The sequence below is a fragment of the Monodon monoceros genome, unplaced genomic scaffold, assembly GCF_005190385.1.
Source record: "Monodon monoceros isolate NGI ecotype Baffin Bay Population unplaced genomic scaffold, NGI_Narwhal_1 Super_Scaffold_12, whole genome shotgun sequence".
Taxonomy (NCBI): domain Eukaryota; kingdom Metazoa; phylum Chordata; class Mammalia; order Artiodactyla; family Monodontidae; genus Monodon; species Monodon monoceros.
The window spans coordinates 11,137,793-11,209,881 of NW_021703768.1; positions in this window are offsets into that span (position 1 = coordinate 11,137,793).

Here is a 72,089-nt window from a genome sequence, read left to right on the forward strand (position 1 = left end):
AACTAGAAATTAACTGGCACAATAATATGCACATGTGATTTAAATTTAAATATTTTGCACTGTGATAAACATTAGTAATTAAAGTTGTAAAATATAGCTTTAACTCTGCAGTGACAGAAAGAGAATAAAGCAGGATCTAAGACATATGTTTCTTCTTGACCTGACTTCAAGAATAAACACTTGGGGGACGAGGGGAAGACAGCGGAAGAGTTAAGACGTGGAGATCACCTTCCTCCCCACAGATACACCAGAAATACATCTACACGTGGAACAACTCCTACAGAACACCTACTGAACGCTGGCAGAAGACCTCAGACATCCCAAAAGGCAAGAAACTCCCCACGTACCTGGGTAGGGCAAAAGAAAAAAGAATAAACAGAGACAAAAGAATAGGGACAGGACCCGCACCAGTGGGAGGGAGCTGTGAAGGAGGAAAGGTTTCCACACACTAGGAAGCCCCTTCACGGGCGGAGACTGCGGGTGGCAGAAGGGGGAAGCTTCGGGGCCGCGGAGGAGAAAGCATCAACAGGGGTGCGGAGGGCAAAGCGGGGAGATTCCCGCACAGAGGATCAGTGCTGACCAGCACTCACCAGCCCGAGAGGCTCGTCTGCTCACCCGCCGGGGCGGGAGGGGCTGCGAGCTGAGGCTCGGGCTTTGGTCAGATCCCAGGGAGAGGACTGGGGTTGGCGGCGGGAACACAGCCTGAAGGGGTTAGTGCACCACGGCTAGCCAGGAGGGAGTCCGGGAAAAGGTCTGGAGCTGCCGAAGAGGCCAGAGACTTTTTCCTCCCTCTTTGTTTCCTGGTGCGCGAGGAGAGGGGATTAAGAGCGCTGCTTAAAGGAGCTCCAGAGACGGGCGTGAGGAGCGGCTAAAGGCGCGGACCCCAGGGACGGGCAGGAGACGCTAAGGCTGCTTCTGCCGCCGCCAAGAAGCCTATGTGAGAGCACAGGTCACTCTCCACACCTCCCTTCCGGGGAGCCTGTGCAGCCCGCCACTGCCGGGTTCCCGGGATCCAGGGACAACTCCCCCGGGAGAACGAACGGGGAGCCTCAGGCTGGTGCAACTTCACGTTGGCCTCTGCGGCCGCAGGCTCGCCCTGCACTCCGTGCCCCTCCCTCCCAGAGCCCCCGAATCAGAGGCTCCTTTAACCCCGTCCTGTCCGAGTGAAAAACAGACGCCCTCCGGCGACCTACACGCAGACGCGGGCCCAAATTCAAAGCTGAGCCCCTGGGAGCTGTGAGAACAAAGAAGAGAAAGGGAAATCTCTCCCAGCAGCCACAGAAGCAGCAGATTAAAACTCCACAATCAACTTGATGTACCCTGCATCTGTGGAATACCTGAATAGTCAATGAATCATCCCAAATTGAGAAGGTGGACTTTGAGCGCAAGATTTATGATTTTTTCCCCTTTTCCTCTTTTTGTGAGTGTGTATGTGTATGCTTCTGTGTGAGATTTTGTCTGTATAGCTTTGCTTCCACCATTTGTCCTAAGGTTCTATCTGTCCTTTTTATTTTTTTTTCTTAATAATTATTTTCTAATTTAATAACTTTACTATATTTTACTCTATTTATTTTACTTTATCTTCTTTCTTTCTTTCTTTTTTCCTTCCTTCCCTCCTTTCTTCCTTCCTTCCTTCCTCCCACTGTCCATCACTCCCTCCCTCCCTCTCTCCTTCCTTTCTTTCTTTCTTTCCTTCTTTTTTTCTTTGTTCCTTCCGTCCTTTCTTCTTTTCTTTCTTTCTTTCTTTCTTCCTACTTCTACTAATTCTTTCTCTCTACTTTTTCTCCCTTTTATTCTGAGCAGTGTGAAGGAAAGGCTCTTGATGCTGCAGCCAGGAGTCAGTGCTGTGCCTCTGAGGTGGGAGAGCCAACTTCAGGACACTGGTCCACAAGAGACCTCCTAGCTCCACATAATATCAAACGGTGAAAATCTCCCAGAGGTCTCCATCTCAACGCCAGCACCCAACTTCACTCAACGACCAGCAAGCTACAGTGCTGGACACCCTATGCCAAACAACTAACAAAACAGGAACACAACCCCACCCATTAGCAGAGAGGCTGTCTAAAGTCATAATAAGTCCACAGACACCCCAAAACACACCACCAGACGTGGGCCTGCCCACCAGAGAGACAAGATCCAGCCTCATCCACCAGAACACAAGCACTAGTCCCCTCCACCAGGAAGCTTACAGAACCCACTGAAACAACCTTAGCCACTGGGGACAGGCACCAAAAACAATGGGAACTACGAACCTGCAGCCTGCAAAAAGGAGATCCCAAACACAGTAAGATAAGCAAAATGAGAAGACAGAAAAACACACCACAGATGAAGGAGCAAGATAAAAACCCACCAGACCTAACAAATGAAGAGGAGATAGGCAGTCTACCTGAAAAAGAATTCAGAATAATGATAAATATGATCCAAAATCTTGTAAATAGAATAGACAAAATGCAAGAAACATTTAATGAGAAACTAGAAGAACTAAAGATGAAACAAGCAACGATGAACAACACAATAAATGAAATGAAAAATACTCTAGATGGAATCAATAGCAGAATAACTGAGACAGAAGAACGGATAAGTGACCTGGAAGATAAAATAGTGGAAATAACTACTGAAGAGCAGAATAAAGGTAAAAGAATGAAAAGAACTGAGGACAGTCTCAGAGACCTCTGGGACAACATTAAACATACCAACATTCGAATTATAGGGGTTCCAGAAGAAGAAGAGAAAAAGAAAGGGACTGAGAAAATATTTGAAGAGATTATAGTTGAAAACTTCCCTAATATGGGAAAGGAAATAGTTAATCAACTCCAGGAAGCACAGAGAGTCCCATACAGGATAAATCCAAGGAGAAATAAGCCAAGAAACATATTAATCAAACTGTCAAAAATTAAATAAAAAGAAAGTAGCAAGGGAAAAACAACAAATAACACACAAGGGAATCCCCATAAGGTTAACAGCTGATCTTTCAGCAGAAACTCTGCAAGTCAGAAGGGAGTGGCAGGACATATTTAAAGTGATGAAGGAGAAAAACCTGCAACCAAGATTACTCTACCCAACAAGGATCTCATTCAGATTTGATGGAGAAATTAAAACCTTTACAGACAAGCAAAAGTTGAGAGAGTTCAGCACCACAAAACCAGCTGTACAACAAATGCTAAAGGCACTTCTCTAGGCAAGAAACACAAGAGAAGGAAAAGACCTACAATAATGAACCCAAAACAATTTAGAAAATGGGAATAGGAACGTACATATAGATAATTACCTTAAATGTAAATGGACTAAATGCTCCCACCAAAAGAAACAGATTGGCTGAACATATACAAAAACAAGACCCATATATATGCTCTCTACAAGAGACCCACTTCAGACCTAGAGACACATACAGACTGAAAGTAAGGGGATGAAAAAAAATATTCCTTGCAAATGGAAACCAAAAGAAAGCTGGAGTGGCAATTCTCATATTAGACAAAATAGACTTTAAAATAAAGACTATTACAAGAGACAGAGGAGGACACTACATAATGATCAAGGGATCGATCCAAGAAGAAGATGTAACAATTGTAAATATTTATGCACCCAACATAGGAGCACCTCAATACATAAGGCAAATACTAACAGCCATAAAAGGGGAAATCAACAGTAACACAATCATAGTAGGGGACGTTAACACCACTTTCAGCAATGGACAGATCATCCAAAATGAAAATAAATAAGGAAACACAAGCTTTAAATGATACATTAAACAGGATGGACTTAATTGATATTTACAGGACACTCCATCCAAAAACAACAGAATACACATTTTTCTCAAGTGCTCATGGAACATTCTCCAGGATAGATCATATCTTGGGTCACAAATCAAGTCTTGGTAAATTTAAGAAAATTGAAATTGTATCAGGTATCTTTTCTGACAACAACGCTATGAGGCTAGATATCAATTACAGGAAAATATCTGTAAAAAATACAAACACATGGAGGCTAAACAATACACTACTTAATAACGAAGTAATCACTGAAGAAATCAAAGAGGAAAGAAAAAAATACCTAGAAACAAATGACAATGGAGACACGAGGACCCAAAACCTATAGGATGCAGCAAAAGCAGTTCTAAGAGGGAAGTTTATAGCAATACAAGCCCACCTTAAGAAACAGGAAACATCTCGAATAAACAACCTAACCTTGCACCTAAAGCAATTAGAGAAAGAAGAACAAAAATACACCAAAGTTAGCAGAAGGAAAGAAATCATAAAAGTCGGATCAGAAATAAATGAAAAAGAAATGAAGGAAAAGATAGCAAAGATCAATAAAAGTAAAAGCTGGTTCATTGAGAAGATAAACAAAATAGATAAACCATTAGCCAGACTCATCAAAAAAAAAAAAGGGAGAAGACTCAAATCAATAGAATTAGAAATGAAAAATGAGAAGTAACAACTGACACTGCAGAAATACAAAAGATCATGAGAGATTACTACAAGCAACTCTATGCCAATAAAATGGACAACCTGGAAGAAATGTACAAATTCTTAGAAATGCACAACCTGCCAAGACTGAATCAGGAAGAAATAGAAAATATGAACAGACCAATCACAAGCACTGAAATTGAAACTGTGATTAAAATTCTTCCAACAAACAAAAGCCCAGGACCAGATGGCTTCACAGGCGAATTCTATCAAACATTTAGAGAAGAGCTAACACCTATCCTTCTCAAACTCTTCCAAAATATAGCAGGGGGAGGAACACTCCCAAATTCATTCTATGAGGCCACCATCACCTTGATACCAAAACCAGACAAGGATGTCACAAAGAAAGAAAACTACAGGCCAATATCACTGATGAACATAGATGCAAAAATCCTCAACAAAATACTAGCAAACAGAATCCAACAGCACATTAAAAAGATCATACACCATGATCAAGTGGGGTTTATTTCAGGAATGCAAGGATTCTTCAATATACGCAAATCAATCAATGTGATAAACCATATTACCAAATTGAAGGAGTAAAACCATATGATCATCTCAATAGATGCAGAGAAAACTTTTGACAAAATTCAATACCCATTTATGATAAAAACCCTTCAGAAAGTAGGCATAGAGGGAACTTTCCTCAACATAATAAAGGCCATATATGACAAACCCACAGCCAACATCATCCTCAATGGTGAAAAACTGAAAGCATTTCCATTAAGATCAGGAACAAGACAAGGTTGCCCACTCTCATCTCTCTTATTCAACATAGTTTTGGAAGTTTTAGCCACAGCAATCAGAGAAGAAAAGGAAATAAGAGGAATCCAAAGCAGAAAAGAAGAAGTAAAGCTGTCACTGTTTGCAGATGACATGATACTATACATAGAGAATCCTAAAGATGCTACCAGAAAACTACTAGAGCTAATTAATGAATTTGGTAAAGTGGCAGGATACAAAATTAATGCACAGAAATCTTTGGCATTCCTATACACTAATGATGAAAAATATGAAAGTGAAATCAAGAAAACACTCCCATTTACCATTGCAACAAAAAGAATAAAATATCTAGGAATAAACCTACCTAAGGAGACAAAAGACCTGTATGCAGAAAATTATAAGACACTGATGAAAGAAATTAAAGATGATACAAATAGATGGAGAGATATACCATGTTCTTGGATTGGAAGAATCAACATTGTGAAAATGACTCTACTACCCAAAGCAATCTACACATTCAATGCAATCCCTATCAAACTATCACTGGCATTTTTCACAGAACTAGAACAAAAAATTTCACAATTTGTATGGAAACACAAAAGACCCCGAATATCAAAAGCAATCTTGAGAATGAAAAACGAAGCTGGAGGAATCAGGGTCCCTGACTTCAGACTATACGACAAAGCTACAGTAATCAAGACAGTATGGTACTGGCACAAAAACAGAAAGATAGATCAATGGAACAGGATAGAAAGCCCAGAGATAAACCCATGCACATATGGTCACCTTATCTTTGATAAAGGAGGCAGGAATGTACAGTGGAGAAAGGACAGCCTCTTCAATAAGTGGTGCTGGGAAAACTGGACAGCTACATGGAAAAGTATGAAATTAGATCACTTCCTAACACCATACACAAAAATAAGCTCAAAATGGATTAAAGACCTAAATGTAAGGCCAGAAACTATCAAACTCTTAGAGGAAAACATAGGCAGAACACTCTATGATATAAATCACAGCAAGATCCTTTTTGACCCACCTCCTAGAGAAATGGAAATAAAAACAAAAATAAACAAATGGGACCTAATGAAAGTTCAAAGCTTTTGCACAGGAAAGGAAACCATAAACAAGACCAAAAGACAACCCTCAGAATGGGAGAAAATATTTGCAAATGAAGCAACGGACAACGGATTAATTTCCAAAATTTACAAGCAGCTCATGCAGCTCAATAACAAAAAAACAAACAACCCAATCCAAAAATGGTCAGAAGACCTACATAGACATTTCTCCAAAGAAGATATACAGATTGCCAACAAACACATGAAAGAGTGCTCAACATCATTAATCATTAGAGAAATGCAAATCAAAACTACAATGAGGTATCATCTCACACCAGTCAGAATGGCCATCATCAAAAAATCTAGAAACAATTAATGCTGGAGAGGGTGTGGAGAAAAGGGAACACTCTTGCACTGCTGGTGGGAATGTGAATTGGTACAGCCACTATGGAGAACAGTATGGAGGTTCCTTAAAAATCTACAAATAGAACTACCATATGACCCAGCAATCCCACTACTGGGCATATACCCTGAGAAAACCATAATTCAAAAAGACTCATGTACCAGAATATTCATTGCAGCTCTGTTTACAATAGCCCAGAGATGGAAACAACCTAAGTGCCCATATTCGGATGAATGGATAAAGAAGATGTGGCACATATATACAATGGAATATTACTCAGCCATAAAAAGAAATGAAATTGAGCTATTTGTAATGAGGTGGATAGATCTAGAGTCTGTCATACAGAGTGAAGTAAGTCAGAAAGAGAAAGACAAATACCGTATGCTAACACATATATATGGAATTTAGGAAAAAAATAATGTCATGAAGAACCTAGGGATAAGACAGGAATAAAGACACAGACCTACAAGAGAACGGACTTGAGGATATGGGGAGGGGGAAGGGTGAGCTGTGACAAAGCGAGAGAGCGGCAATGACATATATACACTACGAAACGTAAGGTAGATAGCTAGTGGGAAGCAGCTGCACAGCACAAAGAGATCAGCTTGGTGCTTTGTGACTGCCTTGAAAGGTGGGATAGGGAGGGTGGGAGGCAGAGAGACGCAAGATGGAAGAGATATGGGAACATATATATATGTATAACTGATTCACTTTGTTATAAAGCAGAAACTAACACACCATTGTAAAGCAATTATACCCCAACAAAGATGTTAAAAAAAAAAAAAGAAAAAGAATAAACACTTGTTTACTGTGGAAAGTTTCGTAAGGAAGAGCTTTTTTTTTTTTTTTTGCGGTACGCGAGCCTCTCACTGTTGTGGCCTCTCCCGTTGCGGAGCACAGGCTCCGGATGCGCAGGCTCAGCGGCCATGGCTCATGGGCTTAGTTGCTCCGCGACATGTGGGATCTTCGAGGACCGGGGCACGAACACGTGTCCCCTGCATCGGCAGGCGGACTCTCAACCACTGCGCCACCAGGGAAGCCCAGGTAGAGCTTCTAAGATATCATTTAGAGACTTTCTGATGAGACCTGTGTTTTAATTTGACATAAACAAAATACATATGCACGATTGGTTCTATCTTTTTTCTTCTTTAATATATAGTAAGAGGGACATGTTTTAAAGAGTTCCTTAACTCTTTAACTAAACCTTAATTAACGAGACTACTCCTTTGTAAAGCAAATGGGTAAGCTTGATAGTACCATGAAGATAAGAGAATTTTTAGCCTTCCTAACAAACTTGCTTTCTCTCTTATGCTGGGATCCGTCGTTCACCGTGCCCTGTAATGATTTTGAACACTGCTAGCTGAAGGGAGAGATGAGAGTCAGTTGGATTAATATCTGGAGAGGAAGCTCTTGGGTCAAAACAAACTACATAGCTATGATATCTCGGATTGTTTTTCCATGGTGGGAATTTTTAACCAGTGAAATCATATTCCACGAAATGTGGAAATGGCTATGACTCACGTGAACCCAGACAGCATTTACCCAGGTGACTCCATTTATTTTATGAGCATGTAGTCACTTTTCTTAGAGGTCAGAAATTCTAAGTCATGGAACTTCACATCATTCTCACCTTGAATAGACATGTGGTTGCCAAGGGGGAGGAGGGATGGGGGAACGATGGATTGGGCGTTTGGGATTAGCAGATGCAAACTAGTATATACAGAATGGATAAATAACAAGATCCTATTGTATAACACGGGGAGCTATATCCAATATCCTGTGATAAATCATAATGGAAAAGAATATTAAAATAATGCATATATACATATAACTGAATCACTTTGCTGTATAGCAGAAATTAACACAACATTGTAAATCAACTACCTTCAATAAAAAAAATCATTCTCACCTTTGTCTCAAGGCGGGTCAACTGGTACAGCATACAGGAGGACAGGACAATCTTTAGGTCTTAGTCAACCAAAGGATACCATGTTATGTAGCACCATACACCTATTGGCTTGAGAACTGTAGCTATGCATCCTTCCTAGAATGAATGTCTCCTTTTTCATAATAGCCTGGAACGGAGAGGTATACTGGTCTTAGGGATGCCTTTCCACCCTGCCCTGTATCAGAAAATGCATTGGCATAAATAAACTTGTCCAGCTGTATTTGAGATTCCCCCAGAAAGGATAAAAGTCAGATGAAATATTCCTTTTATTAAATTAAATGTTCCCTGGCTATTCCAGCCAGGAGTGATTTAAGTGGCTATAACTGTCCAGCATGGTTTGCCCACTTAGAGGTCGTTAATCACATTTCACCTTGAAGTCATTACCTGTGGGACCTCCTCACTAAATTTTTTGGTGGGTAGAATTCTGCTTATAACTCTGAGGCTACCACATCACCAGCCCCCAGTAGTGCTTTGCATATGAGAGGCACTTGCATGGTGTTTTTTTTTTTAAGGTGTATTTTTATTGTTTACAAAAGTAGTTTGAAATCCTTCAAGGGAAAAGGTAAACTGCTGTCATTAATCGCTTCCTTCTATGTCTTATCTCCCTGAATACTAGATTGATAAATTTATTTTATTTATTGCTATTTTGATATGAGATGATATCCCTGAAACCTTATATAATTAAGCAATTACTTGGTTTTTATGTGTGGATTACCAAATCTTAATTCTTCTGAGTTCTCCCTCCGCTCTAGAGAATACCATTTATATTGACATAATCAGTATATGTTTGATTATGCTTTATGATGTGCAATTTCAGAATGCCCTTGTTAATTTTACATATTTACTTGAATATTCTGAGGCCACCTGTCCTGAGTGCTCTATCTTTATTTCATGATGGGCCATTACTAAGCTGTCTTTACATGGTGATGGCTATTACCTTAAGGCTAAAGTGATGGGAGCTCATGTGTTTAAGGAGGTCCAAGATCATGAACAATCCTCAGAGGGAAAATAGGATAATGGACAAATAATGGCCGCTGATTGCGAAAATAGATTTTCACCATTTCATGAGATGAAAGAGAGTGTTGTTTAATTGCTGTAAATGTGTCCTATCCCTTCAGGAATTGGATTCAGAAGATATTACAGCTTGACACCTGGGAATCTAAATATGGTTTTGTACTGATTGCTCATTATTATTTTTAGATCTCTGTAACCTCCAGTCTTAATGTGCTACACTATGAATACTCTGATAATACCGTGAAACAATCCCATTACTTCCGTTAATGTTATGTCAGTATTTAAGAAAGGGGTCAGTATGTTTGATGCACTTAAAAGTTTACTTTAAAGAAAGGTCACATAGTTTGGTATGTGTACAAAGGAGTTATCAAATAAATTGAGAGATGCAATGTTTATTCTAATGGTCTTTGCTTCTATTATTATATGCAACCTTAATAAAACAATGATACAATGCACTGAAAGCAAATCTGGCAAATGAGGTTCTTCAACAATGGAGATGTTAAACAAAAAACTAATTTTACAGACAGTGACAGTGTCTTATAGGTAGCTTAGAACTGAATTTCTTTTCAAGAGAGATCTAAGTTGTAATTCTTGCTTGAATCTTTAGTTATGGCTGACCTTTTCCTTCAATTTCTTCCTGTCTTATTTTTTCCATCTCTGACATTAGACAATCTATATCTTCTTTTCAAAGATGATTGTGAAGTTCTTTGAAGTAAAACAAATACAAAAGGCAAATAGCATGAGACAAATGATCATGACTATTCTCAATAATACTTATCAACCAATACTAAAATAACAAGCATTTCACTGGTAACATACATTTTATCATTGAACAAGAAAGCAAACATTACACTAGAAATTTATTACATTTCAGTTTCTGTTAGTAGCTATCTGGGTACAAGTTCAAGTCATTTAATGTCTCTATGCTTCAGTTTTAATAAAATAACACTTTTAGATTATTTTGAAGGCAAAACTTATATCCATGAATCTATAAGTATTTGTGCAATTATGTGTGAGTAGGTTTTAATAAAAAAATCATAGCTGATAGCAAATAATGTAACTTGGTTACATCATTATCTGAAAGGACATTTCTTTAAAAATGTCATCCTGCTATTGAAATAAACAAGTAAAAAAACTCTCTAAACAAATATCGGAGAAATTTTTGCCTTTGAAGGTAAAGAACATATTCTGTCTAAGGACCGTATTTAAAATGTTAGAAACATTTCAGCTGGAGTTGGAATCATTTCTGAAAAGTTATTCAGCATTTTACATATGGTTCTGGAACTTTTTCCATTGTGTTATTTCCTCTTAACAGAGATTATGGAATTAAATTCTTTTCCTGCAAATAATATTACAGGTGAAATTCCAATACTGCTAATGTTCACCCATCTTTATAAATGAAACTATCAGGACTTAGATAATTCACAGAAAACCAAACAATCCTAATCCATAATTTGTGTGACTACTGTTAATTTTGTGAAGAACTGAGTCCACATAATACAAAATTTACACGTGAAATATTTTTTTTCCACGTTGGAGCCCGAGTTTGCTTTATTTTGTTGATTTCACCTCTGACATCTCATTAGGTGGGAAAACGACCTTTATTTACCCCTCCTCCTTTAGTAATAAGGCAGTGCGTGGAGCTGTATGCCAAATTTCATTGACAGGAAAGGGGAAAAATGTTTAAAAACAGCCCTGGGGCAGAAGTGTCAGACACTTGCAAGAGCCTGATGCTATTTGGTACTCAGATTAAATTCTATCACATGAAACCCTGTACAAGGAGGTTGTTTTTTTTTTTTTTAACATCTTTATTGGAGTATAACTACTTTACAATGGTGTGTTAGTTTCTGCTTTATAACAAAGTGAATCAGTTATACATATACATATGTCCCCATATCTCTTCCCTCTTGCGTCTCCCTCCCTCCTACCCTCCCTATCCCACCCCTCTAGGTGGTCATAAAGCACCGAGCTGATCTCCCTGTGCTATGCGGCTGCTTCCCACTAGCTATCTATTTTACATTAGGTAGTGTATATATGTCCATGCCACTCTCTCACTTTGTCCCAGCTTACCCTTCCCCCTCCCCGTATCCTTAAGTCCATTCTCTAGTAGGTCTGCATCTTTATTCCTGTCTTGTCCCTAGGTTTTTCTGACCATTTTCTTTGGTTTAGATTCCATATATATGTGTTAGTATATGGTATTTGTTTTTCTCTTTCTGACTTACCTCACTCTGTATGACAGTCTCTAGGTCCATCCACCTCACTACAAATGACTCAGTTTCATTCCTTTTTATGGCTGAGTAATATTCCATTGTATATATGTGCCACATCTTCTTTATCCATTCATCTATCGATGGACACTTAGGTTGCTTCCATGTCCTGGCTATTGTAAATAGAGCTGCAATGAACATTTTGGTACATGACTCTTTTTGAATTATGGTTTACTCAGAGTATATGCCCAGTAGTGGGATTGCTGGGTGTCATGGTAGTTCTAGTTTTAGTTTCTTAAGGAACCTCCATACTGTTTTCTATAGTGGCTGTATCAATTTATATTCCCACCAACAGTGCAAGAGGGTTCCCCTTTCTCCACATCCTATCCAGCACTTATTGTTTGTAGATTTTTTGATGATGGCCGTTCTGACCAATGTGAGATGATACCTCATTGTAGTTTTGACTTGCATTTCTTTAATGATTAATGATGTTGAGCATTCTTTCATGTGTTTGTTGGCAATCTGAGAGGTTTGGTTTTGATAGCTTTCCTTCTACTGCTACTACTCAAAGGAAGGAAACAAATATACAAATCTCACACCTAAGTTCTCAATAGAAAAACTCTCCACCTCCATTTCATTTCTTTTCACAAAAGAAGCATGAGGGAAAACACTAAAAAGCTGAGCTTTATACTTTTGTGGGTTGTTCTTTTATTTCTCCCAGTTCTTTTCTTGAAGCTTCATTTTAAAAATACCTTGTGACCACCTAGAGGGGTGGGATAGAAAGGGTGGGAGGGAGGGAGATGCAAGAGGGAAGAGATATGTGGATATATGTATATGTATAACTGATTCACTTTGTTATAAAGCAGAAACTAACACATCATTGTAAAGCAGTTATACTCCAATAAAGATGTTAAAAAAAATAAATAAAATAAAAAAATAAAAATACCTTGTGAGAAAAATATTTCTAAGGTTGGATTTGAATAAAATTATAGAGAACATTAACTGTATACTTGAAATGATGGAGACTTTTACACTTAAAATCTTTTTCAGATTGGCTTAAACTACGTACTTCCAAAGAGGCAAGAACATTTCTCATTAGAGCATCCTTAGAGAAAACCATGGATTTAGACTGGCTTTTCACAGAGGAGAAAAGATCAATTAACTTGTAATCACTGAATCAGCATAAGTTTTGGAAGGTTAAAGGAGGCACTCCTTTCTGTGTGTCAAAAAATTGATTCCTGTTTCTGAGTTGTAACAAAGGAACTCTTGATTTTCATAGATGCCTGCGGGTCACGTAGAAATTGCCCATCCAAAGCAATCAGGCAGCAAAGAGGTGAATTCCAAGAGTGGTCTCAGGAATCTGAACACCAGTATCATGTATTAGGACATAGGGGACCATGCCACTCTGTTTCAGATAGCTAGTAAAATTTTAGTTATCATTTTACCATGTTTTATAGGTATTTTCCTTGACAACTTTTTACTATAATATTCTAGAGATGCTAATTTATTAAAAGTATCCTTTTCTCTAAACTAACCAACATTGAAAATCAACTATACTTCAGTAAAAAATAAATAAATTTTAAGAAGTATCCTTTTCTGTAATGTCATCAAAGCATAATTTACTCCATGCTTTAAAAAATGTGAATAACCCTCTCTCCACAGAGCTTGTATTTCTCTTTACTTTATAATCTCTCAGCTCATTCATCAGAATCTTAGATGTGTTTACTTCTATACTGCTGTTATGCAAAAAATGCTATCATTAAAATAATAATATCTGTCCTTAGCTTTATTATACTATTTAATTTGATCAATAGAATATTGTGTTCTCTAATTAGAATTTTTAATGTCTTTGTAAATAATGTTATAGATTTAGTGTTTTATTTTTTAAAAATTCCATGGTTAGTTGAAAATAATTCTGCACAGACATGAGAAGTTTAATGAATGGTCCATAAAATATATTAGATCATTGAGACAAACCATCATTTTTTTAAGACAATGTGAAAGAAATTTTTCTTCACATTCTTCATGTGAAGATTCATGAAAGATTCTTCACAAGATTCTTCAGGATTGAAGACTGAAAAAACTTCACAAGGTTCAGTTTCTTCAGAATCACCTATAAGTATAAAATTCCATCACCTTTTAATATACCTTCCATCCGATTGTAATTGTTTTCAATTAATATTCTAGAAACCTGTAAGCTGCCTTTTGAATGAGTTCCATATCATTTTGATGTTTGCACCCTGTGGCCAACTCTGTTGGATTGCACTACACAAGGGTCGGGGGGGTTACTATTTTTAGATTCCTGGGATATGGATATTCTAATTTTAAGATTTATGATTCATAAAAATGTCTTAGAATGTTTTTTTTCACTGCCATCAAAAGGTGACAAGTATCAAATAGAATAGAATATGTCAGAGGTATCATGTTATCTCAAGAGAATGTTTTTTATTTATTTCCTTTTTTTAGAAATCCAAAATTATCTCTAAATTAAAAATCAAATCTAAGGACTGTAAAACCAATAAAGTTAATATAAACTGACTAGAATTGTTCACAAAGTATGAATCTTCGATGTGTACTTTGTTCTCACTATTATTTCAGGTTATTTGCGGAGGAAAAAAATAAATTGTTTAAGAAGTTTTATTTTTCATGGCTTCAAAAATAATATTCACAAGATTAGGAAAACTGAACATAAAAATAATTAGTAATGCCATTAGGTCACTTGTCTATTTTTGAGTAAGAGCATTAGAGACTAATAAAATATTGTTCAAATTATCAAATTATTATCAATATATTATTTAGGGTAGAAGCACAGTAAGGCATCAAGGAGTCTTAAAAAAGTAATTTATGTAAATATAAAAGTCAATCAACCAAACTCTTTCTTGAACATTCACCATTATAAACATTTTTTGGAAGGGTTTTTTTAGAGACCTCATTTTTTGAGAGACTACTTTGTTCAAAAAACTCAAATGTGATAATGGTGAAGAGTGAATTTGTTCTCTTCTAGAAACAAGAAAATCACTCTAACTATAAATGACTATTCTTTTCAAAGACATTCAAAATTGGTTTGAAACAGTTTCAGAATATCCTGTTTTGCATCATTAAATTTTTATGATCCCTTAGTGTAAAGAGCTGCATTAGTATTCATGTGTGTGAATAAATGTATGTACATACAAACTTTACTTTCTAGTTTACTCGACATTTTAGTTTAAATACATTAATTTTGTTTTTAATAGAGTTATAAGTGTGTAAACCTGTAAAAAACCCATTTCTAATAAAAGAGTTCCTGTATTTTTATTAAGACATATAAATGGGAGGCATCACTGGTCTAGAAGCACATAAATATTATTGTTGTTTTTGTCTTTATAGTTCATTTGCTTCTGTTTCTATTGTTCTTTATTGTTTATGATTAGCCATTCAACTAGGGTATCCATTTCTCTTTAGTTAATTTGGATGAGAAATTTTGCAAGAGAAAGCAGCAACAGAGGCTGAGGAACGATTTTCTCGGAGAGATCCCCTAGATAAATAGTTCGCAGACCTCAGCAAGTCCTGGTGGTGAAGGTGCCTCAAGGGATTTTATCTGCCCTCCATCTCCTCCAAAACCTCCTGTAGCTGAACTTGGTGCTCTAAATATTTCAATCATCCAGAAGGGGGAGAAAATGAATATGGATGACAATTTTGGGATGGACTTTATTTTAGATATTTTAATTCTATAATAAACTATTATAATTTCAAGTTGACTCTTGACCTAAGAATGTCACAGTTCTGTATGCAGGTGCATGAGTTCTTCCTGCAACAAAATATTGCTCTACAAATAAACACACCTTGGTTTCAAGGAAATGTAAAAATATATACATATTTAAATAAATCATTAAATTTAAAAATCAACGGTGACTCTAAAATGATGTATTTAAAAAGTTATGCTCAGCAGATGTGGAGAATTTCTTGCTTGCTTTCAACAGAAAGTACTCCAAAAATATTTGGGGTGAAGTGACATTACCCATCCAAAATATTGTCTCCTTTAAAGTGGCCACTTTTGAACCCTGTGTTTTTAATCCAGTGGTTAAAATCTCTCTTTGTATGTTTTCCCTGCAAATTGTCTCTAAAGCCTAAATACTTAGGCCTGATGAAATTTTGCTCATTAAATGGAAAATTCAATTTGGAAATAGTTCTTCAGAGAGAAGGTTGTGAAACCCTATGGGGAGTAGCCAAGGTACCAACTGTGAAATCCTGTTTGAGCTTTGTTTAAAAAAAAGAAAAAAGAAAAGAAAAAGATTTAAAAAGAAGGAGGACAGAATTGTGGACACTCCAGTTGTGTGCTGGAGTTAAAGCTAACATCACAAGAGATGTCAGTATAATCAGTCTGGTCGGGAAAATTCAGGAATATGGGCATGAAGGTCAATTGAAATTAATGCCAGTGGGGTTGCCTGTCACTTAGAAACAATCTACAGAGTCTTTGTGCTGCTTTAAAAGCCCTTGAGCCATGCCACCTGTAGATTAAATAGCACACTGCATATTTAGATCTGTGTATTAAGTACATTTTAGACAATATATTATCTAATTTGTTACCCTTGGAATACTACTCTTTTTGATCTTGGAACATCCTTGATTTTTGAAGAACAATCAATATGCTTAAAAAGGTTGGCTATTAGCACCACAGTACTTAAAATCCAGCTCCAGATGGGCAGTGTGATTTTTAAATAGACATTTTCTAATTCTACGTAATAGTATAAATTTTGATGTTATAGTCATCTTTATTTATACCTGGAATTTATCATTTCTTCCATGGAGGTTTATACATCATTTAATATTCACACCTAGGTAACTTCTATTTTCTGTTGCTGTCAGAATGGGATTTTTATTTTATTGAATAAATTTGCTAATTGTTATAGTTGTTTCATCTAAAGCTACCTATTTTATATTGATCTTGTAAACAGCAACATTGTTGAAATTTATGATTAATTCAGTTTGTCTGTAATACTCTCCTAAACAGTATTTTCCCTTAACAGTGATAGTTTCAGTTTTTGTTTCCAATCTCAAATATTTTATCATTTTTTGTCTTATTGTATAAGATAGTCTTTACTGTGTTTTTATGCTGATACTCTCAGCCAGAGTGGTTACCTTTGTTTTGTTCCTAACTTTAAAACTAATGCTTCAACGGTTTTCTCATTAAGTATGGTGTTGGATGTAGATTTTTAATGAATACACTTATCATTGTAAGAAAGTTTCTTAGCTTCTTTGTTTGCAACTTATCTTAAAGATGTGTTGAATATTTCCAAGCGATTTCCCTACCTCTCATGGGGGTTTTATTATTACCATTTTCATGAGTTATTTTCTATTTACTGTGTTAATATGATGAATTGCATTAATAGATTGCCAAATATTTAGCTACCTCTGCTTTCTTGGAATAAATTTTAACTTGTTTTATGAATTTTTTAATGCACTGCTGGATCTCGCTTCCTGCTTTTAATTTATATTTCTTGAATATATGTGTATGTAAGATGCTGACTATGATATGTGAATTTGTTCTCTTTTGAGAAAATTCTTGATTAGTTATCTTTTCTCCATTATTATTTTATTTCAAAGAAACAGCCACTGGATTTTTGTATTGTTCTTTCTGAACATTTTTGTTTTGCTACTATTTTCTGCTTTAATCTTTACTAATTCATTCGTATGCTTTTCACAGGTTTAGTTTGTGGTTCTAGTTCTAACTTTTAAATTACTTGCCTAAATTATTTTAATTCAGTTTTTTTCACAGGTTTAGTTTGTGGTTCCAGTTCTAACTTTTAAATTTCATGCCTAAGCTATTTTAATTCACTTTTTTTCACAGGATAGTCTGTGGTTCTAGTTCTAACATTTTAAATTACATGCCTAAATTATTTTAATTTACTTTTGCCAAATGATGAATGCATTTTTGGCCTTGAATATTCCTCTGAGCACTGCTTTGTTGACATTCGATAATTTCTAAGAGATAATGTCTTCATCATTATTTTCTATATCTTATTGAATTGTGGCTTGATTTCCTTTGGGTCTTAGAGTTCCTTGATCATCATTTAAAAAGCATCTCTAAGTGGTACAGCAAGTCATGTTTCATAGTTTTCTTAGTTTCCTGCTTCATTGAAGAATACCATGAAGTTTTAGTTTTGGCTAATGGTAAGCTTTTCAAATGTTTCATGGGTAATTGCTAAGAAGTTGTACAGATAAATACAAATAGAGTAGTTCATATAAATACATCAATAAGATTTGCCTAATTAATTATTTTACATAGCTTATATGTTTTCCCCCCATTTAATCTGGGCTAATAGAAATGATATGTTTCTTACCTCTTTGTTACCTTCTCTTTATACTTCCTAAAATTTCTACTTCATGAAAAATAGTGTCATCCAGTTTAATAAATAATACTCATTTCTGTTAGATTTGCATTGTAGAGCTTCATAGTTATTGTAAATTTAATTTCCATGTTGTTTAATGCCTTTGTGTTACATATAACGTCAGCTAATATGCCCACCCCTACTTTCTTAGGAAAAGAAAGGGTTATTCCAGGAATATTATAGTCTTCTTTATCTACAGACACTTTCATCAGCGTATCACCTCTGGGTATAGGAATGTAATCCAGAAAAAGAAGAGGTCTTCTTGGCTCAGTGTGGAATATGTTAATCCTCCCTCTATGTGAGAGTGTGTGTGTCCCTTTATTAATTAATTGAATCTATATCCCTTAGTTGCTAAGCATATTCTATAAGTGAAACAATTTTAAATGTAATTAAAAACCTCTCACTTAGTACTATGCCCTTGTAGCCAGGTGAACACACACGATCTATCAGAGAATTGATGTCCAGGCTGGGACTGTCCGTAAGAAGGAAGAGTTTCAGACACATTTTTTTGTTTGTTATTGCAGTGTTTCCGGAAATAGATTTTTTTAAACATATACCATCCTACACTTCCGTCTGTAGCTATATCCACTAGTCATGAGGCCAGATTTCAGTGTTTGGCATTATAAAAAGTGCATGTGTTTATTTTTATAAACCCTTATCAAACTACCGTATATAAAAATCTAAAGTTATATACAGCCTGGTTCTTATTGTTAATTTAAAAAGCAAAACCTGTATTTTAGAGTTGATGTAAATTGACAGTTAAAAGCAAAGCATTTCTTCAGTTTAAAAAAATTATTATCATATGGATTATCACCCCAAAGCCCTGGGTTACTGCTGCCAACCTTGGCTAAATGCGTTATATTTAACAATTGTTTTAACCTCGCTGAGCTTGAAAGAAGAAAAATAGCTTAAACGAAATTTATCTGAATGAGACTCCTTATGTTTCAGCAGCGCACATCAAGTCTTAGGTCACTTTTAATATCTGGTCATTTAAAATGCCCCCAAGTAAACTTCATTCTTGCATTTGACTCTGGATACGAAGGTTCAACTCTATTAGATGTGCTATTAGTCTTTTTTTACTTTGAGAAACAAAAAAGAGTAATTAGCCCTTCTGGACATGCGGGTAGGTGGAGGTGGGCAACGGGAGAAGGTATTTCAGGACGTGGGGCTGGGATTAGGCGATGTGCCTTGCCGGGGACCAGACTCACTGATGGGAGGAGGGTCAGCCAAGGGAGCTTCTGAGGGGAGAGCTGGTCCTGGGCCATGTCCAGTCCGAGCTCAAGAGGGCCTCCAAGAAGACAGGAGAGAAGGGAATCAGCAGGGGCATCTGCCAGGGTCCTAGGGCACAGCCTGGCTTGCACCTGTGCCTGAACCTCACCCCTCCTCCCTCCCCACCTCCATCCTCCCCACAAGGTAGTCACAGGCACTTCAGGGAAGTGAAGAGGAAAGGAAAAAGATCAAGTCTCAGAGAGAGGAAGGATGGCCAATCTCGGCCCCTCCTAGTGTCGACTGAAAAAAATGCACAAGAGGAGAGTTGGAGCTAAGTTTTATTTGGGGCAAAACGAGGATTGTAGCCCGGGAATCCAATTTCATTCTTTTGCATGTGGATATCCAGTTTCCCCAACATGCTGTGTTAAAGAGACTATCCTTTCCTCATTGTGCATTCTTGGCACCTCTGTCAAAGCCTTGGTTCTTGAAGGGAAACTTGGCTGGTATAAATTTTTTGGCTTATACTTTCTTTTATTGAGTTTTGTAAAGATGCTGCTCCATTGTTGCCTTGTTCTGTGTGTGGTTTGTGAAAAAACTGATGTCTTTTGCCCATGTAAGTTATCTTTGTACCTGGAAGCCTTGAAGATTTCATTTTAGAATCTTACAGTTTTATTAGGAGGTGTCTCAGAGTTAACTTTTCTGGATTGCTGGGTAGGTTATTTCAGTATTTAGATTCTAATCCTTTTTGGGGTTTTTTTGGAAAATTTTCTTGGCTCATGTTTCAGTATTAGTCTGTTCCATTGTTTTGTGTTTCTTCCCAGAGACATCGATGATATGAATATTATTCCTTTCTTGCTTTCCACTTTGCCACCACTTCCCATTGTGACTTTTTTTACTTCCTTTCTTAAAATCTCATTTTCATTCTTCTTGTCATTTTACAGTGCTTCTTTCTTTTTTTTTTTTTTTTTTGCGGTACACGGGCCTTTCACTGTTGTGGCCTCTCCCGCTGCGGAGCACAGATTCCGGATGCGCAGGCTTAGCGGCCATGGCTCACGGGCCTAGCCGCTGGGCGGCATGTGGGATCTTCCTGGACGGGGGGGCACGAACCCTCGTCCCCTGCATCGGCAGGCGGACTCTCAACCACTGCGCCACCAGGGAAGCCCTACAGTGCTTCTTTAGTGGTCCTCATTATATTTCACTGAAGTCAGTTTTGCCTTGTCAATTAAACCTTTTGGTCTAGGCTTCATTTCCAAGATTATTCTATCTTTTTTGTTTGTTTGTTTCCTTCCTATATAAATCAACTCTTCATTTCTTCCTTTTTCAAAAAGAATTTTGTTCTTAGTTTTATATGTTGTGATTCATGGTATTTTCCCCTATCCTCAAATGTTTGTATATATTTATTTAGGTTTAGAATATTACCTTAAAGTTTCTTCCGCCTCATGGTTCCTTTTTCCCAGAAGAATTTTCTTCAGTTGAAGCAAGTTGAAGCAGGGGACAAGTGGGACTGATTTGGATTAAGTGATTGATGGTGCCTACAAGAAAGTTGCTGTAACCACATAGGGAGCCTACGGAGACTCCATCCTCCTCCCTCCAAATAGAGCTGCTTAGAGGCACTGTGAAAATTATCTACAGTCAGAACCTATTTCTCCATATCCCAAATTCACTTCTTTTTGCTTCCTACACCACGTTGGAATAGCTTTAAAAAAAAATTATTTTACTGAAGTATAGTTAATTTTCAATGTTGTGTTAGTTTCTGGGGTACAGCAAAGTGATTCAGATATTTCTCTCTATATATGTATATATATTCTGTTCCATATTCTCTTCCGTTATGGTTTATCACAGGGTATTGAATATAGTTCCCTGTGCTATACAGTAGGACCTTGTTGTTTATCCATTCTATACATAATAGTTTGCATCTGCTAATCCCAAACTCCCAAATCTTCCCTCCTTTACCCTCTTCCCCCTTGGAAACCACAAGTCTGTTCTCTATGTCTGTGAGTTTGTTTCTGTTTCGTAGATAAATTGTGTCATATTTTAGATTCCACATATAAATATCATCTGGTATTTGTCTTTTTCTTTCTGACTTACTTCACTTAGTGTCATAATTTCTAGATCTATCCATGTTGCTGCCAATGGCATTATTTTATTCTTTTTTATGGCTGAGTAGTATGGAATAGCTTTTTATTTTTTTTTAACATCTTTATCGGAGTATAATTGCTTTACAATGTTGTGTTACTTTCTGTTGTATAACAACATGAATCAGCTATACATATACATATATCCCCATATCCCCTCCCTCTTGCGTCTCCCTCTCACCCTCCTTATCCCACCTCTCTAGGTGGTCACAAAGCAGTGAGCTGATCTCCCTGTGCTATGCGGCCTTTTTTTTTTTTTTTTTTTGCTGTATGTGGGCCTCTCACTGTTGTGGCCTCTCCTGTTGCAGAGCACAGGCTCCGGATGCGCAGGCTCAGAAGCCATGGCTCACAGGCCCAGCTGCTCCGCAGCATGTGGGATCTTCCCGGACCGGGGCACGAACCCGCGTCCCCTGCATTGGCAGGCAGACTCTCAATCACTGCGCCACCAGGGAAGCCCGCTGCTATGCAGCTGCTTCCCACTAGCTATCTATTTTACATTTGGTAGTGTATATATGTCAATGCCACTCTCTCACTTCGTCTCAGCTTACCCTTCCCCCGCCCTGTGTCCTCAAGTCCATTCTCTACATCTGCATCTTTTGCAATAGCTTTTTAAATAATTCACTTTGAGCTCTTTGATTATGCCTCTCATCATGCATAGCTCGGTCAGTTTTCATGGCCTTTGATTACTGAATGTCACAGCAGAGATGTTCTCAGTATGCATAGTTAGCTTTTTATATTTTGGTCTTTTCATACAACAAAAACAACAATGAAGAAAAAACCAGAATCTGGGAGTATAATTTGTGCTGCAATTTTGTTTGCTGGGCAAATCCATGCCAGCAGAAGCCAGATTTCAGATTGTATGAATAAATATGTACAAAAATCTCAAAGTCCTGAAGGGTTATGTCAATGACATCTTCAAAAGACCTTTTTTTTTTTTTTTTTTTTGCAATAAATCATCCTTGATCAGGGTAGTTTGATACCAAAAAATTAAAAAAAAAAGATTTGTAAATCTAGAATTACTGGGGGCTTATATATATTTGTCGATTTATGTACATGTGACTAGTGCATTACTCTCAGATTTGAGCACCTAACTCATATACTCAAACTCTCAGGAAAAACCTTGTTGATATTTTCCTTCCACCTTCGAAGTGGAATCTCAGATTTAAAAATAATTGAAAATATCATGTTCTGAAAAACTTACCACGGTTCAAAAATATGTCAACCACTTTCCCTTGTATCTACAATAGACTGATGAAAAAAGCTATGAACCTTTAGATCTGTCATCTGTACAATTTACTTGAGCTTTATTGGCTTAAAAAAAAACCCTGCTAGGCAGCAATTGCTAGTCTGAAACTTAAATACACATTTCACATCTAATTATTTGTCAAAGCAACTTCACAAAAATGTTATTTTTTGAACGTCATCCAAAATCTTCTGTCTAAAATACATTGCTCTTAAAATTTAACTGACATAAAAGACAAGTATGGGTACACTTTGCAGAATATTATGCAAAGAGAAAGAAAATGAGATATTTAGTTTGATGAAATAAGACAATAAGCCATTGACCATAATATATACTTCCACCTTAAATTGTTGTTAAAAAAAAACCTTAAATACTTTTCTATAACTTCTTTCTAATCCTCTCCACATAAAGCAATCTACTTTTATGTTTTTATCAGAACACTAATGTGGCATAGTGAGTGTTGTCTTAAAATAACAAGTTCATTAGTGCTTTATATTTTGCACAATTGACCTCATACATCTATAAATAAATTGTCTAGTATTCGGATTAGTTCTTAATTTTTTCTTTGTCCCTGTGGAGTAAAGTCCACCTGCCTCCTTGTGGACATACAGCATGAATGGGACTTAAGCCTTTCACATGTGAATTCACTAATATTTTGGGTTTCTTTGTTCCAAGAGGATTAGCCTAGCCTTCCCTAAGTAATACGGCTACTACATTTTTTTCTCCTCTCTCCTATCACAACTTGTTTTCCCTAGACTAGATACCCAGAAATAGGGCTGCTGGATCAAAGATATGTATGTTTTAGATTCTATATTTTACTAGAATACTTTGAAACAAAAGGTGAAGGAATTCACAGTCACGAAATCAACAAATACCCCAGTATAAAATGTGGTTCCTTCACTCAGTGAGCTAATAAAGCACCTCCAAAAAGAAAAAGTTTAGAATAAGACTTCTTAAATGTTTTGTCACAGGATTGCTTTATATTTTTAAAAACAATTGGGAACCCAAAGAGCTTTTATTTAAATGGGTGTTACCTATCAATATTTACCATAGCAGCAATTAATACTGAGGATACATCAAAATAATTATGTATTCATTCATTTAAAAATAATGATTGTAACTTCATTACATGTTAAGATAAATTATATTTTCAAAGAAAACAGCTATGTTTACTAAAATGAAAAATAACATCAAGAAGAGTGGCATTGTTTTCATTTGGAAAATCTCTTCAATGCCTGCCTTAATAGAAGATACCTGGGTTATCATAGCTGCCTCTACATTCATTCTGTAGCTTCTGGAAGACTCCATTACGTACTTGTGAGAGAATGAAAGTAAAGAAAGCAACTAAATCCTTAGTATTATTATGAAAATATTTTTGACCTTGCTGTCAACCACCCACAAAAGTTAGAGAACTACTGATCTAGATTACTAGTTATGAACTTGGGGGAATGGCCAAGTTGTAATAAATGAGGAGGCAATCTTCAGAGGTATATTTAAAAACAATTAAATATATATATACTTATTGATATATTGAATATGTCATCATATATGTGTATATGTATGTGTTCATGTGCATATGTCTATATATAGACATATAGATATGCATGCATGTAACAGTAATACATGCTGTTAAATATCCTGTTTAAAAAATTCAAAAAGTCAAATCAACTACACAAATGCTTATATTTGTATAAGCTTGTCTGAACACCAAAAAGTCTCTGGGGAGAATGTGCCTCAGGAGGCTAAAGTTGGTTAGCTGGGTATATTCGTTTTTCCTGCTGCATAACTAATTACCACAAACCAAGTGACTTACCAGCACCCCTTTATTATCTCACACTTTGTAAGTCAGAAGTCTGGCACAATGCAATTTGACGCTCTGCTGTGGGTATCTCAAGGTAGATAGCAAAATGTTGGCTAAGTTCTCATCCAGAGGCTCTGGGGAAGTGTCTGTTTCAAAGCTCATCCTGACAGTTGAAGAGTTTATTTCCTCATGGCTATAAGACTGTGATCACCGCTCTCTTGCTGGCTGTGGCCCTGGGGCTCCTCACAGCTCCTAGAGGCTGCTCTCTGTCCCTTTCCATGTGGCCCCCTCCATCATCAAAGTCAACAATGAATAATCTCTTTTACTTTGAATCCCTCTCAAACTTCTACTCCCTCTGACTTTCTCTTCTGCCACAGCATGGAGGAAGCTCTCTGCTTTCAAAGGGCTCAAGTGATTCAGACAGGTCCACGCAGACAATCTCCCTTTCTTTAATCAACTCTCTCACATACTTAATCACTGGATTGGTATCTCATCACATTCATAGTCTCTACTCAAGGGAGGCGGGATGCAGTTACACAGGCCAGATTCGTTGGGGTCATTTCAGTGTTTGTCTACCACATGGACTCAGGGAATCAGTGGTTAAACGTGAGGTGGCAGGCAACCCCTACGAAGGTGCCCAAATTCTGCAGCTCTTGGTGTTCACACCCTTGTGTAATCTATTTCCCTCTGTGAGCTGGCCCTAGTGACTCACTTCAAACACTTAGAATATGGAAGAAAGGATAGACTGTTACTTCTGAGATTAGGGTGTAAAGAGACATCTTATGCACCCTCTCTTACTAGTTTACTTACTCTGATGGAGGGCAGCTGCCATCTTGTGAACTTCCCTCTGTGGTGCTCCACAGACAGGGAGGGAGACCTCAGTGAACAGACAGTGACAAACTAAGACAACTTAGTCCAAAACCCAGAAGGAAACTCAAAGCGTGATTTCCCACAATCACGTGACTGATCTTAGAAGTGGATCCTCCCCCAGTTGAGCCTCCAGATGAGACTGCAGCCCTGAATGTCACCCTGACTGCAGCCTGTGAGAGACCTGCAGCCACTGACATCCAGAGAGCCTGTGCCAGATTCCCATCCACAGAAATGGTGACATAAGAAATACTGGTTGCTCTAGGTGGCTAAGTTTTATGATAATTTGTTATGCAGCAAAAGCTAAGTAACATAGGTGATAACATAAAATTACTATGAAATGAATAATAATCATGGTGTATAAGTCAAGTATGAATGTAGATTATGACTTCTGATTTACAATATTGTGGAACACTGAATACAAATTTGTTTAATGACTCAAAGCTCACATGCACAATGAGCATTTAAAAAACTTAAATTTGTTAGGTATAAAATAAGCCACCAGTAAATATTGTACAACACAGGGAATATAGCCAATATTTTAAATAACTGTAAATGGAGTATAACCTTTAAGAACTGTGAATCAATATATTGTACAACTGTAAGTTATGTAATATTGTATATCTACTATATATTACAAGTAATAAAAACTAAAATAAAAACACCATCCCCCCCAAAATCACGTAATTTTGTAAAGGAAATTCTGGTTATATTAATACAGGTGATATAGGAATACTGGTCTTTGTTCCACTATCTAAACTGTACTAAATTTTTATCACATACTCACCTACACAATGGCTGACCATTTTTGTTAATGCAGAGCATCAGGAAAGGATTGGATGCTCCAATCCTGAAATAGGAAATGCAACTGGAGTGGAAATGTAGTTGTCAGCATGGAAGAAAAGTTAAGAAAATATACTCAGGGTGGAGGTTGGGTTGAGAAAAGTGGTAGGAAGGTAGGAATTGTAAAAACAGAGGTAGGTATATTTACTGTGTTTTAGTTGCTGACAATTGGCAATCTGAACATTAAGGGTGGTTATTCTCTACTAAGAGTGTATACAAATTTTATTTACTGACAAGGCTGGACCCACGTAATTGGATAATACAATCATAAATTTCTCTTCAGATTCATCATCATTAAATTAATAAGCATAGCCACACGGTGCCTTATATATCTTTTTATTTTTTTTTTTTTGCAGTACGCGGGCCTCTCGCTGTTGTGGCCTCTCCCGGACACGCAGGCTCAGCGGCCATGGCTCACGGGCCCAGCTGCTCCGCGGCATGTGGGATCTTCCCGGACCAGGGCACGAGCCCGTGTCCCCTGCATCGGCAGGTGGACTCTCAACCACTGCGCCACCAGGGAATGCCCTGTATGTTTTCTAAGTCTTCTAGAAAATGCTGAGGGGAGTTTCTTTATTTGACTTTAAAAATTTGTATTGTGCAGTGAAATCTAGAATTAAACATCTAATTTGAGATTGAATTTAATAAGAAACAAGAGTAGAAGAGTTTCAGATATACTCGAGTGTATGTTAAAAATTTTTATTTTATTTTCTTCTGTATATCTCCTTCTTATGAAAGGACTTTTAAAAAATTAAACTCAGATTTTGAACTATGAAACTATACACAGCATATTTTCTTTCTCCACTTCTTTGCTTCTATTACTCCCCAGGGCGATCTTTGTCTCTTCACCAGTAAGCCAACTTCCACTGCTGGCCAAAATATGATATATCAAAATTTACCTTCTTTCTGTGTTATTGCTTAGCTTCATTGCTCTATTCATTTTTTACAAGCTCCCACTAAACCCTTCCTTTTTAATATTTTTTTATACTTTTTTCTCCAGAGGCTACTTTTTCTCTCTCCTATGTCTTGTACTGAACTTTTATTTTGGAAAAAAAAAAAAGCCTGTTCTGTCTTTTTCGCAATCAGGAATTGGACTTTAATATGTATTCGAAAGTGTTGCCAATTGTCTTTACTAATCTCTGAAAACCATCCATTGGTTGTCATCTGTACAGTGAGATCATTGACTGATGCTCCTTTTGAGAACAGTTGGTATTTGATGGTTTAATTAGATTGTGGCATTCTTCTGAGAGCCCCTCCTTAGCCTCAGGAGTTTAGAGTTAGAGGCTTCCTAGGATTTTTAAACCATTAGAGTTGAACATCATTTTGTAATTCCTTATCTAATGTCCGTCTGATGACTGCTTTCCCTCTATTCGTATTTTCTCGTAATGCTGGTACTCCTGGCATTCATGTAGGATCTATGCAACCTTAATACTCATTGGGTCTGAAAATTTTATGTATAGGGATGATCAAAAACACTTGGTGCCACACGTTAGGAAAGACCTTGATGCTTGTAGCAAAGGTCATGAAATGCTAGGAAATCACAAGGAGAAGTTTGGAAAGAAATTTCCAGGACAGCAGGCAGGTATTACAGAGGCTTATTCCATCTTTATGGAATCTTTCTTTCTTTATTCCATCTTTCTTTATTCCATCTTTCTTATAATGCTCTTCCACATGATGCACCATCTCTCACTCAGGCGTGGGAATATCTAGCTGTTTATGGCTTGGAACAGAGGATAATTTGATGACGATTGTAGATGTATTTAATTACATGCACCAATTAGATAGGTTTTGGGGACTCCGCTGAGCAAAATAACATCTTTAACTACTGTCAGACCATTGGTCTAAGTCTTCCATTTTGCAGATAATTCAGAACTTTCCTGGACTGTGACTGTGGAAAGGGGGAGCTTGGAAAGAGTAACAGATAATTATATTTTGCCAAGTGTGCTTTGGAATGCAAGCATACTAATTCTTATGATTGGTTCAAGCTATGGCTTAATACAGAATGATTGATTTCCGTGTTTATTTCCCTCTTTCCTTCTTTTGATCCAGACCAAGCACCAGGACCCACACCTGACACTGCTGTTTTAAATTGGAGGTAGATGTGAGAGTTTTATCTTGGAGGAACCTGCTTGTATCGCATAATGTCTTGACAGTTAAGTGTTAATACAGAAAATGGTGCCATTTTGTGAAAGGCAACTGAAAAAATGCCATATGACAAGCTTCACAGTGCAACTATAGTGCAGGAGCTCCTGATAAACTTTGGAAGGTAGGACAGAGGTGACAGGCAGAAAGAGCGAATATACGTAAATACATACAGTGTAGTTCAGACCTTCTGTTATTTCTATGGGAAAGTAAAATCAAAGTGATGTGTGTGCAAGTTTCTAAGAATATTGTGTCCTACTGGGAAAAATTATATGAAAAGTAAAACTGAAATGGTTTTGTTTTCAGATGAACTGAAGATGGATGGGATTCCTAGTTGAATCAAATGAAGAGCTGAATGATACTGTATGAATAAAATTCCACGATGGATCATAAGTTAGAAATAAAGCATGGTTTCCACTAGTTTTTCTTTATATAAATCTAATCACCATTGTGTGATACCTTGAATCATAATGTACCTCAAAGAATGGAAATATAGAAAATATTTTTAAGGGGAGAAACTTTCCCATTATTAATATGAAGAGGATAATGACCAATGAATAGTTGGAAGAAAAATTATCATTATTGAAATATTTCATTGGCTGCCTTAAGTAGCAGGACTTCCTTAGGAGAGGAGGGTAAGGCCATTGGCAACTTAGAATACAGGAAAGACAAAATAAAGTGAGCAAGTAAAAAAAAATTTCTGGGATCAAAGAAACAAAAAATTTCTTGTATTTATCAAAGGACTATGTATTCTTGGTTCTGTAGGAAAATGCTTTTTTTAGTTGATGGGCAGACTTGGGAAATCAGAAGTAGGGTGGCTGCTAAAAACAAATATGATATTCCATGGGACCAATTTTGCATATCCCTGTGCCAGTGAGCAAACAATGCAGTCCAGAGAATAACTCAGACATGGAAATTTACTGTTATAGAATGGAAGAAGTGGTGAAGTGAGTATCTATATAGAATTTTTAGCAAGTATCCAATTTCTAAATCCAAAAAGTATAAAAATCAGACAAAAGAGTTTTATCCAAGCTCCAGACAATGAGAATCAGTTGATACTTTTTCCAAAGAAAAATAATGTATCATTAATGTGTTTCATAATAATCATGAATACAGGGGGTTCTTGATATGATAACGGCGGCCTGGTATCATGTCACAAGAAATTTTTTATTTGTTACTAATAGTATATGAAGCAATAATATTTCCAAGTAATAGTTTAATAAAGCAGTGGAATCAAGAGAATTCCAAAATTTTAGTGATATTTATTGAGGGGGCAAAACAAATGTGGAGTAGTAGTTTTTGGATCATTTCACAAGCAATATACATGGAAGTGTGTAGTACAGGTTAACATTACATATCACAGGATCCTGCAGAAGATACGTGAACGGGTTTACAAAATCCTACATCTAGGGAGTATGATTTAGAGCATGTTAAAATTTAAGGAGAGGGCAACCTGAGCAAGGATAGAGTAGGGAGGAAACATATCAAAGGGAAAAGAGGTGTTGGGACTTCTGGAAGGCCCTCTCCTTTCTTTCCTTGCCCCTCCTGTGTGCTGAAGTGTAGAGAGGGTGTTGAGCAACCTTGAATCATGGGGAGGACCCTAAAGACTGCAGAACATTCCAGGTCAGAAGGAACCAGGGTCCCTTGATGACCTGATAAAGCAGAACTGCTGTGTCAACCCTGGACCTCAACATTAATGTAGGAGACGGATAAATTTCTATCTAGTTTAAGCCATCGTCATTTGGGTTTCTGTTATAGTAGTATCTGAACTTATGTCCTAATGGATGAGGCATTTGTCTATTAAACAGTTTCAGGATTTTCTCCCTTTCTAATTTTATGGCTTTCCCAAGGACCCATATTACAGAGAGAAGGCTTTCATCCAGTTCTAGGAAGCTTTGTTGTTCTCGTATTGCTAGTGGACATCCTGCAAGAATGGAAAGGAAGCCAGGGGGAAGACAAAAAACAATCCTTCAAAAATTCAACTCCCTCTTCAAACTACTCTTTGGCAGTCCTTTTTTGTATCACCATGAAAATTCTAGTGAAAATTAATGGAGTATTATTGAAGACAGTTGAGGACGGATATGGCAAATATAACATTTGAAGCAATTTAACCTGAAAGGAGGGCTCAAATAGGAAATAGAAGGAGGTCCACGTTGTAGGTCAATTGTGAATCAGTGAAATGGGCTAAGGTTTCTAAGACAGATACTAAAGAGGAGAGCAGAAGGATGAACCTTTCAGGATGTAGTGGATTTTTGGACAGACAAAATAAGAAAAGTAAATCCAAAAGTAAGAGGTTGTCAAAAATCCAGTAAAAATGAAAAGTAGATTAGTAAAATAGTATTTAGTAAGAGTTTATTGTGCATGAAAGAACAATTCAAGAACTGGGAGTCTTCAAATCCAAAACTGAGTTGAAGCTCAGGATGGCTTCTAAAATGAAAATGAGGAAGTTGTTGGCCTCTACAATGACTGGACATTACAATGGGAGTTTCCAGATGGCAGGGAATTGGTTAAAAGTGTTTATCTTATGCCATTTTAGGAAGATGACTTAAGTTCTTTCATGATTATTGGAGCATTTATAAGAAATAGCATATGTTAAGTTTTGCTTGTGTTCACAGAGTAAGTTAGATATAGTTTTGCTTGTGTGACTTAAATGGTTTTGTCTGCTTGGATGATTTTCAAGCCTGGTCTCTGTTTTATTTTATTTTAACAAGATGTCTTAGTGTGCTCTGGTATCACACTATCAGGAGAAAATATTGAAGAATGGGTAGCACAGAGACAAGGAGAAAGAAATGAAAAAAAAGGACATGGACAGGCAATAAAATTAATGAAATGTCATGATTTTGTGAAAATGATTAGTGAACATAAAATTAAGCATGTTGAGCAATGAATATACCTAATGTCCAGATCTTGGTTTCTAAAGCCCCTTCTCTAACACGAGAGAAGAATTTCTTGGAGAGATGGGGTTGAGACAGGGAAAATATAATTGAGTCCAGAGTGTCTTGTACCAGAAAGTAAGAACATGCCTTAAGCAAGGGGATACAAAGAAGTAAGAAAGGAGAAAATAAAGATGGACATGTCCAAAGAACATAGGAAAAAAACCTTAAAGAGCTCTCAATGACTAAATCTGGAACAATTTGAGTAGCAAAATAAATAATGATAGTATTTGGATTTTAATTCTCAAAATAAATCCTGTGAATAGAACTCAAATGCTGTGAGTATACTGATATAAACTAATGATTAAACGAATAAATAAGGAAATAAATAGAAGGAACAACTCTTCCTCACGAGAGAATTCCATTCCATAAATATAGAAGGAATTAGGGAAATAGAAATCATCATTAGAACATCACAATAATAATTGTGGCAGGCAAGATCTACAAATTAATGCTAAAATTATTAGGCTAAATTTTAGCAAGAAACAATATTTGTACAGTCTCAGAGTGTCCTCCACAAAATATGTATTAATTACTATGATGGTTTTAAAATATATGCCACTTTTTCTACATCAAATATTCTATTAATAGTGAAAATTGCTTTAAGAAGCAAGTGAAATTAATATAATTCTATCTCTAAATTCACTAAGAATAGTATTTTAAAGGTATTTAAGATTTTCCTGTGTTACTACAAATGTCCAACTGATTACTTTTTTAGCATATCATTCCCAAACAAAGTAACTATGGAAAAATCTATCTTGTTTCAGTGACAGAACAAGTGGAATTTTCAAGTAAAAATCATATTATGCTGGAATCATTCAATAAATTACTTCATTTCTTTCGCTATGCCAAAGAGAATATTTCACTTTTTTTTACATGGAAAAATGCTTATAGTACGCTTTCTTTAAAAACATCTGTTGGATATATTTTTGAAAGTTAAGTGGCTTCAGTCAGTTATATATATATTCCACTTATTTTATTCTTTTCAAGGATATTAGATGACTCAGAAAAAAATCTATTGAGTCACGTGTTCGCCATAGTATAAAAAGCTCAGTGCTTTAACAAATATTGAATGAAAAGTTAAGTGGTTAAATGTAATGAGTGGTTATGAATTTCTATTGCTTGATCACATGTTCTTTTCAATATAAAAATAAAAGAAGCAAACTATTTTTTTACAATAAGAAAATATAGTTATTTCCATGTAACTAGAGTGCTTTTTGCTGAAGAGCTATATGTATGCATAAATTTAAGGAGAATTTAGACATATTGGACATATTTACAAAGCTCCTAAACAAATCCAAAATCATTTCCATAAATAATTTTTATAAGATTTACATAAAGTGTATAAAGGGCATTTGGTACAGGCCAGATTGTGGCACCATGTAACTTGTCACCTTGGTCTGGGTTTCTGATCATTACCAAGGATGATTCTGGGAAGGCTGTTGATGAGAATGATAGACATCAGCAAGCCTTCTAACATCTGTGATCCATTAGAATTTCCAAACAATAGAGCATCTTTATAAGTGTGTTTTAGGAAGAGGTAAAGGTGAGGTCTACAGGCCTTTTAGGTGTAGTTTCCCCAGATGCTTAAGGAATAATTCAAGTGGATCCTTGAATGTAGAGATTCATTTGGTGTATTGCTATGTGTTCCATTATGTTGCTCTTAGTTGGTTTTCTATGAGTTACTTTTGAGGTCAGAGACCTTTTGAGCACTGGTTTTCCTGTCATTGCTATGCTCCTTAATGGTGTAAGAGTTGATGCTAAGAAGTTGCCTGCATCAAAATACTAACCTCTACTTCTTTTCCTATCATTTTTGCTTCATTCCTTTGGGTTGTCAAGGCAATATCATTTTCAAAAATCTCCTCATTAAAATGCACTCTTGGGAGGTGCTTAACCATCAACTAAATTGGCAGTTAGCTAATTGGAATACTTTCAAAAATAGACTACTAGACAGAGAAAGTCTATTAGGTGGAAGGAAAAAAAAAAGGAAAAAAAGAAAAAGAACAAAGACCATCCTTGCCTGCTTAGGTTTTCTAAAGTAGCAGCGTCTCAGGTGGGGTTCCTCGGAAAGTAGGTTCTGAGATAAAGTATGAGTCCGCAAGAGAGCAAGGTGCTTATTAGGGAGTGCCTTTAGGTTCAGCATCACCCAGGGAGCAGGTTGGGAAGAGGGAGGAGTAAAGGTACAATGGAGACTGACAAAAGTTTGGTCCCTTTCCCAGGCAGCTCCGGGGCTACAATGGCCTGAAGAGTTGTCCCTTGTTGGATGAAATGATTGAGCGAGCCTTTATAGCCCGGCCTCATAAGTCTTTGGATGCAGATCTGCCCACAAAGGCCACAGTCTTGGGATGGGTGACTCTGCAGCTGAGGCAGTCCTTGAAGTGGAGCTCAGCTTTGCCATATCAGCATCAGTGGAAAACGTCGTTCCTTGTTGGGAAGTCTGGATGGCACCTCTCCATGTCCTATCATGAGCACAAAAGTTACTTTTCTTGTGTCCTGATAAGTTTCAAAACCTTGAAAACATGGTACATATTCACAAATTATTGCAAAATGATTGATTATTAAGCAAATTTCAGTGTCCACAAAAATTGTTTTATTGGAACACAGCCACGATCATTCATTGATATATTTCCTATGGCTGCTTTTATGTTAAAATGATGGAGTGAAGTAACTGAGACAGAGACCCTCTGTCCTGTCAAGTCTAAAGTATGTGATCCTTTTGGGATTAACATATACATGCCACTATGTATAAAATAGATAAACAACAAGGACCTACTGTATAGCACAGGGAACTATATACTCAATATCTTGTAATAACCTATAAGGAAAATGAATCTGAACAAGATATATATATATATAGATATAGATATAAAATGGAATCACTGTGCTGTACACCTGAAACTTACACCAGATCAGGGCAGGGATGCAGAGAGAAATCCAAGATGGCAGACTACATTGGAAACTTTTCACACCTGAAGGCATTAAGGGTAAAACCTCCCTGTGAGATAGGAAGGGGGCCCTATTGTAGCTGCTCTTTACAACTGGGCTATTTCTTCTCAAAGATGAGTGATTTTTGCATCATCGTCTAGTTTCCAAAGTGGCTCATGTTCAATGAGAGTCCAGTTTTTTTTTTTTACTCTGAATCTTGAATTTTGTTCCCTAGAAAGAAGTGTAATTAAATTTGCTCACTGTTTATGTCCATTTATTCATGAGTCTGATAGTAATTATACTTGATAATACAGATTGCATTCTATTTCCAAATGTGTATGTTTCATCATTTTCACTTGTATTTTTCAGTTTTTTCTTATGATGAAAAAGTCTTAGTTTCTGATCTGATAAATCATTGCTCTCTCAGGAAAAATGTTCTTTTAAAAATATACTTTTTCCTAATGCGGCTAGAAGAAAAAAATCCTCACTTTAGATCTCCTGGTTAAATAGTAGGGGTGTGTGTGTGTGTGTGTGTGTGTGTGTGTGTGTGTGTGCGTCTTATTTATTTATTTTTTAAAAATAACTGGCTGTCTATAGCTTTTCAACTTTAATAAATGGAATTAAAAGAAAGTTGCAGCATCAGGGTTTGCTCCTCCACTCATTTCTTCATGAGCTGCTCAGAATTTTGACATCATAGTCAATAAATACTGCTGTCAAGGAATTAAAAAAATGCACATTTAATTTTATTTCAGAAAGTGTCATTACACAAGCATGTTGCCTTATCTCATATTTTGAAGGTATTCTGTGCTTCATCATTTTATTCATATTCTTGGAAAGCAGTACTGCTAAAGACATTTTTGGCAGGAAATCACTGAGTCAAAATTTTTGTAGAAAGATATCGCATCATTTACTTTATGAACTTTGGTTTCCAAAAGTTCAGTATCATTTTGGATTTCTATGAAAATCATGCAGACACTTCTGTGACTTCCAAGTACCCTTTAAATTAATGAGCATATTAATATATCCGTTTAATTTTCAAAACTGGATGATAAACTGAAGTAATTAGCCAATGTCAGTTTCCCTTAGCCATCTCTTCCTCTCTTGGTTCTCATTTCACAAGTCTTAATATAGATGCTTTTGCTAACCAAATGCTCTCATGTTCCCTCGTGGCCTGTTTCTTCTTCCTTCTTCCCTGCCCCCAAGATAAACCCATATTTTCATGGACTTTTAAATTATAAAGTGGGACTAAAAAGAATCAAGGTGTGTTCATTTTTTGGGCAGTTCCAGAGTCATATCTCTTGGAACCTAGAAAGATTATTTCCTCCATGGATTTAATATAATAAATAATTACTTTAGATAAGTAGTGTCTGTGTCTAATTAAAACCAGAAAATGCATTGTTTATTGGTAATAGAGTATTGCTATTCTTTTGGTTTTCTTTCTTTCCCTTCCTTCCTTCCTTCCTTCCTCCCTTCCTTCCTTCCTTCCTCCTCCTGCCTTCCACTCTCTCTGTTTTATTTTGATCTTGGTTGATTGACTATAGTTTAGGTAATGCCACGAGAAGTATATAGGTAATAAGAGGGTCTTGCTCTAGGAAATATGTTAAAATTATAGAACTATACACTGAAATATGTCCAGATCACCAAAGAATATGTTGAAATGAAGATTCTGATTTTGTGGTTTTGAAGTAGGGCTGAAAGGTCTGCATTTCTGGTAAGTTCCTAGTTAATGCTGCTGGTCATCACTCTTAGTAGAAAGGCCACAGGGGACGCGGAGTAAGATTGGATATCCTGTAGGGCAGAGGTTCTTAATCATTTTTAAAAATTTGTGTCATGGGTTCTTTTGAGAGGTTTATGAAGCCTATGGACCTTTCCCAAAATAATGTAATAAAGTTCATAAAATAAATAAGATTACAAAAGGAGCATCAAACTATTATAAAACAGTTTGCTCGATGGTAATATATGTGCTTCATTATTAACACATTAAATATCAAGGCCTAACCTTGGGTCTGATAACTTCTACAATTTCAAAATAGTGATATTTTGAGATGTTTGAAGTCCATAGTAGGATATGACAATATCTGTGATTTCTTTCTGTGACAGACACAAGTACTATTGATACCACTGTGGTTTGTGGCACAAGTACATACTGGAAGGAAAAGGCATATTTTAGTTAATGGTTAATGAAAATAAATGTGTTAATTTCTTTTAAGCAAGTGCTCCAAGTTCCTTTGCCACAGTGAAATTTCATGACTTGTAACCAACACAAACATCTGATTCTCTTTGTATAATAATTTATAAATTACTCAATTCAGAAGGCAAAGTTCAACCTATTTACATCACTTCATCAATGGTCCTTTACTCCTGCTGTTCTATATTTTCATAATTCATTTCTGTACATTTTGATTGAATATATGACTGTATAACTTCTTAAATGTAAGTGTCACACTTGGGATATCACAGTATGAAGGCATTAGGACACACATGACATTTTTAAAAGTTTGGGGGCAATTCATGTTTAAAAGAACTATTTATAAAACACTAACCATATGTTTATATAAGTTGTAATTGCTGGAGGGTATATAATTAATAACAATAAAATCAATACTAATAAATGACTGGCAATCTATAGCTTACCTTCTCACATGATCTCATTTGATTCTCTAAACCATGCTGGAGTGTAGGAAGGTCAGGATCACTGACCTCATCTTATAAATGAGAAAATTCAAATTTGCACATTTGGTAATTCATTCTCACATGTAGTTGTGAAGTCAGGACTTACATCCAGGACATTTTTATACACCTATTTATTTAGCACCTATTCTTTGCTAGTCACAATAATGAAAGACACATGTAAAAGGGTTCTTGCCTTCTGTGGACCCTGTCCTGGTGGAGTAGAGACAGAAATTGGAATCATTATTGCATGTGTTGATACATTTATTAGGTGCTGGGCCCTAACCCAGCTTGCTGGAGCAAGTGGAGGTGTCAGGCAATGGCTCTTTAAATCATCTAGAACAGGGTAGCGTTTGGGGAATTAACTTTATAGTTAATTTAAGAAAATCATTCTATCTAGGCTTGACTGAGTCTGTGCCATCTTTCAAACTCCTTGTGTGAATCTTCATCCTGGAATAAAAAACTCTTTAGCAACAGCTGAGCAAAATGTCCTAGAATAAGAATCAGGCTGAGCTTTGGGGACTCCAAATCACTCCTTCTTTTATGCAAAGAATGGGGCAATCTGAGAAATTAGCTTTCTATTTATTTGGGCTTTCTTTAATGTCATTCAATAACATTTTGTAATCTCCAAAATGTTCTCTGGCATCTTTAATTAAATTTATCCCTAGTCTCCCTTTCTTTGTTATTGTTAAATATAATATATACTGTTGCTTTTTTTAATCAGTAGGGGAATTTCTTTGATTCTATTTTCTACAAGAGTTTTTAAAATGTTCATTGTGTTTTGTTTTTCATTATAAAAGGACTACAAAAGGATTTCTGCTCAGCAATTTCCGGTGTGAAAAAATAATGGAGTAATGTTTAAAATTCTGAGGGGAAGAAAGTGAGACCCTGTATTTTAGCCAGCCAAGACAAAATAAAGATGGAAATTTTAATTTTTATCCAAGTCAAGGTGTTAACCAAATATAATCAAATATAATGTATGCACTAAACAGAGGCTTTGAAACATGAAACTCAGACTAACAATGGACCCTCCATGGCACAATGAACAAATAGGAGCCGAAAAAAGAAAAGAAAGCAACATTAACTGCAATAACAAAAAATTCTATTGATCGTAACATCCACCAATTAAAAATTATTTAAAAAAAATTTAGAGTCAATAAAACATGGCGGGGGCATCACTAAATTTATTTAAATACACAAATTAAACAAGTATGAAAGTGATGGTTTCAGAAGAGAATTTAAATGTAGTAAACCTTGACAGTGATTTCATTGTACACAGCTGTTATGTCCCACGATTTTTATACAGTACACTCCTGTTTAAACCAGCCCAGTTATTTATAGGCATATTGATAAATCATTCCAAAGACAAGTCCAATGTATTTAATCTTTTATTTGTTTAGTTCCAGCAATACTGCTAATCTGGGTTAAGTTTTATTTACAACTTAAAGACAAAGTAGAAATCTATTTTAAACTTATATCTTATGCTAGCTAAAATAATATGCAGTGAGCAAATATCCTTGTGTAAAACATTCTAATAAATCAATGCAAACAAAATCTACCCAAAATAATAAACAAAAACTAGAAGTTTGCATGATTATAAAGGATGACTGGGTTACAATCAGCATTTTATAATCACCATACAAGATCCTCTCCTTTTTCCTTCTGTTGAAATGTATACTGTTAGTATTTTTCATTGATCTGTTAGGCTTACCAGCAGTATGAATGTAAAATAACATGAAAGGAAAATGAAATGATATTTCCTTAAAATGGGTAATATCATCTTTTCATAATTTAAAGTTTGGACATCATTTAAAAGTTCTAAATTCTTTCACTTGACTTTGGTTCATTCATCTGTAAAAAGACAATTTATCTTGGTTCAATGAATGATAATTCTAAAATGGGCAATTTAATAAATGAAAAGATAAGGAAGACCCACTCTGGGTCTAAAAATTCAGCAGTGATAATATACTTTTTTATTCTAGTTTCTAAGAAATTGGCATATCTTCAAATTGCCCTTGAAAAATTTATACAGCATTAAGCACTTTTTATTTATTCCTAAAAGAGATTTTAAATTGAAAGTAACTCTGATGTCACAAGTAGATTTTACTATTTTTTAAAAATGTTATCTCAATTGGCATATACTACACATACTATATATTCAGCCTTTTAAATGTACAAGTTGGTGTTTTTTTAGTATATTCACAGACTTGTGTAATGATCACTACTCTCTGATTTCACAACATTCTTAACACCCAAAAAGAATTCATATTCATTAGCAGTCACTCTCCATTTTCCACTATCCCCCATTCCTCAGGACCTCTGATCTATATTCTCTTGGAAGATTTGCCTTCTCTGGACATTTCGTACAAAAGTAGGCATACGATGTGGTCTTGTGTGACTGGCTTCATTCACATAGCAGTGTCGTTCAGGGTCATTCATGTTGTAGCATGTATTAATACCTTATTCTTTTCATTGCTAAATAATAATCCAATGTGTGGATATACTACATTTTGTTTAACAATTTATCAGTTGAGAGACATTTGGATTATTCCATTTTTGGCTATTATGAATAATGCTGCTATGAAAAATTGATAGATTTCAAAATTAGCCACAAATTCTTCTCATCCCATTAGCTCTGCTCTGTCTGCAATGGACTTTTCCAATCCTCCCATTAAGATATAGGGAGGATATATTCGCTTCCCACCCTCTTGACTCTGGGCTGGTATTGTGACTTGCTGTGATTGACATAATTCAGTGGACATGTATTTGGGGGTTTGAAATGGAGTACCTAAGAGATACCTTCTTGCCCTCATGCTGCCCTGTGACCACTAGTTGAAGAAGTTTACAGTAGCCTCTTACATGTGAAAGATGATGTGTAGAGATAGAGGTCCAGCTAATAGTACCAATGGGCAGATGTGTGAGTGATGCTCTCTTAAACCAGATGTGATTCAGGAGAAACCAACAGAAGGTCTGTTCAGCTGAGTCCTTACATTCACAGAATTTCCTCTCCAAAGAACTGTAAGCTAACACATGACTGTTCTTTTAAACCACTATTTTTTGGGAAGATTTTATTATAGAATAATGGATAACTCATACATGCTTTTAACCAGGTTACTAACTGGTGATATCCTAATTCTATCAGTACTTTACTTATCATCTTGAATACTTCTACAGTAAGGAACTTTCCCACATCAACTGTTCAGTTACCTTAAGGTACAGTTCATATAGGAAAGGAAAAACACATGGAAAAACAAATTCCTTTCCGTTACCTATCAGTTCTGAAATTAACTGGTTTGTTTCTTAGTACACTTTAAAGATACCCAATGCATTTTTCCCCATCATTATGAACCCATGGATTTAAACATATTAAATGCATCTGTACTTCAAGAGATATTCTAATTTTTTATTAGTTAAAGTTGTAGATGGGATCTTGTAGCTCTTGAGTTCCACTTTCCCAACCAATTTTTTAGCAACAGAAATTGACTTCAAAGATCCACTAACGCCAAACTTTCTCTGATCTGATAACAAGGAACTTAACGAACAAGTTGACAGATTTAAAATAATTCGTTTGTGGGCCTAGACATGCCTGAATATTAATTTCAGAAAAGCTTAGCTACTTTCTACTTGTGTGATCTACAGCAAGTCTTGGTTTTTCTGAGCCTCACTTCACTCACCTTTAAATAGGAATAATTATACCCAGTAAAATATTTATAAAAATTGTTAGACCTCATGTAGAAAAGTTCCTCTTGAGGTTTCTGGTCCACAGTAGGCATTCAGAAAACCTTAAGTCCTTTATTTTTTATCTTCTTTTCTACCCCCTTCCGTGTGGTAGAAATTGCTGCAGTTCCTTTATGGTATGACTAGTCGATTTGACCAACATTCAAATATCCTTCCATGGGAAAAGAGGTGTGGTGTGCATTAATTTCTCGTTAATTTCTGACATGTCATAATCGTATCAAACTCTTTGTAATTGAATATGTTCCTAATAAACAGTTTAGTGTGGGGTACATGAATTTTAAAAAAATATGTATGCTAAAAGCATATTCGAATGATATATTTAGCTGCCCAATTTACTCTATTAATTAAACATTCTTGAGTACAGTCATTACATTTTTGATCTAATTATCAAGCTTAAAGAAGTTAAAAGAACTGTTGCTCCCTTTCACCTTCTTCCCTTGCCCACAAATGATGCTCTTTCAGTAATCTTGAGTGTCATACCACACAGAGACAAATGTAGGAGAGAACACAGAGGTCAAAGCACTCATTTCCCTGCTCAGTTTTAGAGCTGGCCTCAATTTCAAAATGAAAGAAGTTGAAAATACTGGTTTAAATGAGACCTCATGAGTATCTTTGGGTTTTTATTATCTCTGATTTGATATTAATGCTCTAAATTTTCAGTAGGAAAAGAGAAAACACTCTGATTCTTTCCTGGTTCCCCAAAGTTCCCTTAGATCTTTTAGATCCAGTTAACATATTAGACATTTAGAAATCAGCCTGGGAAAATTCTCTTTGGATTAGCAGCTGAGAATACCATCAAATCCCTTTGTGATCAAACAGAGAGATTCTGAAAAAGTCTGGAGAAAGAGCAAGGATATTGGCCAAACATGTGAGCCAGTGCAAGACTGAATTTGACACAGACAGGGTTTGCAAGATGCATCTAATGTGGGATCAATACCAGCCAGTCTCCTCCGCCAGCTCTTGGGTTTTTAGCTTCTCATTTTTGTAGAGTGTCCTTCCATCCTTCTAGTTTCCTCTCTTAACATTTCTCTTTTTACGGGGTAATGTCAGTACCTTTCTACCCCATAAATGCTTTATGCTTTTCCCATTTTGCTATCTAAATGAGAATAAACCACTGAGTTGAAAAATTTGGATTTCAAAAATATATGCCCTGTTGAGACTTTGAAAACTGGTTTATAAATTCCCTCATCCTCATAGAGTCACAAATTCTCCTCTTTCTCTGTTTTTATGTTTGTTTGTTTCTTGGTTGTTTTTGTTACAACCCATGCAAACAAGTAGAATGGATTCATAGAAGCTATTATATTACATTGCACAAAAGACTGATAGACAATAAACAAATATTTTTGTATGATTAAAACTAACATGTTTACTATATGTTAACATGCCTAAGTGAATTTATTTATTGCTATAATTTGTTTTATGCATTTTCAAGTATTTTAACATACGTACATGTTACAGTCAAAGACTTAACCAGCTAATATGCTGTAGTTGGGAAAAAGATAAAGATTTGTGCTTTGAATTATATCGATAAGCAAGTCATAATATGAAATATGCTTCAATTTCACTCCCTATCTTTAAATTTCATAACATAAAGCCAAACTCAGTCAATTCTTTTATTTATAACATTTTATTAAGGTTTAATTTAAACTAGTTTCATTTATACTGGGAATTAAATTGTAAATAGTTTTCTACTTTATTCCTTTAGATATTTTACCTTAAACTATATGCCATCTCTTTGATCTCCTCAAGAGGGCCTGTTGACTTGAGGACACCGGGAGGGGGAAGGGTAAGCTGGAACCAAGTGAGAGAGTGGCATGGACTTATATATACTACCAAATGTAAAATAGATAATTAGTGGGAAGCAGCCACATAGCACAGGGAGATCAGCTCGGTGCTTTGTGACCACCTAGAGGGATGGGGTAGGGAGAGTGGGAGGGAGATGCAAGAGGGAAGAGATATGGGGATATATGTATATGTATAGCTGATTCACTTTGTTATAAAGCAGAAACTAATGCACCATTGTAAAGCAATTATACTCCAATAAAGATGTTAAAAAAAAAAAGAGGGCTTGTTGTTAGGTGAATTTTTATTATAGTAATAATAGCAACTAATGTCTCAATTTCTTCATTGCAAAAAAGATACTTTGTGAAGCTTAACTAAGACATAACATTTGATATAAAAAACAAAGGATAAGTAACAGCTAGGATTATTTATGTATTTTCCACAAGGAAATGTAATACATAGTTATGCATTTATTATTTATCTTTAGTAAAAGAAAGAGATGCTAATTAATGTTGACTTTCTTTTTCTACAGTAAAAGAGATGCTCTTGAGCTAGATCAAGAAAAATGAGGAGGTGGCTCATTGCAAGGATTCCAGAGTCATCTGAGTTATAGAGGTCAAGAAAGTAAGGAGAGTATTGCTGGGGCTGAGACCTGGGATCTCTGGGCTTAAGGTAACTTTCTCTTATCATAAGACACTGATGATTTCTTTCAATTGTGCTTTTGTATGATGGTCTTTGCAGGTCCGTGCCATTTTTGTTGCTGTTGTTATGCCCAGATTTATCTGATGCTCAAACAGTGTAGAGGCATCTCTGTGACTCTGGGAAAAGTTGAACGCAGAAGAGCTTGCAAAGGCAGGACTCCAGGCAGCTCATAGATAAGTAGTTTTTACCCCCATATCTTTTACTCATGACTTTTCCCTTTCTCTGTGCATCTGCAACTTTTTGTCTGTTTCTTCTTACCAGTTGTGTCTGGATGTTTACATTCTACCCACTTTCCTGTGCCCTTTGCTCCATGAAGGCTGTCCCAATCTCAGAGCTCCATGACATAGTTTCTCAAGTCCTCACCCTCAAATTGTCTTGTTGGGTGGGTCCAGAGTCTCAAGGTAGAGAATATAATGATCTCAGGTTAACTTTGTGAAACACGTCTCATATCATTGAACGACAATACTTCTGGCCCAATAGACTCACAGAGTCTTGGTGCGTCACAGAGTACTAACCACAGGTCACTGTTTGGAGGTATTCCCAAAACACGCATAGGGATACATTCAAAAAAGGACATGAGAAGGGTAAGGAATGATTGGTAAGCCTGGTAGAAAAAGTATGGATCCCACTTTCCAAGAGAAGTAATCATGCTCTCTTGGATAAATTCTTAAAAAATGCTAAGACATAAAAATCATTTGAAATTACATAAAATAAATAAAATAGAGTTAAATATCAGTGGGCAGATTTGCTTAACTTACAATCCAAGTCTTCACCAAAGAACACAACCTGGAAATATCTCTGTTTAGCATTATCAGAGGGTGATTTGAGAGACTTTGTAATTATGGATGACTCTGGAAGACCAAGCTGACTCTTTTCTCTCTCAGATTTCATCATTAATTAAGTCAGATCACCTGAGCACTGTATCCAGGGACCATTTGGTTCTGAAAGCTTGCAGAGTTGCAGCTGCATTGGGGCAGTTTCCCACTGACTCATGAAGAGCTGCTGCAGGAAATGGCACTATGTAAGGAAGTGCATCATCCCCCTCCACATGGCCTATGTGGGACCCGCTGTGATGATGTTTATTACAGATAATATCTGGGGGAAGTTTTGCTGCTGGAAACTGACATTTTCTCTTCAATGAAAATGAGAATTAAAAACGTAAACCACAGCTTTCTTAATGAAAGAAGGAAACGAAGTCAGGAAACTCCCAACCAAAATGTGGACTTTTCTCTGGTTTTCATTCCTTCACCCTTCCCACCTCCCCTCCCTCCGTTTCACAAATACCAGACATCAGGTGCCTACCCTCAGAAAAAAAAGAAAAAAAAAAAAGAAAGGGAAAAAAGGAAAATAAAAGTATACCTCCAGGTAGAGATATACATAGTTTCAGTGATCCTGCAACTTTGCAACTGTCTCCCTGTCAGTCTGGGATTTGGCAAAGCCCATCCAGTTGCCACAAGTTTCTAAGCAGCATTTGACCCTTTCATTCATGTATGTGACTTCATAATCCAGACAAATAATGAGACACCTGAGCAAAATTTACCATGTGTGAGATCTACATAAAAACAACCTCATTTAAAAAAACTTGACACTTCCCATTTGTATTAAAGTCTCTCCCCTTCAGTAGAGCAGAGGCCACAGGCTGCCGTTTCATGCCCTGAACCCAGCCCTACTTGGAGGTGACTGATCTGCTCCAATGAGCAGTGCTTTCCTCAGGCATTCATCTCGTCAACATCTGTAAGTCTGGAAATGGAGAGAACATTTGTTTCTCTCTTCCATATGGCAGGGGAAAAAAAAATGCGGGCCTGATGAGGAAGGAGATTCAGTAAACAGAACTGAGATGAGCTGAGTTGAGAGGAAGAAAATCAGAAGGGATTCCAGAGCTGTTTCCAGTCCCTTCCAGAGGCAGGGTTGCCTCCCTCCTGCTGAGTCCTGGAGCCCCTCTGCCTTCTCTTAGGGTGCTCCCCTGTGTTCCCTTCAGGGGTGCTGGTGAGGCCAGCTCCAGCGGGAGGGCTGAGATCAATATATACCTCCTTGCTTCGATTCTCAATTGGATTATAATTAGATTCAACCGCAGGCATACACACACAGAAGGTAGGTTTATTATTTTAAAATGATCCGAATCTAGCACGTTATTATGTACCTAGCAGCTTCTCTCTCTCTCTTAATATAAAATACATAATTCTGTAAGTTAAGAATTAGCATTTTCATTCTTATGGCCTCTGTTTCTGTCCACACTCTGAGGGTCTCATAAATCATTAACTCTATCCCTAAAGCCTGGAGCCCGGGCAACACGAAATAGTTCTTGCATCCTCATGATTTGCAGCCTTGATCCCACATAGCCGCTCCACTTGAGTCCCACAGGGACCTATTCTACACCTGACACTCCGACCTGCCGCCAGTTTCCGCAGCTGGGCTCCTTCTGCCCTTACGGCTTCTAGTTGTCTACTGGACCTGCCGCAGGGCATCAGCCCCCTCCTCCTGCATCCACTCTCTCTGTCAATCAGGTTTCCCTCCGGTCAGAGCCCCATTGCCAGCTCTGGATCGATACCCCACACCACAGGGTTTAGCTCTGAATCTTCCCGATCGCAGCCACAGCCCCTGGCCCTCGTCCTCCCCCAGCCGGCTGCCAGCTTCCTCTCAGCCCCACCATCAGAGTCCAGGGAACCTTCTCTTACTTAGAACTGACTCAGCAAAGCCAACAGGGCTCTGCATGCAAGACATTTGCGAAGATCAAACTGAATAAGTTACTCGATCTGAACGTATTTATTTTAGAAAGCGTGACGTGTGACATTGCCATATATTGTGATACCAGTTTTAAAAATGCATGCTTGGGCTTCCCTGGTGGCGCAGTGGTTGAGAGTCCGCCTGCCGATGCAGGGGACACGGGTTCGTGCCCCGGTCCGGGAAGATCCCACATGCCGCGGAGCGGCTGCACCCATGAGCCATGGCCGCTGAGCGTGTGCGCCCGGAGCCTGTGCTCCGCAACGGGAGAGGCCACAACAGTGAGAGGCCCAGATACCGCAAAAAAAAAAAAAAAATTGCATGCTAGAATGTACAAATCAATCTTTCAGTAAAATTTAGCCTGGAGAGGGATGGTTAAGCATAAGTAATGGGCCAGTTTAGAGGAGAAAATATTAAACATTTTGCCAAAGGAAGAAAAAAATATGAATATTCTTTTTTTAAAAAATGAATTAATTTATTTGTATTTTATTTTTGGCTGTGGTGGGCCTTTGTTGCTGCGTGTGGGCTTTCTCTAGTTGTGGTGAGCGGGGGCTACTCTTCATTGTGGCGTGCGGGCTTCTCATTGCAGGGGCTTCTCTTGTTGCGGAGCACGGGCTCTAGGCGCATGGGCTTCAGTAGTTGTGGCACATGGGTTCAGTAGTTGTGGCTCGTGGGCTTAGCTGCTCCAAGGCATGTGGAATCTTTCTGGACCAGGGCTCAAACTCGTGCCCCCTGCATTGGCAGGCTGATTCTTAACCACTGCGCCAGCAGGGAAGTCTGAAATATGAATATTCTTAACAAGAAAGATAATATTTGAAGAGATAAAAGGTGTTCCCAGCACAAGATGTTAATTTTGGCTCTTGTGCACAGTGAGAAATAGAAGGAATCTGACATATCTTTTTCTTTCTTTGGCAGTGTTGTTTGTTCCCTAGGACTCTGCTCTCACCCAGGTGTTTTAAAACTGACATTTTTAATTCAGACTTCTTGTGCAGAAGTGAATAAATAAGTTGAGACTCCTAGTGCATACAGCATCATCTCCTCTCTCCTGCTTTCAACTAGAATTACTGCATTGACTCTTATAATTTCTAGGCATCTTGCCCACCTTTCAAATTCTCTAAATTATAGCTAGAAGTCTTGCAGTGACTTTTGTCAATACCTTAAGTACCTTATTAATTGGGTTTGAAAAATTGTATTTAGACTGGACATTCAATTCATTCAATTAAAATTAATGAGTATCCATTGTGCTGCTAGTTCAGAGTCAAGTTCTTGCCAATCTATCTCTAACCAAAAGTAAAATATTCTTCCTTTTGGACAAAGCCTCTGTCACAACCAGCAAGTGATTAGAGAGCTTTTCCTCATTGCCGGTGATTACTCGACCCCATTTCCCACTGTTCCCCACTATTACTCCATGGAACTGGTACACATAAGTACAGTAACCATTTCTTGGTCATAGCTTTGACGCATAGGATGGTATGTATATTTCAGGGTGCCATGATGTCTATTCCTTTGCTGGTGGTGAATTAGTTCTGGGCTGGCTGGAAAGATTTGTTTGTAATTATGGGAAATGTACGTTTGAAAACAATGTTTAAAAGGATGGATCAGAGAGTGGAATTTGGGAACTTTTTTTTTTTTTGCTCTTTTTGATATTCTTTAGAATCGAATCCTCGCCGTTTAGAAATAAGTTCTGTGGTTCTGACTGAAGACATGATTGTACCAGAAAGGAATATATTGAGAGAAACTAATTTAATTCTGATAATTGATAATGTGATTGTAATGTCATTAAATTCTTAGCTCTCTAAGTAGTAATGGTTTTCTCTTCTTACTTGGCATAACAGCAATGTCCATGTGAGTTTCAAGGGGGCATAAATGAAATTTTAAAAAGAGGAAAAAATATATACCTTGGCATTCTCCTTACCAGACTTGGGCATTGGGACACAAAAATACATATATATATATATATATATATATATATATATATATATATATGTATTTCCCCCCCACCATGGCTCCTATTTTGATAATTTTCACCTAAATGTTCTGAATGTTGGCCATTCAAATGATGCTCAAGTAAAATAAAATAAGATAAAATAAAATAAGAGTTAGAATTCACTATTATACCTATGGATTAAAGCACACAGAAGCAAATGCATTCCCATCTCTGAAATTCTGAATGTCGTCAATTTAAAGTACATTAAGGTAGACATTTTAGACTCTGTATAGTCTTGGAACTGACTCTATAACCAAAATGGAATCGTGATGGGTGCAGCTGGGGGAATGCCACTTATCACATTAGTCTCGAATTCCTTCTATTCTGAAACAAATACCCAGACATTATTTTTAGCTTTTATGATACATAACTTGCAAAGAGCTGTACTTGGATAGCTACCAAATGAAAAATGTAAGCAGAACTATAGAAACACTCTTTCGGTTTCTGAAGAATAAAGGCATATCATCAAAATTAAATCAAATTACATGGTTTTAACTAATTATGATTTAATTAGCAGAAGCAGTTTTTGTAGAACAAAAGCTTCTACTTTGCATCCCTTTAAAGTATACTGAAAAAATACGTAACAAATTCTAATAAGCGTTTGTCGTATTTGGTGTAAAATTTGGTGGAAAATGAAGTTGATCAGTTCCACCCGTATTCTTAAAGTGCTTGGTTACTTGAAACAAAACACTGAGCTCTCTGCCTCTGAGTTTTCATACGGGAGGAGTTGAACTAGCTGACTTTCCACCTTTCCATGGATTACCTTCTATGATTCTTTTTTATTTATTTGGCTGCTTCCGGTCTTAGTTGCAGCATGCGGGTTCCATAGTTGAGTCACACGGGCTCTCTAGTTGTGGTGCATGGGCTTAGCTGCCCCATGGCATGTGGGATCTTAATTCCCCAACCAGGGATTGAACCCGCAACCCCTGCATTGGAAGGCGCATTCTTAACCACTGGACTGCCAGGGAAGTCCCTTCTATGATTCTTTTGTTCTATCTTATTTAGGTATTATCATGATATTACTTTCAGTTGGTTAAATAAACATTAAAGTAACTCCACAAGCACCTAATTAGCTGTAGGAGAAAATGCACATGATTTCACAGCAGCAAGAATCATATAACAAGTATTGTTTCATCATCTTTCATAGTCATTCTCTGCTACCATCTCCTCTCATGTTTACGGACGGTTTGATACTCCTAGGTCACCTCTCACTTTCCATTGAGCAACTTTCAATGTACGTACTCTTTCCAAAACTGTTTACAAAATTCTCCACAGAACGTACTTTTATTTTTTCCACATCATTTTCCCCCTCTGTTGCCATACCTTTCTGCCTCTCCGTTGATTTGATGCTAACTCTTTTCTCCTTAACTAACCATAAAACAACCCCATAATATCTTTTGCTTTTTAAAATGAGACACTATAATCTGAAACTCTTGCAAAAGGGAATTCCTTCTTCTTTGATTAAAATGCTCATTCCTCCCAACTTTATTTATTCAGCAACATTTACCGGGTACCTGCTATGAGCTTACACTGTGCAAGTATCTCTAGGTACAGTAATGAGAAAACAGACACCAGCCCTGCTTTTTCTGTGGCTTGCAGTCTAGTGGGAAAGACACATTGATAGACATCGTCATACAATGCCTGTTTACAGAGGGGTACTCCCAAGGGAGGGGCCTCAGTTCTAGGACAGCCTATCTGAAAGGAACCTGACTTTGATGCAGGGAGATTTCATTCCAGGTTGAGCAAGCAGGCCTGTGGTTGGAAGTAGCATGATGTGTTTTAAGAACTGAAAAAAAAAGAATCTGTAGGTGTAAAAAAGGAAAAAGTACAAGATATGTGTGTCTTAAAGTATGATGCTCTGAGTGCTTTATTAGGCAGCTGGATTTACTGTGGGATCTGATGTCCATTCAGATGTCTATGGAGGGAACAATTCAAACAGGTCTCTAATGTTACCCTCGGCTGGGGCATTTCCTCATCAAGGTGAACAACGTATTTCTCCCATTCACTTTTCGTTCTTATGAATATGGTCCATTAGAGGGATAAGTCATTACCACTTATAAGTTAAAGATAGAGCCTTTGGCTTGGCAATTCCGCAAGCTTAAAATCTATCTATCATCTATCTATCTATCTATCTATCTATCAACTGTCATCTACTTAAATTTTATAGTGATTATTAGTGTATGTGTGTGTTTAGGAGGTTAAGGAATCCTAATTAAGTAAGTAGATACATGAGACAGAAAATTTGGTCTTACCAATATCCTCACAACTACCAACAGTGTTTGTTTAAATGTAGAAGTAGTCTTGTCTTTTCCTATCCTCCAAGGAAGCTGGATATGAATAGGCATTCAGAGGACACAGCGAAGCTGTGGTTGTTGGTGGGGAAAAGATACTGAAAGAAGTTAAAGGCTATTCAACACATTTTCTTCTACAGTAGTCCTCTGGAAGGACTTAGCTCTTGATGATGATAGTCCTGTAAAAGAGAGATGTTAAGATTGCCTTTCCATACAGTCACTATGGCGAACAATATGGAGGTTCCTTAAAAAACTAAACATAGAATTACCATGTGACCCAGCAATCCCACTACTGGGCATATACCCTGAGAAAACCATAATTCAAAAAGAGTCATGTACCACAATGTTCATTGCAGCACTATTTACAATAGCCAGGACATGGAAACAACCTAAGTGTCCATCGACAGATGAATGGATAAAGAAGATGTGGCCCATATATACAATGGAATATTACTCAGCCATAAAAAGAAACAAAATTGAGTTATTTGTAGTGAGGTGGATGGACCTAGAGTCTGTCATACAGAGTGAGATAAGTCAGAAAGAGAAAAACAAATACAGTATGCTAACACATATATATGGAATCTAAAAAAAAAAAATTAGTTCTGATGAACCTAGGGGCAGGACAGAAATAGAGACGCAGATGTGGAGAATAGACTTGAGGACAAGGGGAGGGGGAAGGGTAAGCTGGGATGAAATGAGATAGTAGCATTGACATATATACACTACCAAATGTAAAATGGATAGCTAGTGGGAGGCAGCTGTATAGCACAGGGAGATCAGCTCAGTGCTTTGTGACCACCTAGAGGGGTGGGGTAGGGAGGGTGGGTGGAAGATGCAAGAAGGAGATGATATGGGGATATATGTATACATATAGCTGATTCACTTTGTTATGCAGCAGAAACTAACACAACATTGTAAAGCAATTATACGCCAATAAAGATGTTAAAGAAATAACAATAACAAAAAATACAAACAAAAAAAAGAAGAGCTGACTGTGTGAGTTAAACCTACCTTAAATAGCATAACTGCAAGTTATTAAGCTCAGATAATTATGTGTGAATAAAATGTAATTGGTTTTCTGTGGTTGTTATTGTTCAAATTAAAAGACAAAGAAAAGGAGAAAAAAAAAAAAAGATTGCCTTTCCACATTTGCACGGCTTTTTCAGAGACTATAGGTTTAAAGCATCCATGTCCTTTGCCTCTTAAGGAACTCCCAAGTAACAGATATATACAGTAAGTTTGAATCCAAATCCTTGTAATATTGGCCAGGCTTTTCTTATCAGTAAATTTGCAGTAACAGAATTTTCCTTGAGTGAAAATGTGAAATTCTCCTGTTTATGGAATAAAATTTATCTTAGAAGGGTAAATGTAAATGTATTCTGGGAGTCTCGTACTTCATACTTATAGTCAACACTTAGTTCTGACCCACTAAATCAATCCATCAGTATTCAGGCAAAACTCTGAAACGTAAACATGATTTCCACAAAACAAACAAAAATTATAATGATGCTATAAATAATGAACTGCTCTCTACAGCCAATGGAAACTTTCATTCAGAGTGATCTTTCTAACAATTTCCCAGAAGATGGTGTACGCAAAAGAGCTTCTCTTACGTCAGTTTTAATTCCTGTGTATATTCTCAGTTAATTATATACCCTAATATTTATACAGCACTTTATCACTTGCAAAGTTTTCACACTTGCACAATTATTATCTCATTTCAAATCAACGAAACTCCTTGGTAAGAAGGGTAAGCATGATAATTCCAATCTGAGGGATGAAGAAAAGATTCAGAGAAGTCCATCATTTGCCCAACATCAAATAAAATGTGATTTGCAGAACTAATGAGAGTCATCAGCATTTGCTAAGCAACAAACAGCCTGGTCATAAAGATAGGTGCCCTATATATATCTGCCTGTGATGCTAGCATCAACCTTCCAAGGTATTTAATGTTACTACCAATTAACTGATAGGAGAACAGACGTTAACCCAGCTAAGTAAGTGTCAGAGACTAGAACTAAATGAAGAGCATTTCACTGTGAGTCATAAAATAGTTTTCCTATTATCTTCTTTTCTCCTCATTTAACAGTTTATATCAATGAATTTGTAACAATAGCAGAATAATCTGGATCCATATTTTTCAGGTCAAATGATTAAATATAGAATAATTTATAGTAGTTTCCTGGAGATTTCTGCAGATAGTATCTTTTTTTTTTTAAAGCCACTATTTTGAATAGTAATTTTCTGTCACATTACCAATTTCTTCTCCTCCCTGCAGAGTGCTTTAATAGGAGAGTCAGCATATACCACTGTTGACTCAGGTGCTGCCACATAGACTAGCTGGAAATGTTTGTCATGCTTATTTAGATCTTTTTTCAGACATTCCTCTTAGTCAAGATTTCAATAATGGACTAGAAGAGAAATCCCATGGATGCTTCATCATCATCATCATCACCCAACATTTATTTCTAAGCACTTTACAAAATACAGAAGACACAATTCCCACTTCCTAAAACTAACATCTGAAAAGAGGGCAGTCTAAGGACTAAACATCCAGAATGAAATCATTTTCAACAGCTAATTATATTTACATTTACAAATAAAAAAACAAATAAATTTTAAAGGAATGATTCAAATGAAAAATATTGCGGAAATGTTTGAAGGTAAACATTTTACCCATTGTAATATGTAGCAAAGTTGTAAAGTGATAAACTAGCATAGCAATTTTTAGGAGCTGGTTTCATATGTATATAGTGTAAAAACAAATGAAACTATATATAGTAGAAAAGAGTAGATGCTGTCTTCCTCTAAGGACCAAACACACATAACAGCTCCTGGCTTTTTAAAGTAAGGTGCTCAAAGAATAGATTTATGTATATGTAAACTGAATCACTTTGCTGTGCACCTGAAAGTAACACAATATTGTAAATCAGCTATACTCCAATATAAAATAAAAATTAAAAAAAATATATAGTAAGGTGCTCAAATGCTGAAAAAAGTCATTTTGTTATTATTTCAGTATCTTTGTAAAGAAGGTTTATTAGGAAATAATACTTCAATTTTTTTGGTGCTAGGATATTGATGTCATCATAAGATATATAGCAAAATAAAACTGGATCATGAAGTTGGGATTTTTGATTCAAAAGAGTGAATCACTCACTGTGGAGGTCCAAATGGAGTGAAAACTTCAATAGCTATAATTTACATCCTACCAAATTATGATGTCATCCAGGACATTGGTCTTGGATGACTTTTGCAATCTTAATTCTAGTAAGCAGAGGAAAATACAAGATAATTTATATATTTTCTAATACTCTTGACTATTAATTCTGAAAACGTGTCTTATTTCTGACTCTCATGTACCTATCTATTTGATCCGTTATTTGAAAACACTTCTCTAACTCATATTAAACAATAAGACTAGTGTTATCATTGCTGGCCAGCTCTGTAGTTATTGCTTAGCTGTGTGTACATTTTACTGCTCTATATCTCTATCGCCACTTATTTCCTTTGGATTTGATTCTCTGTTTCAAGAAGCCAAATTAAATAATTCCAGGCATGGGAGTTAATGGGGTCATTCATTCACTAACCCTGGAAGACCTAGTAATATATTGGTTTCCATATGTAGCACTGCCCTCTACTGGGTAAAGAAAAATCTGACGTTATTAATGGATTTCTAATTGCTTAAGAGTAGAGAATATATGAAAAGATAATTCAAATTTAACTACCCTGATATTTTTTAACCTGAAGGGGCTGAGGAATGTGATCATAGAATATGAGAATCTTTGACTTCTCCGTATAGACGCGTTTATATAACAATACTTTGCTATGTTCTTGTTTTGAATAAATGTATTCTTTGATTTGCATGTGAGAAGATCTTGATTTGACCTTAGATCCTTTGATGGCTTAAATATATGAGATAACTGGTATATTGTATTATAAACCAGTTAAGTGATAAGGAAATTAAAGTCAGTATGGCATTAATTTCAAGGATTTTTTTATCTGAGCTGGTACCTGAGGCAGGTAGAGAGTAATATTAGCTTTTATTTTATTTATAGCTTTATTTTGTTGATAACTTTAGCTATATTTATGATGAGTTTATATTTAGATGGTGATATAATGTTGTTTGCTTTCAGGAATACTTTCTGTGAGATATCAGTGAGGAACTGTGAAGTGTATTTTTTCTTTCTCTCCTTATATTCTGTTACAGTGTAGGGCAGGGGTTTTAGAAATTAATACCATACTAGATTATGTTAATTACTCCTTAACCCAAAAGACAAATGTTCAATACCAATATCATAAACTCAATATCACAGTGCTTATAAACATAAACTCTAAGTAATACTGAATAACTATTGAAAATATGAAATATATACGTATATGATATATACATATATATGTATATATACATATGTATATGTATATGAAATATATATGTATATATATATATTTTTTAGAACATTTAAAGGTGGCAGAAAGCACAAAAAATATTTTTCTATATACATGATCTAAAATTGAATAAAGTTCATGTCTTTATTAATCTTGTATATAATATTAATATGTTTTTATCAACCAGAGTTTTAGAAGATCCAGAATGGCAGCCATTTCTATATCATATTCCCTTACAGTTACCTATAATAATATTTCATGGTACTTGCTAAGTACTGAACACATTTTTAAAAATTAGTTGAACTAAGGTGGAATTGACACCCTCCTGTGAAAACTGAGGATACAGCAAAATTATTTGCCAACTAGGAGCAAAGGGGTATCTGATGTCAGGGCCAAGTTCTCTGAAAATAGTTTTTGTTGATTCTCTTTTTGACTAAATAAATTTTCTAACCTGAAGATGGAAAGCCTCTCAGATGGATTTCAGGGAGAATTTTTTTCCTTCAAGAATATTTTACTGAAAAATTTTTTTCAAATAATGTCAATCCAATAAAATTGTATCATAAGTAGAGCTATATTCATAAAAATTCCAAAGAGATTAGACTCTTAATTGTATGAGTTTCTTTTAAAAACCATGTGACTGGTAAGGATGTGGTGGCAGTGCTTTAAATTTTTACCTGGAGAAAATCTCATCTACTGAGGTTTCCTGGGACTATTGAACACTTATCCTACCTTCAGAGACCTTTCTAAAAAGAAAGAATCCATCATGGCATTACACATACACACAGTCAGTCACATCCAATGACTGAACCAAAACTGTCTTCTGTTTCTCTAGAACAGGAATTCTTTATGGTTCATAGGGGGCCATGAAGAGAACTTAGGGGAATCTACATTAAATGTGAATAGAAAATACATACATGCTATTTTTCTGAAATTTAGCATTTTCTTCATTTATAAATCTAAGTAGAAAACCATAAGAATAATGAGACTTTATCAGCAATAGGAATCATCTTTCTTTCATATCATACTTGTTGCAGATACTCAAATTATCACTAATACTCATCATTACTTTAAAATTACAGTTGTTATTAGAGTCAATACTAGATATTGTTATTTAATGCATTAGTAATAAAGCACATATCACTTCACCATATCATATTTTTAAATGATTTGACAGTTGTGTTTATAACTGTTTTCTTTGTTTTCAAATTTTTTATGTCATGCATTTAAAAATGTTAATATTTAATTAATTTAGTTAATATTTTTCTTAATAGAGTTGACCTTTGTTCTAGTTCAGAATAAGAGTAGAGACAGGGGCCTTCCCTGGTGGCGCAGTGGTTGAGAGTCCGCCTGCCGATGCAGGGGACACGGGTTCGTGCCCTGGTCCGGGAGGATCCCACGTGCCACGGAGCGGCTGGGCCCGTGAGCCATGGCCTCTGAGCCTGCGCGTCCAGAGCCTGTGCTACGCAACGGGAGAGGTCACAGCAGTGAGAGGCCCGTGTACCGCAAAAAAAAAAAAAAGAGTAGAGACAGAAAGAAGATTTATGGTTGCCTGGGGTTGGCAGTGGGAGTGAAGATGGACGCGAATGGCATGATATTTCTTTTTGGAATGATGGAAATGTTTCATATGAGATTGTGGTGTTGGTTGCATAATTCTGTAATTTAATAAATTTATTGAGTTGTACATGTAAAATGAGGGAATGTTACGGTATGTAAATTACCCCTCGATAAAGCTGTTTACAAAAGAGATGAGCTTAGGAGTATAAAAACAAACAAATGAACAAAAAATATAGCCTACATATTGATATCAACAAAGATATGAAAAAAACCGCTAACTCTAACTGCATATCACATTGACAATAACATCTCCAAAAAGCAATACAGAACTAATCCAAGTTATTTTTGAACAGTAGTATATATCTGGGAAGAATGTATTCTAAAGACAGGAAGAAAAAAATTTGAAACTTTGGAATTTATTTAGTAAGTTTTTTTTATTAATGTCATAGAATAGAAATTCTTCTGAAAGAGAATGAATATATGTATATACATGTATAACTGAATCACTTTGCGGTACACCTGAAACTAACATGACATTGTAAATCAACTATACTCCAATCCAATAAAATTTAAAAAAAAAAGAAATTCTTAAACATTATCTGTAGAGTAGATTTAAGTACCTGAATAACTATATAAATGTTTGGGAGCCAGAGTTCTCTCTGTGGAAGAAGAAGTTTACATATATGAACTATGTTGTTGCCCAGCATTGGAATTAGATACATTCATATATATGGTTGAGTTTAATTTTGTAACCAGATTTTTCTGATTGTTAGGGTGCAGTGACACTCATCCCAGGTTTGTGCATCCTGGGTGGAGGAAGTTACCCAAAGAGATTATTTTTAAAATGTTGTCAAGTTTGAAAGTCCTTATGTGCAGAAATGAAGAGAGATGCAGAACATTAAGTGGGAAATAACACCATGGCCACCATATTTGTTTGGTACCTAAATAATGTCCAGGTGTTGGTGACTTTATTATTCAAGTAAGAGACAAGAGAAAATGCTTAAGCCCCCACAGGGAGGGTGCTTAAAATAATACCCCTGCCCAAAGCTAGATTTCTATAAGTGCTGCCCAGTTCACAATGAAAAGACTAGGGAAACTCTGTATACTGGCACAAGGAAGTTGCTAGGATGGCTGCTACCAAACAAATCCTTAATTAGAATGGAGGAAAAAGCCAACTGCAAGAAATGGAAAACTCTAGGTGTGAGTTTCTGTGTGTCAAGTTAATATGAAAATAGCTGAAAAGACCAAGGAAACCGTGTGGCTTTAAAAGGGGGGAAAGCAGCTCTACAGGGACACGTATATGCCAATCAATCAATAATCAATCAATCAAATCATTCTCCATTGGAAATGAACTCAAAACCAAAACAACTACAGAAAAGAACAGCTTAACATGGAGAGACATCAGTCCCACAAGAATTGAAAATCATAGACACCTTCAAAGGAAGTTCTACAATAATATTAAAGTGGGTGAAATGATAAAAAGAGACACAGCTGTTTCATTGATATCTATGGCCAAGTAAAAATAGACCCCTGCTCTAAGTTACTGCCGCAAAGCAAGCATTTTATTTTGTTCACATTTTGCGGGTTGGAAATTTGGGATTAGTTTAAGATGGACAATATTTATCTCTGATCCACACTGAGGGGCTGGAGGACCCACTGTCCACAGAGCCTCTCCCTCCACAGTGCGCTGTGTCTCATCTTCCCGCCCCCTCCAGGGTCGTCATTCATGTGACATGGCGGCTAGCTTCCTACAGGGCTGTCTTTGGACTTTGGACCACACAACCTGACACAGCATGTAGGACAGAAGATTCCACCCAGGAAAATAGAGAACTAGACAAGCATGTGTGGCGTTAGCATACAGAGAGTTGGAAAATATGAAACCTAAAATGTTAAAGGAAAACAGAGAGGAAATGATCTGTGTTCCCTTATATCCATTGGGAATTTCAGGAGAAGATGTAAAATCTTTACCAGAAACAGTACTCAAGAGACAAAACTCTGCTTTTCTTCAGATGGGAAAAGGAATTGATTGTCTTGGTCAAAGGTGTGCTTTGAATGTTGAGCAAAATAAATGAAAAATTCATACCGAGATGCATAGTGGTAAAACTGCAACATATTAAAGACAAAGTGAGACATTAAAAATTTGTTAGGGAGAAAAGCCAGATTACCTACAAAGAAATCACAATGTATTACATGTTGGAGTTCTCAGAGAAAGAGAGATGACAAGGGATAGCTGGAGCATCCACTGATAGGATTCCTAGGAGAACTGGGTATAGATTAGTCTTTAAAGTATCAGATTTGAATAGTGGTTAAAAAAAAATTACTCTGCCTGGGGACACACTTTCTCCAAGTATATGATTTGAACCTGGTAGATTTATATTATTGTTTTAGTAAAGGTAATAATTATATAATAATACTACTAATAATACTTAATATCTATTCATTGTTTTATACGCAAGATTTTTTTTGAATTTTATTTATTTTTATACAGCAGGTTCTTATTAGTTATCCGTTTTATACACATCAGTGTATACATGTCAATCCCAATCTCCCAGTTCATCCCACCACCACCCCACCTCTCTCTTTCCCCCCTTGGTGTCCATAGGTTTGTTCTCTACATCTGTGTCTCTATTTCTACCTTGCAAACTGGTTCATCTGTACCATTTTTCTAAATTCCACATATATGTGATTATATATGATATTTGTTTTTCACTTTCTGACTTATTTCACTCTGTATGACAGTCTCTAGGTCCATCCAGGTCTCTACAAATGGCCCAATATCATTCCTTTTTACGGCTGAGTAATATTCCACTGTATATATGTACCACATCTTCTTTATCCATTTGTCTGTCGATGAGCATTTAGGTTGTTTCCGTGACCTGGCTTTTGTAAATAGTGCTGCAATGAACATTGGGGTTCACATGTCTTTTTGAATTATGGTTTTCTCTGGGTATATGCCCAGTAGTGGGATTGCTGGGTCACATGGTAATTCTATGTTTAGTTTTTTAAGGAACCTCCATACTGTTCGCCATAGTGGCTGTATCAATTTACATTCCCACCAACAGTGCAAGAGGGTTCCCTTTTCTCTAGCATTTGTTGTTTGTAGATTTTCTGATGATGCTCATTCTAACTGGTGTGAGGCAATATCTCATGTAGTTTTGATTTGCATTTCTCTAATAATTAGTGATGTTGAGCAGCTTTTCATGTGCTTCTTGGCTATCTGTATGTCTTCTTTGGAGAAATGTCTATTTAGGTCTTCTGACCAGTTTTTGACTGGGTTGTTTGTTTTTTTAATATTGAGCTGCATGAGCTGTTTATATATTTTGGAGATTAATCCTTTGTCCGCTGATTCATTTGCAAATATTTTCTCCCATTCTGACAGTTGTCTTTTCGTCTTGTTTATAGTTTCCTTTGCTGTGCAAAAGCTTTTAGGTTTCGTTAGGTCCCATTGTTTATTTGTTTTTATTTCCATTAGTCTAGAAGGTGGATCAAAAAAGATCTTGCTGTGATTTACGCCAAAGAGTATTCTTCCCATGTTTTCCTCTAAGAGTTTTATAGTGTCTGGTCTTACATTTAGGTCTCGAATCCATTTTGAGTTTATTTTTGTATATGGTGTTAGGGAGTGTTCTAATTTTATTCTTTTACATGCAGCTGTCCAGTTTTTCCAGCACCATTTATTGAACAAACTGTCTTTTCTCCATTGTATATCCTTGTCTCCTTTGTCATAGATTAGTTGACCATAGGTGCATGGGTTTATCTCTGGACTTTCTATCCTGTTCCATTGATCTATATTTCTGTTTTTGTGCCAGTACCATATTGTCTTGATTACTGTAGTTTTGTAGCATAATCTGAAGTCGGGGAGTCTGATTCCTCCAGCTCTGTGCTTTTTCCCTCAAGATTGCTTTGGCTATTTGTGGTCTTTTGTATCTCCATACAAATTTTAAGATTTTTTTGTTCTAGTTCTGTAAAAAATGCCATTGGTAGTTTGATAGGGATTACATTGAATCTATAGATTGCTTTGGGTAGAATAGTAATTTTCACAATATTGATTCTTCTAATCCAAGAACATGGTATATCTCTCCATCTGTTTCTGTCATCTTTGATTTCTTTCATCAGTGTCTTATAGTTTTCTGAGTACAGTTCTTTTACCTCCTTAGGTAGGTTTATTCCCAGGTATTTTATTCTTTATGTTGCAATGGTGAATGGGATAGGTGCAAGATTTTTGTAAGGGGCTTTACAGACATTATACTATTTAATCCTGGAAACAAAGTTGTGAGGTGGCTATTATTTTTCTCATCTTATGAACAAAAACCCCAATTTAATTGTCAAAAGTAGCAGAGAGTAGGAGTCAGTATTAAATCCTAAGTATGTTTCTCACTAAATTCTGAGGTCTATGGCCACACCATACTCCTCTAAAGAGATCAAGAATCACACCTTTCACAACATCTTTACCATGACTGCTTTCCATGAGGTTAGTCAGAGTTTACTGTCTGTGAATATGCACATGGGGCATGTGACTTCTCCTGAAATACAATTGTGTTCATAGAATAGCAAGACATTTTGTAATGGGGTGGTAATGGAGTTTTGCTTTTTTTTAAAGAAGATGTTGGGGGTAGGAGTTTATTAATTAATTTATTTTTGCTGTGTTGGGTCTTCGTTTCGGTGCAAGGGCTTTCTCTAGTTGTGGCAAGCGGGGGCCACTCTTCATCGCGGTGCATGGGCCTCTCACTATCGCGGCCTCTCTTGTTGTGGAGCACAGGCTCCAGACGCGCAGGCTCAGTAGTTGTGGCTCACGGGCCCAGTTGCTCTGCGGCATGTGGGATCCTCCCAGACCAGGGCTCAAACCTGTGTCCCCTGCATTAGCAGGCAGATTCTCAACCACTGTGCCATCAGGGAAGCCCTGGAGTTTTGCTTTTTATCTTACTTTCCTAATAACAGAAATCCTCTTAAAAATAATCTCAAATGAAATTTTCTTTATGGAACAGAAAGTGTCTTGCTTTACTACATTAAAGCTGGTAGAAGAAGATTAATGTTTTTGCCTCTTAGTTTTAACCACTCTTCTTTCTATGCCCTTTAAATAATAGTGGATATAAAAAAATTGTTTTAACACTTCAGACTAACCCGAATTGTAGTCTTTGCAGCCAACCTTCCCTTCTCACCAATCATGCACTTTGCAATCAAGCCTTTGAAATTCTGCTATATCCTTCAGTTTAACAATTTATACATACTCTTAAATCCACCCTCACAGACTGGATTTTAAACTTTTATGTACAGAAAATGATTATTTTTTGAAGTATGTTAACCTTATTGAAAATATATGCCCCTACTTATGATGCAATAATGTAATAGATTTGTAGCCATTATTATGCCCTGCAAACTCTGGGCAAGCATTCATGTACAGTGCACTGCCAAAATTTCCTTTAACTTACCATAGATGGTTATAATGTTTCAAAATATTTATGTACTTTTTTCTCCTGACTGATATACAATCTATTCAAAGTTGGATAAGACAGGAACCTCAAAGATTTTCTCCCATTCCTACATTTTTTTTAACGGTTTTTTTCTTGAGGTCTCAGATCCATTGCCTCCACCCTCACTGGCCTGATTTGGAAACTCACTTGCTCTGTGTCTGGGGTTGGGATACTCACCCCTTGCTCCATTCTGGAAGGTTTGTGGTACATGTTTGTACTCTTCAGAAAGGAGCACGTATAAGAAGAACTGTTCTCTAGCATCAGTTCATCCATTAGATTATAAAGCATCACTAGTATAGTTTATCATTTATTTTATACTATCATTTCTCTTTTCCTCCTGGCACATAGGTGAAGATCAATAAACAACTCATAAATGAATGAAAATATTGTAGTATAAGGTATGCATTTTACTTTAATGTATATGTTGGGTGGAGGGAGAAATGTAAATCAGACTTCTGGAAAGAATTTGAGATCAGAAAGAAAAGAAATAGATTCTGGTCCATATTCTATGCCCGAGAGGCTGGCTACATTAAGAAGGGCAATTGGCAGTGATTTGGAATTTCATGTATCTCTTCTATGGAAGTAAAATTTAATAACAAAGTAGACATTTTTATTGACCATTTACTATGTTCCAGACACCATTCAGACTGTTACATGTATAAACACTGTAATAACAGTTATATGAAGTGGTAAAAATATTACCACTACAATTGGAGAAACCTGAGACAGAGAGTAACTTCCTAAATCATATAACTTTTAGGGAAGAATTGAACCCAGACGATCTAGCTTAGAGTCTAAACTCTAAACCTCTATGTCATAGCTGCTTCCCTTGAAGTGTAGGTAATATAACTACACAAGCTTTAAATTCCTTTCTGTTCTAACATGGCAAAATTCTTAATTCCCTTGAATGTCAATAGGTAGAACAATAGGATGGAAAGTGAAATCTTTAGAAGATAAAATTCTAAAAAAGCAGGAATACTAGCTGGGACAAGTCTGAAATTATTATCTTGTAGAGGTAATACATTTTTCAAAATAAAAACCAATTTATCAATTCAGAAATAGTACTAGCATCTACAGTGCCAACAGTTTATCCTTCAACCTCATGCATTCAAGTAATATCCATCTGCTAACATTCTCTCCTTTTCAACACAAGTATGTCAAGTGCAGAGACAATTAGAAAATCCAAGTGAATCATAGATAACAACCATGTTTTTTTTGGTACATTAGATCTTAGTCTAATGCTGGCTGAATCACACATTTGCTAGTTCCTGAGTAAGTAGCAGATCATCTTTACCCTTCTTTGGTATTTTTCTGTCTCTAAACATGGCACCATTGTTCTTTTATTTCTTCAAGGAAGAATATTGAAGTCATCTATCAAATGTTTCTTTCCATCACCAAGCATATCCAACCAACTATTGCATCTGTCTTATCTCATAAATATTCATAGTGTTCATTCATCTCTCAGATCACCACGTCCTTAGTGCCAGTTACCTTGGCTTTTCCTAGGCGGCCATAGTGATATTTTAAACCTACGATTCTTCTTTACACCCCCTCAAGGGAAGAAGAACAGGTTGAAGGGAATTGTCCTCTAGATATAAAGACATAAAGTGTTGCAGTTAAAGCAGTTTTTTGTTGGCCCAGCAATGGGCAAATTGATCAAAGAAATATAATAAGCTGAAAGTGGCACAGGTATATACAAATCTGATACATGACAGATTTGTCCATATAGATCAGATGTGAAAGAATGAATTATTTAATAAAGAGTTATGGGGCAATTAGTAATCCATATGTAAAGAATAGAATTGGATGCCTTCCTTATATATTGAAAAAATACACTTCAGGTAATTCAAATATAAAATGCAAAGCTTAAACAATTTTAGATAAAATAAGAGAATCCATTCATGACTTTATGGGAGAATTTCTTGAGCCAATAACACAAAGCAAAAGAACAAAGGAAATGATTAATATTGTCAACCACATTAAAATGAAGAAAAACTCCAAAACTGAAAAGTGAAAAAAACTTGCTATTCATCAAAATTAAAAAGAAAAAGTGTAAAAAGTGAAATAATAGGCCAGAGTTGGGAAAATGTATTTGCAAAACATTAATGCAATGTATAATATTCCTAAGATAGAAAAAATATAAATCTAAATGAAAATACATAAGTAACTCAGTAGAAAAATAGGAGACATAAATGAACAGGTAATTTTAAGGAGAGAATATAAGAATGACTGATGAACATATGAGAGATTGTCAAATGCACAGGTAGTCAGGGAGATGGAAAAACCATCATAAAATACCACTTCATGTTTATCAGATTGGCAACAAATTTAAAATTAGATAATGTTAAGTATCAATGAGGATGTCAAATCATGGGAATGATTGTGGAAATGTAAAGATAAATTGGAATACACCATTTGGAAAATAATTTGGCAAAATCTAGCAAATGTGAAAATATGCACATTAAACCCTGAAATTACACCCCTAGGTACATCACCTGCAGCAACGTTATGACATATACAGGGAAAGGTGTACAACACGTTCATAGAATCACTGTTGGAGACAGGGTAAAAAACAAGGAACCTCACTTTTCAACTCTCTCATCTAACGTCTCTTTCAGAGGGGAGTCCTGTCTGAACACCCCAAAATAGGGATACCCCACTTCTATGAACATTTATGACCCCAGACGTTTTTCCTTCTGGGAGTTACAACATGCAATTTTTAAAATTTATTTGGGTGATTGTTTTTCTGTTTTTTCTGATTCCCTATAAAATAAGCTCATGAGTATGAAAAGTCTCATCGAGAGATTTGTCTTGTATATTAACACCATCAAATCACTGATATGTTTTGTAGTTTTTTAAAAAATTATTTATCTATTTATTGGCTGCGTTGGGTCTTCGTTGCTGTGCACGGGCTTTCTCTAGTTGCAGCGAGCCGGAGCTACACTTCGTTGCAGTGTGCAGGCTGCTCATTGCGGTGGATTCTCTTTGTGGAGCACGGGCTATAGACGTGCAGGCTTCAGCAGTTGTGGCACAGAGGCTCAGTAGTTGTGGCTCACGGGTTCTAGTGCGCAGGCTCAGGCTCAGTAGTTGTGGTGCACGGGCTTAGCTGCTCTGTGGCATGTGGGATCTTCCCGGACCAGGGCTGGAACCCGTTTCCCCTGCATTGGCAGGTGGATTCTTAACCACTGCGCCACCAGGGAAGTCCCTGTTCTGTAGTTTACACAGAATTTCCTCAGTGATTTTTTTGTTCTGTTTTTGTTTTCATAAATATTTGTAGTAGCTCTAGGAACTGGTGTACTCCAGAGAAAAGAGGAGGAAATATTGATTTTGCTATGCTTAATTTAGAAGAAAAGTAAATTATTCAAGTGAAAGTGACTTGGAAGTATAACCAGGACAAAAGTTACTTAGTTCCAATTTAAGAGAAGTTCCTGTTCTCCATGCTGCCTTTTGTTTTGCAGTTGGGACACACAATGAAATACCATAGACACAGATCCTTTTTAAAAAAAAAACGTATTTATTTATTTTTAAAACAGCAGAGTTCACTGTAGAATATGCCTTAGTTGTACATTGTAACTTTCTATTTCTTTTTTGTCCATTATTTAGTTCAAACTCTTGGTGATGGTCCATAGTAGTAGTAAGAAAAACAACCAAGTAACAAACAAATAAACAAGAAAAGAAAGAAAATGTCGTGAGGGAAGTCATACAAATATGGTTATTTTGTATAAGAGATTTATATACTTTGCAGTTTATATTTGATGAAAATATTCACCTTTCCTATTTTGAAAGAATTCATGAATTTTACAATGTACACATTATAAATAATTAGACTAAGGAGCATCTTTGTTTTCCCAGTTTTATTGAAAAATAATTGACAGGTACTTCCCTGGTGGTGCAGTGGTTAAGACTCCATGCTCCCAATGCAGGGGGCCCTGGGTTCGATCCCTGCTCAGGGAACTAGATCCCACATGCATGCCACAACTAAGAGTTTGCATGCCACAACTAAGGAACCCACCTCCCACAACTGAGGAGCCTGCCTGTTGCAACTAAGAGACCCGGCACAACAAAATAAATAAATAAATAAGTAAATAAAAGAGAGAAACCTAGTTCTCTTTAAAAAAAAGAAAAAAGACTAATTGACGTACATCATTGTGTAAGTTTAAGGTGTACACATGATTGTTTGATTTACATATATTGCAAAACAATTACCACAGTAGATTCGGCTAACATTCATCTTCTCATATAGATACAATAAAAAGAAAAGAAAGATGGAAAATTTCTCCTTGCAATGAGAATCTTAGGATTTACTCTCAACAACTTTCCTGTATATCGTATGTCAGTGTTAGCCACATTATATCTCTAGTATTTTTCTTATAAGTGGACTGTTGTATCTTTTGACCAACTTCCTCCATTTCTCCCTCACCCCGATCCTCTGCCTATGGCAACCACAAGTCTGATCTCTTTTTCTATGAGTTTGGTGTTTGGATTTCTTCTTTTTGATCCCACATAAAAGTGAGTCATACAGTATTTGTCTTTCTCTGACTTATTTCACTTCACATAATGCCTTCAAGGTCCATCTGTGTTGTCCAAATGATAGGATTTCCTTATTTTTTATGGCTGAATAATATTCCATTGTATGCATGTCTATCTATCTATTTATCTATCATCTATCTATCTATCTATCTACCTATTATCTATCTATCTATCTATCTATCTATCTACCTCACAACTTCATTATCCATTCATCCTTCAGTGGACACTTAGGCTGTTTCTGAGCTTTGTCTATATAAATAATGCTGCTATGACTATGAGGGTGCAGATATCTTTTTGCGTTAGTGTTTTCTTTTGGATATATTCCCAGAAGCAGAAGTGCTGGATCATTTGGTAGTTCTGTTTTAATTTTCTTGAGGATCTCCATATTGTTTTCCATAGAGGCTGTCCCAATTTACAATCCAACCAAGAGTATGCAAGTGTTCTTTTCTTTACATCCTCATCAGCATTTGTTTTCTCTTTTCCTTTTGATGATGGCCATTTTAACATGTGTGAGGTGATATCTCACTGTGGTTTTAATTTGCATTTCCCTAATGACTAGCGATGTTGAGCAACTTTTCATATACCAGTTGGCCTTTTAAATATCTTCTTTGGAGAAATGTCTATTTAGGTTCTTTGCCCATTTGTTTTTAAACTGGATTATTTGCTTTTTGCTATTGAGTTGTATAAGTTCTTTATACATTTTGAATATTAACCCTTTATCAGATAAATGGTTTGCAAATATTTTTTCCCATTCTCTAGGTTGTCTTTTCACTTTTTTGATGGTTTCTTTTGCTGTACAGAAGCTTTTTAGTTGATGTAGTCCCATTTGTATAATTTTTATTTTGTTACTCATGATTTAGGTATCATAACCAAAAAATCATTATCAAGATCCGTGTCAAGGAGATTTATTCTTATATTTTTTCTTAGGAGTTTCATGGTTTCAGGTCTTACATTTACATCTTTAATGCATTTCAAGTTAATTTTTGTAAGTCATTTAAGATATGGGTCCAGTTGCATTCTTTTACCTGTGAATGTTCAATTATCCCAGCACCATTTATTGAAGAGATTGTCTTTTCTCCACTGAGTATTCTTGGCTCCCTTGTCAAATATTAGTTGACTGTATATGCATTGGTTTATTTCTGGGCTCTCAGTTCTCTTCCATTGGTATCTTTGTCTGTTTTTATGCCAGTTCCAAAAGTTTTGATGACTATATCTTTACTTGCATAGCTTGAAACCAGGAAATGTGATGACTCCGGCTTGTTCTTTTTTCTCAAGGTTTCTTTCACTATTCAGGGTCCTTTGTGGTTTCATATAAAATTTTAGGAGTGTTTTTCTACTTCTGTAAAAAATGCCGTTAGAAACTTATAGGGATTACATTAAATCTATGGGAGACTTTGTGTGGTATTGACAGTTTAAAAATTAATTGTTCCAATCCATGAATACGGGAAACCTTTCTATTCCATTTTTAACTTTTCAACTAGTGTTGCAAGTGACTTATACACTGCTACTACCATTGCTATATAGTCACCATTACCAGTGAGATTTATGATACCTTTTTATGTTTTTATGATGTTAATTAGTGTTCTTCTACTTCCACTCAAAGGACTCCCTTTAGCATTTCTCGTAAGGCAGTCCTGTAGGTAGTAGGTAATGAACTCCCTCAGCTTTTGTTTGTTTGGGAAAATCTTTACCCCTCCTTCATTTTTGAAGGACAGCTTTGTTGGCTATAGATTTCTCAGTCGACAGTTACTTTCTTTCAATATTTGGCATATGTCACTCTATTCCCTTCTGGCTTGAAAAGTTTCTGGATAGACATTCACTGCTAGTCTTATGGGGTTTCCCCTGCATATAACTGCTCTCTTTTGTTGCTCCTAAATTTTCTTCTTTGTGTGTAACTTTTGACAATTTAATTATAATGTGTCCCAGTGTGACCCTTTCAGGTTCAACCTCTTTGGGGTCCTTTGGGCCTCATGGGTCTGGATGTCCATTTCTCTCACCAGGTTTGGGAAGTTTTCAGCTATTATTGCTTTAACTACACTTTCTGTCCCTTTTCCTTTGTCTTCTGGAATTCTCATAATGCAAATATTGTTTACTTTCATTGCTCCCTATGTTTACCATAGGCTCTCTTCACTCTTTTTCATTCTTTTTTTTCTTTTTACAACTCCGGGTAATTTCCATTGTCCTATCCTTTGTATCGCAGATTCTTTCTTCTGTATCGTGGAGTCTATTTTTGAAACTATTGACTTCTTCAGTTCAGTTACTGTATGTTTTAACTCTAGGATTTCTGCATTTTTTTTCATGTTTGCTGTTTCTTTGTAAAACTTCTCATTTGTTCGTGCTTTATTTTCCTACTTTTGTTTAGTTACCTGCCTGTGTTTTCTTGTAGCTCAGGAAACTTCCTTAAGAGAGTTATTCTGAATTCTTTTTTCTGACAGTTCACAGATTTCCGTTTCTTTAGGATCTGTTATTGGATCTTTATTAGTTTCCTTTGGTGATGGTTGCCTGATTTTTGTGGTCCTTGATCCCTTATGTTTGTATTTGCACATTTGAATGATGGTGCTCTCCTCCCAGACTTCGCAGGTTTTTCTTTGGCAGAAGCAGTTCTTCACCGGTCAGCTCAGTTTAGGTCTCTGGGTGTATCTGCTGGTAATTTTTTTGGGCAGGTGGCTCTTGATATTATGACCTATTTTTTTTGGTAAGACAACTATTTGGGCTCTGAGGACAGGGTGGGGGGCTGCCACTGGCTGAGAATAGTTAGGTAGGACTGCTGGCCTGGTTCCCTACCCAAGTGAGGCTGTAGGATGGGCTCTGTGTTTGCCTGTACACTCTGGTGGGGAAGAAATAGGCTGTGCTCTCTGTTCAAGTGTCCCAGTGGTACTTCTGCAACCCTTGTGGTGCAGGGTCAGAGTAGGGGCTCCTCAAATTGACCCACAAGATGGGGGATGTTGTTAGTCCCCCCAGAGTCTCTTTTCCCAGAAGAAGGACCAGGAGGTTCCAGGGAGGCCTCTCCCTGTGAGGCTGTACTGGCCTGGGGGAGGGGCAATTCAGTCAGTGTGTAGACACTTCTTTTACCTTCTAATGGAATCTGTCTTGGTCTCTTGGTCTCTGAGGTGCAGGGGGTGCTTCAGCCTCACCTCCGTGTTCTAGAATTCTCTCAGTAGTGTCCTGTTCTTGAACAGTTGTTAGTTCTTCTTGTGAGGGGGAGGGAAGTCAGGAATGACCTATGTCACCCTCTTGGTGATGTCAATCCCTCAGGAGCCTCTTTAAGCAATTATAGTTATATTGTCTTGTAATAAGACATGAAAGAATTATCATTCAGTGGAGAACAATGAGAGGCTGCTTAAAACTGCATTTTGAATTCTCATCCCATGGCTTTTTGTTGTCACTGAGAAATAAAAGTGAGTCCAAGCTGAAATATCTTTTTGTAATTTTTATGGCAAGCAGTATAAGAATTGCAATGTATTGATGTACTTTCTTTTCCTCTGAATTTTTAGTAAGTTCTTTACTCTCCATCTATACCTTTAAACATCCATTGTTTTATCCAGGCCGGATATTCCTAGAAATTATCTTAGTACGTAAGAAATATTCAGTAATACTCTTGAATAAATGAATATCTACAACTGCTCTTATAATGTGCTGATTTAGATGAGAAAATGATTCAGTATTAACAAGAAATCTCATGAATAAACTTGTAATCAATGAGATTTAGTTCTCTAAATTTGAATTATATTTATGTGAATAATTATTATCCAAAACTCTTAAAATTAATCATATTAATTTCTTCTCAGAAGGAAAATATCATTATTATTGACAATTACCATCAAAACAATCTTTTCCAAAATTTTAATTTGTATTTTAATTTGTTACAGAATAAAGGGTAGCAGAACTCATTCTGGTGTTTTTTTTTTGTAGAATAGAAATAGTGTCGGCACAATAAGACATGACATGTTAGGGTGCTAGCAATTACAGTGTGGTCAGAGGCTCAGACTCAGAAAGCAGACAGTCTAGAATCCAATCGTGGCAAACATAATAACAATGTGACTTCAGGCAAGCAGAGTAAACTTCCCAAACTTCAATATCTCATCTGATAAATGGGGGTACTAATATTGCCTACTTCATAGTATCATTGTGAATTAATATGTCAAGTACTTAGACTAGCGACTATCAAATAATATATGCTATATGTGTAATCTATAACAATATCATTATCACTACTGGTACAGCACACTGTCTTACTGATAGTAAGAATTTAGCATTAATTTCCTTAATAGGCACTTATTTGTGGCAGATATGTTTATGTTGTATACATAATAGTTTATTGCATTATCCACTAAATATAAACTATGAAGAATGCATCGAAAAATTTTCTTTACAACATCATTTAAGGTTCTAATTAAAGACAGTTGTTTTGTAGCTTTGGACAGTCATGTAAAGCATCTGGATTTTTTTTTTTTTTCAGTGCGCGGGCCTCTCACCGTTGTGGCCTCTCCCATTGCAGAGCACGCACAGGCTCAGCGGCCATGACTCATGGGCCTAGCCGCTCCACGGCATGTGGGATCCTCCCGGACCGGGGCACGAACCCGTGTCCCCTGCATTGGCAGGCGGACTCTCAACCACTGCGCCACCAGGGAAGCCCAAGCATCTGGATTTTTATTGATATTTTCCTCCTTTATCAAGGTTCTGTTCTGTGCATCTGAACAGATGAACCCTGAACTCTCATTAGTAATGTGTCCTTGACTCCTATGATGACTGAAATTGAAATGCCAAATAGAGAATCTAGAAGTACCAACCACTTGTTCACTATTAATACTTTAGAAAAAATAAAATTTCCTGTAAACTTATCAAGTACAATTAAACTGAAGTAACGTTAAACATGACCTTGGACAGAAATTAGAGAACATAAATTTTAAGATTGACATATGTATGAAGACTTCATATGGAATCATACATTGTTATATTTACAAGTAGTAATATGAGTATGAATTTGAGTTTTTTAAAAAAAATTATTAGCCTTATTTCAAATGCAGGCCTCACAATGCTAAAAACAAGTAACAGATTTCTAAGACTGAGGAACTTAACATTTCATTGTATGTAGTGAGAGATAGGAGAAGACTTCTTTGTAGCACACTAGCAGACAGGTATCTTTCTCCTGATATAATGCAGACTTTGGCTGCATGGGTGAATGAGAATGTTTCACCCCTGAGATCCACATCACAGGCTGGATTAACAAGAGCTTGGAAACCCCAGCTTTCAGTACCAAGAGCCCACACCAAACACATACAGCAGTCATTTTCTTCCCTTGTCTTCTCCTCACATTTTCTATATTCCCTTTTCTTTTCCATTCTTTCTCTTTGCTTCTTATTTTGTTTTGTGGTAAATTTCACAGTTATCTTCCTAGTCACAGTAGGTGGAAACCTTGGACCTATCCCTGGTTGATTACGTGAGTCTACAAGGTGCTCTCTCATCAGCAGGTGACTGGCCTGGGGACTGGACTTATGACCGAAAGGCTTGTGTGATGATGTTTACTCACAGGAAATAATGAGTACTTGTGGGCATTTTTAGCCTGATTAAAACTTGAAGCCAGAAAGGGGGGGGGGCGTCGTGGAAAGAAGGTTCCTTTGCTATTTTTTAAAGCAGAATGAAAGAATAAAGAAAGGTGTTTAAGTTCCTTTTAAACTTCACATGGTTTACTTTTACACATTGTTCTGAAGAATAGACATTACAGGTGGGTTTGGCTTCTAGACCCACACATGGGACTTTGCAGGAAAGTAGGTTGAACATGTAGGACCTGATAAAAAGAGACCAAGAACTTGTGAGAAGCTGGAGGAGATCTAAAGATGGGTGCTGGGAATTCCCTGGTGGTCCAGTGGTTAGGACTCTGCACTTCCACTGCCGGGGGTCTGGGTTCCCTAGTCGGGAAACTAATGTCTCACAAGCTGTGTGGTGTGGCAAAAATAAAATTAAAAAAATAAATAAAG